At 37.1% G+C, this 72,089-nt stretch overlaps 2 protein-coding genes, 2 non-coding genes and 1 pseudogene across 4 annotated transcripts; 1 reads left to right on the plus strand and 4 right to left on the minus strand.

Annotated features, from left to right (window-relative positions):
- Positions 1–10,828: 10,828 nt before the first annotated feature.
- LOC116142482 lies at positions 10,829–13,840 on the minus strand (annotated as a pseudogene).
- Positions 13,841–16,292: 2,452 nt separating this feature from the next.
- TRNAG-GCC lies at positions 16,293–16,363 on the plus strand. The gene has a single exon. It is a non-coding gene; the product is annotated as a tRNA-Gly (tRNA).
- A 246-nt stretch (positions 16,364–16,609) lies between these two features.
- On the minus strand, positions 16,610–20,135 carry LOC116142555 (flavin-containing monooxygenase FMO GS-OX-like 4). Its single transcript, XM_031427997.1, has 7 exons — positions 19,460–20,135; positions 19,146–19,216; positions 18,496–18,648; positions 18,302–18,384; positions 18,044–18,179; positions 17,779–17,952; positions 16,610–17,000 (listed from the first exon to the last, which is right to left on the minus strand). The coding sequence occupies exons 1-7, from the start codon at positions 20,016–20,018 to the stop codon at positions 16,797–16,799; spliced, it is 1,380 nt and encodes a 459-aa protein (XP_031283857.1). The 5' UTR covers positions 20,019–20,135; the 3' UTR covers positions 16,610–16,796.
- A 31,650-nt stretch (positions 20,136–51,785) lies between these two features.
- LOC116142635 lies at positions 51,786–51,892 on the minus strand. The gene has a single exon (XR_004130023.1). It is a non-coding gene; the product is annotated as a small nucleolar RNA R71 (small nucleolar RNA).
- A 14,190-nt stretch (positions 51,893–66,082) lies between these two features.
- Positions 66,083–66,964, minus strand: LOC116142492. Its single transcript, XM_031427916.1, has one exon. The coding sequence runs from the start codon at positions 66,962–66,964 to the stop codon at positions 66,083–66,085; it is 882 nt and encodes a 293-aa protein (XP_031283776.1).
- Between the last annotated feature and the right edge of the window lie 5,125 nt (positions 66,965–72,089).

The raw sequence follows: 72,089 nt of genomic DNA on the forward strand, positions 1-72,089 counted from the left end.
CTCAACGAAGCATTCCAGAGAGCTAGTCGCCGACGAAATTTCTTCTTTGCCGCGGCGAAGCCTGCAATTTTAAAAGCTCGATTTTGGGCAGAGAGTTCATTGCCGCGGCGACAAAAGTCCTTTGCCACGACGAAGTCTGCACTTCCCAACTTTTCCAATCTTCCACCTTAAAACGAGCAAAACAAAGGGCATAAAATCATAAATAAGTTATGTACCTTAATATGGGCGTTACAAGCTCTAGTTTCTCAAGTTGGCTGTACCAAGTCTCGATGTCAAGTAAGGACTTGCTGGTCTAGCAAACTAGCAATTGCTTTCCTTCTTCCTCCCAGATCAGCACGGCAGATGTGACGAATTTTGATATTATTAGATAAGTGAAGAGTCGTTCCCCCGTCTTCAGCTTGGAGAGCGGTGAGGGCGATGTTAAGTACCGTTTCAATTGAACTAATGCTTCTTCGCATGCTTGAGTCCACTCAAACTTCTTTGACTTCTTGAGGGCGGCGAAGAAGAGGTGGCATTTTTTTGTTGACTTGGATATGAACCGGCTTAGGGCAGTTATTCTCCCTCTGAGAGACTGCATGTCTTTTATACTGGTTGTGGATGAGATGCCCAAAACTAGCCTGATCTGATATGGGTTGGCCTCAATGCCATGCTACATCACCATATACCCTAGAAACTTGTCGGAAGATACACCGAAGGAATACTTGGCTAGATTCAATTTCATATTGTATTTCTACGGCACCTCGAAGGCTTACCAAAGGTGGTCGAGGTGTTGTTTGGCGATTAAGGACTTCACCAGCATATCGTCAATATATACTTCCATGGAGTCCCCTAGCAGGTTGGAGAACATTTTGTTCACCAGTTGCTAGTAGGTGACTCCAACATTCTTTGGGCTGAACGACATCACACTATAGTAATAGATGCTTCGTTCGGTGATGAAGGCGGTCTTCTCTTAGTCGTTCAGATGCATTAATATCTAGTTGTAGCCGAAGAAGGCGTCCATGAAGCTTAGTAGTTCATGTTCGGCGACGGCATCCACTAGTATGTCTATGCGAGGAAGTGGGAATGAATCCTTGGGGCAAGCCATGTTTAGGTCGGTGAAGTCAATGCAAACTCCCTACTTCCCATTCTTCTTCTTCATTACCACTACATTCGCCTACCAATCTAAATAATGGACCTCCTGAACCAAGCCGTTGCTAAGTAATTTCTTTACCTCCTCACTAATCACCTTGTTTCTCTTTGGGGTGAACATTCTTCTCTTTTATCTCACAGGAGGTTAGTCCGGGTCGGCGTTTAGTTGGTGTATAATAGCTTTGAGGTTGATCCCTGTCATGTCGGAGTGAGACCAAGCGAAGCAATCTTGGTTTTCTTTTAGAAAATCGACGAGATTTCTTCAGATACAGGTGAAAGCTGGGCTTCTACTTGTATCTTTCGGTCTAGAAAATCTAGGTGAATTTGGATCTCATCCAGCTCCTCCATAGCTAGTTGGTTTGGCTTTACTCTTCCAACTGGAAGGGTATATAATTGCTACATGATGCTATGATTTATTTTGAAGGCATTCTGATAACAATCTCTAGAGGCTTTCTGATCCCCCTTTATCTCTTTGATGCCCTAATTGGTGGAGAACCTGATAGTTTGGTAGAAAGTTGAGGGAATAACCTGCATGCCATGAATCCATAGCCAACCAAGGATCACATTGTAGGGGGAAGGAGCTTCTAATATCATAAAGGTGGTTTGATGGTTGATCCCTTCGGTGTAGACTAGTAAGGCAATCTCCCTAATGGTGTACTTTTGTTTTGAATTGAATCCTACTAGGAGAGTTAGACGACGATTGATGCTAGACTCATCCAGTCCCATCACTTTGAATGCTTCAATGAGCATAATGTTTACTGAGGAGCCAAGGTCTATCAAGATTCTCTTGAAAATGATGTTGGCAATCTGGAGGGTAATCATGAGTGTGTCATGATGAGGGTTCAAAAGTGTCATTGCCTCATTATCCACGAACTCTATGGTCAAGTTAATGGCTTTCTGTAGTGTTGGCCTTGAATGTTGGAACTATGGGTTAGCTGCGGCCCGAGCATGGTGCTTTACTAATAGGTAACTCACCCTACTTACTTCTGATCCACCTAAGATAACACTACACATTCCATCTGTTGGAGAAACTTTTGGTGGGGGAGTAATTTGGCAGTCTCTGTTTGTCATTATGTTCTTCAAGGGGTCTATCAGAAATTTACAGAGATGTCCCTTTTTTAGTTACTCTACTACCTCGAGACAAAGTACAATATAATCAGTAGTATTATGGCCATGGTCTCCATGAAATTCACACCATTTGGTGGTGTCCCACTTTGCTCCAGGATGTTTCAATTTGGCTGGCCATCTAACCACGTTTCCTATTTCCTTTATCACGGCTACTACTTCCACCGGCTTAATGTTGAGGTTGTAGTTGGGCAACTTGTACTTGGGTGGTGTGTTGGTTACTGGCTCACCATGCCTAGCTAGAAGGCGCTCTAATTGGCGTCTATTGTCTCATACAAAAACTCTTCTTATTGGATATGGCTCTATTGGTCTTGTGTCACAGTGTCTATCAAGCGCCGAGAGCGACGATCATCATAGGCGTTTTGCTTGGCTTTGTGAACTTCATCTTCCTCCCACCTTATCTCGATCCAAGCATGGGCCAGTACATCCTCCATGGTGTTGTAGTTAAACTTGGTGAGTTCCATGTATAGCTCTCCATCTAGGAAGAGGCCTTTCCTGAAGGCATCAACTGCAGTCTCTTGGTTGCAATACGAGATCGAGACTTTCTCACGGTTGAAGCGTCCCACATAGTCTTGAAGGGGCTAATTGCGGTGCTGTCGAATTCGATAAAGGTCATCAGATAATTTCTCTAGTTTTTTGCTGCCAGCAAATTGCTCTACAAAGGTGTCCATGAGCTAAGCGAATGAAGCAATGGAGTGATTAGGGAGGTTGGTGTACCATTGGAGTGATGGTCCTATTAGGCTGGAGCTAAAGCTTTTACACATGCATGCCTCATGGAGATCTCTTGGTATGGTAGCAACAAACATTTTTTGCTTGTAAGAGGCTATATGGTCATCCTAGTCAGTGGTTCCATCATACAGCTTCATGTTGGGGAAGGTGAATTTGCGGGGCATCTATAAAAGGGTAATGGCATCTATGAATGGTGACTCGACATAGCTTTGCGGTTAACTCTTTTTTAGGGGTACTGGCACTCCTGGGATACGATGGATCATGGCTTCCATCCCGGCTAGTCATTTGGTTAATGTTTGTTCAAGGGTAGTTGGTGTAGGGGCGCTAAGGTTATAGAGGAACTAGGGGAATACTCTTGGGTTGTTGTGGATGGTTGTGTCGAGCGGTATGGTCTAGGAAGTGGTGTCGATTAGCAATTGCATAGGGTGTGCTTGTTGGAGTGTAAAGAAGGTGTTTAATTGCTGCGAAGGCGGTTTGGGTATGTGTTTTGGTGGCTAGATTAATGGAGGGGTGGATATTTTCGTCTCGGGTCGGCTCAGCCACAATTGTGGTAGTGTTTGGGTCTGGATGTGTGTAGCTGCTAGTGAAGGTGCCGTTATCTAGGTTGAGGAACAATTGTTTGGGTTGAAAGGGGGATCAGGAGGTGGATTCATGATGCTGGTTGAATGACCAATCCTGTTAGTCTATATTAGTGTATGCCTTAGAAACCATTCGTGTTGTCGGTTTCAGAGCATTTTGTCCTGTATCTATATATATCATAAATAATAGAAGAAAGAGTTCTTCAATTCATATATGTAAATTGTTTCCTTTATTCAGTCATGCATTTAAAATAAAGTATGTATATGAATTGTCCAGATGATTCATTTAATAGGTAAATGAATTATCGAAAAGGGTTCCCTACGGAAGCAATATAAATTTGGGCAACTATATTGTACAGTAGGCATACCGGATGCTTCCGAAAGATATCATGAGTTGATATAAGTACGGATGACGATGATAGTCATGTCACTAGNCCACCAATTTATTCCAACTAACCAAACACATTTCCCTAAAGATTCTCAATAATCTTTAAAATAATCTAACTTTCCATTAATATAACATTCCCAGTAATCCAACATTCCCTGAGCCAAACGCACCCTTAAGTTTAAAATTCTTAACTTTTATTACATCCAACTAGTGACACAATAAAATTTGAAAAGCAAACAATATATCTCTTTGGGGCTGTTTGGATCGAGGGTAAATAACATAACGGGGGTAATATTCGTTTATTTTGCAAGATTCCTGTGTTTGGTTTGCAAGTAATAAAATATTACGATAATCTTTTATTACAAATAGTGTTTACTATTGATAATGTAGGGGGTAATCTTATTACCTTGTTAGGGGGTGTTGTTAAAACATTATCGGGGTAATATGATTTTTCTTCCCATTTTGCCCTTAATTAAAAACAATTTCGAACACAATTGCCCTCAAATGTCTACAAAATAACAATTACCCAGCCCCCTACGTTTGAAAAATTAGCTAAAACAACCGAACCACAAAAAAGCTTAAAAGTTAACAAAATACCCCCAGCCACCCAACATCACCGCCGGCCGTGACTCACCACCACCGGCCGTCGGCGTCAATCGTCGTAATAGTGCACGACCAACAGGATCTGGCTGGTCGTGCACCGGTATGGCCTTTTCCGGCCATGGATCTGGATTCCATGGCCGGAAATGGCCAAATCTGGCGTTTCTATATAGCTAAAGATGTGGCTGTCAAACGGCCACAGATCTAGCCATGAAAAGGCCAGATCTTCGACCATGAAATGGCATGGCCAAAGATCTAGCCTTTTCACGGCCATAGATCTGGCCATTTTCCAGCCATGGATTTGTGATCCATGGCCATTTCCAACTTTGTTAACACACGACCGGCCATATATGGCCAGTCGTGTGCCATTCCGTTGACTGCCAGTGACGGTCGACGATGGTGGCTAGCTGTCGGTAGTGGCTTGGGGTGGGTGGGGGTGATTTTGCTACAAATTAAAGTTTTATATGGCTGGGGTGTTTTAGTAAAATTTCAAATGTAGGGGGTTAAAAGAAATAATAATAAAAATTACTATTATATTAATATTTAAAAATGAGGGCAATTTAGTAATCTATATAACATACCCACCCATTTATCCTCCCAACCAAACACATTTTCTAAACATTCCCAGTAATCTTCGATGTGATCTTTCTTTCCTTTAATATAATATACCCCTGTAATAAAACATTATATAATCCAAAAGCCCCCTTTATATTGTCAAATTTGTAACAAAATAAGTAGTGTAGTTGGCATATTTCAATAACAAAACATCATTTGATTTAATGGGTAGCTTTAGGTGCCTTGGATTGATATATATAAAGAATATTTATGGATGAAAGTTGAATAGAGACTTCAAATGGTTATCTCTGTAGGTGTGTTTGGTTTATGGAATGTTAGATTACTAGGAATGTTATATTAATGGAAAGATAGATTACCTTGAAGATTACTAGGAATCTTTAGGGAAATGTGTTTGGTTGGTTGGAATAAATTAGTGGGTATGTTACATGAATATGTTTGGTCGGGAGGAATAAATTGGTGGGTATGTTATATAAATTACTAAATTGCTCTCATTTTTTAATATTAATATAATATAAATTACTAAATCATCCCCACCCACCGCAAACCACGGTCGGCCGCTAGCCACCATCGTCATTCCCCGCCTGCTATTGTTGAAAGTCATTGGAAATCACCAAGAGTTGTCACGAGTCATCGATGTGGCCATTTCCAGCCATATTAATGACCGAAAACGACTAGATGGTCATAGATCTAGCCGAAAATGGCCATATCTATGGCCATTTGGCCTTTTCCAGCCNATATAGAATAAAATACCTTTTATTGATCAATGAACATTATTACAAAGAGTCAATTCTATAATAATTGATTGGCTCTAGGGCGCCTACTCTAACAGGCTCAATTGGATTGGGCCAAGACCCTGGGTTGTTTTATATTTATGATGCTATTGGACCTCGTCAAGTCCAATACGATTTTTGGCCCATACACATGCCTTGGCATTTATCCTCCCAACCAAACATATTATTCACCAATTTATTTAAACCAACCAAACACATTTTCTAAACATTTCCAGCAATCTTCAAGGTGATTTATCTTTCTGTTAATATAACATCCTCCTATAATAAAACATTATGTGATCCAAACGCCCTCTTATGACCATCTTATTTAACTATCTTGTGATATTTTTTACTTCAACTTTACTCTCATCTTGTATCCTTATGAAAACAATTGTCGTTATCAATCTTAACATATCATTTAGGGTGTGTTTGGTTGGGGGTTATATAGGATTACTGAGATAATGTCATCTTATATTACTTGATTACCATGTTTGATTGTCAAGTACTATAAGATTCCGGTAATCTTCCAATACCAATAGTAGTTATTATTGGTAATATTAGAGGCAATCTAATTACCTCCATTTTCTTAGCTACGTATTGTAAGATTATTTGGTAATGTTATTTTTGTTACAATTTTACCCCTATTAATAAAATTTTTGGACAATAATGCCCTTGTTTTAAAATCAATTTACATTAATCTACCATTAAAATTTTACCCTTGTTTAATCAAGTTTTTGGACAAAATGCCCTTATATTTAAAACACATTACAGACCACCATCGCCACCTAGCCACCACCGCTGGCAGCTGGCCAACCACCGCCGAAACCCGCCAAAAATCTTCAGGAGTCATCAACAGTTGCCAGGCGTTGCCAAATCTATTATGGTCATTTCCAAATAGATTTGGCTATTTCCAGCCAGATCTACGGACATATCGGCAACCCCCGGCGACTCCTAGTGATTTCCAATAATTTTGGGTGACTCTAGGCAGCGGAAGGCAGCAGTCGATGGTGGTGGCTGGCGACCGACAGTGGCTTGGGGTGGGTGGGGGTGATTATGTTACAAATTAAAGTTTTATATCAGCTGGAGTGTTTTAGTTGAATCTGAAATATTGGGGGTTAAAAAAATTATTCAAAAATTAATAATAAAAATAATATTATATTAATATTTAAAAATGAGGGCAATTTAGTAATTTAAATAACATNCGGGTCGTTTCGGATCTAAACCAAGAGGGTCGGATTCAACGCGATCAGTGTAAATCCACGTACCGCCAATTTGGTCGTTTTTCTCCAGGACTACAACCTTGTGGCCTTCTCGACGAAGCTCACGAGCCGCAACCAAACCGGCGGCTCCGGCGCCTATTACTGCCACGTGGCGGGAATGAATTGGAGACATGGTGGGCAGATTGAATTGGGTCATGATATGACTAATGAATTGAATTAGCTGGTGTGAATAATGAGTTTGCAAGCGGCCGTTTGGCGTGTTATTTTAGAGAATAAATGAGAGACCGAGGATGACATGGGTGTGTTTTATATTATATAAATAAACAGTGAGAGTGTGCATGTGCGCCACATCAATCATGATTATAAAGTTTTACTTCACTTGCTTGTACTTGGCTTTTCTAAATTGTCTGACAGTTGTTTTTTCATATGGGAATTTGGGTCCGGGCCAATAGGATTGCCTAAAAAACCGAACCCAAGACTGGTCTTTTGAGAGACCAAAGACCGGTCCTATAAGGCTTTGGCCCAAACTTGGACCTAGGCCCAATAAGAGGGACTGGTCCTTAGGTTTGTACCTCCTTCAAGGCACGGGCCTAGGGCCCAGGTTCGGGCCCAAACTCTCCCCCTTAATTTTTTATACACCTTTGGCAAATGTTTTATATAAAATTGACTATATATTAGGGGTGTTCGGTTCTAGGTACCCCACATTTTTTGAAAGAATCGGAACTGATGGTTCCTTGAAATTTGGAACAAGAACCTGTAACAACGGTTCCGGTTCTGGGTATCCTGTAAAATTTATGACTCCTCCAAAAGTTTTTAAAATGACAAAAAAACCCTTAAAACTTACAAATACCCCCCCACCTGGAACTTGTTAACAAAAATAAAATTATAAATTATAAATTCAAAATTACAAATTCCATTACTTTGTAAAGATAGATTCTCAAAAGTCAAACCAACTTACTTTAAATGTTATGAAATATAAATATATATGTATTCACATTACTTTTTCTACAAAAGTTTTTATTAACCCCTTACTCTTTAATTTTATTTTATATTAGTTTCGGTTCCTGGTTCTGGTTCCTAACCATAAGAACCAGAACCGGAACCGCACAGTAATGGTTCCAAAAATTTGGAACCGAAACCTACCGGTTGACAGCTGGTTCTAGGTAGAAACCGGAACCAAACCCCAAGTACCCGCCGATTCCGGTTCCAATCGGTTCTTTTGAACGCCCCTACTATATATATATATAATTCGAAGGGGGGTGGGGTTAGGGGAAGTTTTTTTTTTCCCCTTTCCCCCCAAATTTAAACTATAAATAACCCCATTTTCCTCCATTTTCTTCACAACTCACAATTCTCAATCTCTCATTCTCTCTACTTCAATTCTCAAACTCTCTTCAATTTATATTTATTCATTTATTATTCATATTATTATTATTATTTATACTATTCAATTTCTTTCATTTTTCAATTTCATCTATTATTCATATTATTCAATTTCTTCAATTTTAGTTATTTATTATTTTATCATAAATTCATTATGGATTCCCGAAATTATGCATTCGGAGGATCATCCTCAAATGAGTATTATGTTCCATCCACTGAAAAAATGAAAGGGTTTGATCCATTTTCACCCTTTCCAAAGGCAACAATTCCACAACCAGAAACGGCCGGGGCTACGTGTAGCCAAACACAAGCAAATTGCGACACCACTGGCATGATAAGACCGTCAAAGAGGGTCGTGTCAGGATATGGTAATACTTCACCAAATCAAAACGGGCAAAGCCAAATGGGGAGGGGGAAGAAACGTGCGGGGTATGTAATTTTTGTGCAACTGTTATCGGTGCTGAGCACGAGACTTCGATGATGTGGCGATACCTGAAGAAGAAGCTCCCCCAATATATGCAGCTTAGACCGTTCGATTCAACTTCAACTACACTCGGAAGCAAATTCATACTCAACTTAATTTTAAATCACAATCCTCAACTCTCTCAGCTTGGCAATACAATGCACTCAAAGCACGAGAGGCAATAACAAGATACATAGTTACTACAAACTCTCCTGTTTCTTTATCTGAAAATCCTTATTTTGTTGAAATGATTAAATATGTTTTTTGTCCAGCATATAGCCCTGTTAGTAGAGGTATAAGTAGAAGGGATATACTAAAACTTTATAATAAAATAAGAGATCAACTTAAAATAGAATTTGAAAATTTTAGGAATATATCTATTGCATTTACTTTAGACATATGGGTTGCTAGATCAAAAACAGATTTTTTTAGTGTCACAATACATAACCTAGATCATAGATGGCGTTTACAACAAAAATTGGTAGGTTTAAACCATTATATGCTAAACATAGTGCTGAGACAATTCATTTTACAATTATTAAAGTTTTGCAAGATTATTTATTAAGTGAGAGAGTTGTGGTGCTAACGCTTGATAATGCAGCTATCAATACTGCGTCAATTTCTTTATTTGAAAAGAGATTGGATCTGCATGGTGACAATTTTTTTTTTTTACCAGAGATGTGCTTCCCACATCATCAATTTGATTGTTAAAGTAGGTTTAGAAGCTATACATTTGAGGATTGAGAGGGTGAGTGCAGCTATCAGATTCATCGTTGGTAGCAATACAAGATGGACTGAGTATGTAAAATATTGTCACCAAGAGGATCCGCCGATTCAACCAAAGAAGTTATGTATGGACTTGCCTATCCGTTGGAACTCCACGTACTTGATGTTGCAAAGAGCTATGCCAACCGCAAAACAAATTATAGAGTTCATCAACCGGAAGAACAATTCCGACGAAGTCGTTAATGATGATGATTGGATGGTTTGCAATGTTTTTAATTCATTTCTTAAAGTTTTTTATGATTCCACTAATACATTAAGTGGTATTTATTATCTTACTACTAATGTAACTTTAGATATTTTACTTCAAATTTCTAAAACTTTTGCTAAACATATATATGATGAAAACATTGTTTTAAAAATGGCAACAAAATATCGGAAATATGGTTAGATATTCCATTTTTATATAGATTATCTTAGGTTTAAATTACACGTATTTAAATGTATGGTTACTGAGATAGACCATAATTTAGATTATGACTATAGCTCTTATTTGATAGACTTTAATAGAAAATTGGAAAGCTTTTTTCTTTGTATCAGACTAGGTACAATAGAACGCCCAGTGCCAGTAGAGATGACTAGGACCCTGATGAAGACATTTATCAACAAGGATCGAGCATGTGGACGTGTATGGAACACACAATAGTGGTGTTGGTGAAAGTAGTAGCTCCAGCTCGTACAGATATTGACCAAATGAGTTGCATCGGTACCTGCAAATAGACATGTCCTACATGATAAAGAAGGAGAAACGTGAGATGGATCTTGCAAGTTGATTCCCCATGGTAGCCCAAATAGCACGTGACATTTTATCTTTGCCAATTTCAACAATTGCATCCAAATCAACATTCTGCATTGTTGAAGACAGAAGATGCTCTTTAACCAATGAGATGGTTGAAGTCATAACATGTTTACGGGATTAGACTTATGCAGACAGAAGACTATAGTAGCACCTTGAAGATCCCAAACTACTTGACCTCTTCAAAAACATAGATTTGGATGTATATTTTCATTGGGGGTACTTGTTGAACTTCCTGGGCTTGCAAGATCAGGTGGTCGTCTTCCCATCATCACGGTATGTCTCTGGTCTAGTCGTCTGCTACTGGAAGCAGCAAGAACATTAGAATTCTCCTTTCCTCAACCCCTTCACACCCAAGGTCCAGCAAGCCAATTACATAATCAAACTGCAACAACATTCAAACATACTCTTAACCATTGTCAAAAATTCTTTTGGCATTAAAATTCACATTAGAACATACACAATAATGCCATCTGCCAGGCTAATGTGCCACATGCAATACGAATTCAAGTATAAAAATTATGTAGTTAAATGAATGTTTCTTGGAAACCCTATCAAACACTTCTAGAATGGCTAGAAGGGAGCTCCAAAAATAGTTTTCCTATTTGATTTGACCACAAGTTTTGATTAGCATACAGAATCTGCGGATATTTTTGCTAAGTATCTGATAGTATAAGATTAGAATAAGTTTGCTCTTGAGATTAAAGATCCAATTTTTTCCTTCAGTTCTAAAAGAATGGGATGAAATGTACAACGAATGTCCACATGGCATCAACATTTTAGAAAACTTTGCTCGGTATTTTTCTGAATCTGAAGATTCAGTTGGCACTAAAACAGCAATAAAAATGGTAGGGACAGCAAAAGCAGATAAACAGAGATTAAAAGGGCTTATTGTTTCACATCTGAACCAAATACCTTTTTTTGCCTTCTCTAGTTTTTGGGGCAATACTTTAAGATTCATCGGAGCTTGCCCCGACATTAATTCACCAATGTCAATTGTTTCCTTATGCACTATCTATGAAGTAAACCAGTCAATGATATGAATATCTGCCGATGGAGTTTGGAAACAATATCAATTATCCAAATAAGGCAAGAGCATTCCACAATACTAGGCTAACTAGAAGACCAAACTTACCTGATATCAGATAAATTATGTGTATACCGCTTAGGTATTCCAGAAGCTTCAAGTGTTGAATAAAAGCTTTAGTGTCCATCATCTCCTCCTGAGAAGGAAGCAATATACGACCTGATAAAGCACCAGCTATCCACTTGCTTTGCAATTCACACATGGGAAAGGGGATAACCTGGTGCCATTAACATGCAAAGATTCACTTTCACCAAAAATTAAGTATCGATAAAAAAACAAGGGCATATCATTTCAAGCAGAGACGAACCTTCCATGGTAAACCAACAAAAGAGCCATGGGCCAACCTGGTGGAAAAACATGCTTGTATAGTGGCCCCACACGGTTATCATCCACAGTCACATAGCCATTGGTATCAAGAAATGGGAATGATACTTGTACCTTAACAATGAGATGCTATATCATATTCATCCCTGAAGTATTTTGAACTACTTACTAATTGCATCACAAACATAAATTTTGGAATAAATATTTAGAAAGACCAATTGAAAATATACCCAGTGCGTGTAGAATTACATCAGCAAGACCATATTGCCATTTCGGAAGACCACAGTTCATCTTTAAGGGCAATTTCTATCTGCATTTTTACAAATATTAGCATATTTTAACCATCCATCTCCCAGTACCATGATAAAGAAACTCCTGCCATGAACTACTTGTGATAGCAATTCCAAATATTTTTACCAGTGAATAGCCCATGTTATCGTATCCAGGTTGCTTTTCATATGTTCCATCCGCAACTGACCTGGAAGCAACATGAACTTCTCTGGCACTCCAGCAATTCCCTGCAGATATCAACGGCACTTGCAGAACTCCCTATTAAAACTATGACCTGTCCATGGCAGAGCATGTGAAAATAAGATACATATTAGATGTTAAAGAGCGATAAATAATAACGAGAAGTTATTTAAGAAACATGGAAAGTGGTACACCTCTAACAGAGCAAAAAATGGTTTACAATGCTAACTTATGAGAAAAGAGAAAGAGTTTCAAACAGTAGATCGCATAAAGAACTTGCCTCATAAGTCGATACGTTATAAGGTACAAGATATCAACTTTAGCCCCACTTTAGCTTATGATACATATGCTTGACAAAACTTTTGCTTCATTATAAAGTTGCTGAGGCTTTCACAACTAAATGAGGCAATCTCTGAACCACCAATTTTTTTTTTTTTTTTTAACAAATAAAGACTTTTCCTCATTCCATAGCAAAACAATTAAATTGGAGCTTTCTTTAATCATACACAATCTTCAATAACAAGAATTATTGGATTTCATATCAATATATAATGAGAGCATAAAACCTGCACATACTTGATCTCGATAGTGCTCCGGAGTACGATAATTGTGGCTATGAATTTGCTTCCCTGGCCATGAATCATGCCTGAAGAAAGTACAAGGAAAATAAGAATAAGAACACTGTTAAACATATTCATAAATATTTTCAAAAATACATCTCAAGGCATTTATTGGAGCTTTAGAAAACAAACTCATACTTCATATTCTGGTACTTCACAATTCATCACACTAGCCGATGAATCAATTAGTTTATAAGCTTTACACAAACGCACCTATTCTTAAAGTAATCTAACAAGTATAGATTCCCTCAAAAAACAACTTACCCGAATTTCAGCAATACAGTTTGAGAATAGTGCCCGTTACAAACAACTACGCATCATATATGTCATCGAAACTATCCTTATTATTTATTTTTTAGACCTTACTTTCCATTTATATTATCCATCAATTCACATTCACCACTTCAGTTTCAAACCTCGCCATTTCTTCAATACGAACTCTCTCGCAAACCTTCAAATACTTCAAAACCTCCGTATGACCCGGAAACCTTCTCGGTCTCCAGACCCGTCGTTTCGGCTTACGAATGGGTAATCTTTAAAACCCATTAACTCTCGTGGTAGTTGGTCCGAAGGGAACCGTATATCTAGATGGATGACGGGTCGTTTCGGATCTAAACCAAGAGGGTCGGATTCAACGCGATCAGTGTAATCCACGTACCGCCAATTTGGTCGTTTTTCTCCAGGACTACAACCTTGGGGCCTTCTCGACGAAGCTCACGAGCCGCAACCAAACCGGCGGCTCCGGCGCCTATTACTGCCACGTGGCGGGAATGAATTGGAAACATGGTGGGCAGATTGAGTTGGGTCATGAATGACTAATGATTGAATTAGCTGGTGTGCATATGAGTTTGCAGGCGGCCGTTTGGCGTGTTATAAATGAGTGACCGAGGATGACATGGGTTTTATATTATATTAATAAACAGTGAGAGTGTGCATGTGCGCCACATCAATCATGATTATAAAGTTTTACTTCACTTGCTTGTACTTGGCTTTTCTAAATTGTCTGACAGTTGTTTTTTCATATGGGAATTTGGGTCCGGGCCAATAGGATTGCCTAAAAAACCGAACCAAGACTGGTCTTTGAGAGACCAAGACCGGTCCTATAAGGCTTTGGCCCAAACTTGACCTAGGCCCAATAAGAGGGACTGGTCCTTGGGTTTGCACCTCCCTCAAGGCACGGGCCCAAACCCTCCCCCTCAATTTTTTACACACCTTTGGCAAATATAAAAAACTCAATGTTTTATATAAATTGACCATATATATATCATTCAATATTTTACATAATCTTTTTGTTACACCTCCAACCTAGTAGGGGTTTGGAAAGTAAGATCAAACAATATAACTGTACAATTACAAACAAGTAATCCTCAAACAGATTTTAACCATACAATGAAAGACTTTGTTAAATTTTTTAAACGTTCAAATTAATTCTTAAATGTCAATGACACACCCTAAAACTTCAGGAATTTAGCCACCATAAAGTTATAAACTACAAAGTTGACCCTGGCCATTAGTTTCTACCATTAAATTTGATGAAGATAAGAGCGAAATAGACATTTCAAAAATTAAATAAAAAGTAAAAGTCCAAAATTTTTAAATTAAAAATTAAAAAATATACAAAAATTGCCAAGTAAAACAATATAAAAAATTAAAAAAAGAATTGTGATTTATGATAATTTTTTTTTAAAATATTAAAAGATGGTCAAGGGTTTTTTTAAATATATTTACACATTGTCCGGATCTCTCTTTCTCTCTTTAAATCATTAATAATTTAATATTAAATATATTTATTATAGAAAACTACCTATATATATATATTTTTTTTTCAAGGATTTTTTTTCTATATTTCTTTCATCATTTTAATTTTAATTTATTTTATATTTTTTTAGGGCTATAAAAATTAAAAGATATTACAACTATATATTTTGGGAAGGATTTTTTTAAAATTTTAATTGCATTATTTTAAAGGGAGAACGACATTTTCCCACCCAAAGTTTGGCAAACGACACTTTTCCACCCATTAAGTTTCAAAATGATACTTTCCCACCATTCGTTAGGTTTTGTTATGTTTTTCGTTAATATTTTACTGAAAAGACGAAAATACGCTTAAATATTTTACTTTATAATTTTTTTTTATTTTTTAATTAGCCAAAAAGTCAAATATTGCAAAGTCAAAAAAGAAAAAATAGTTAGTCTCACCTAAAAAGTTAGGAATAATGCTATAAAATTGTTTAAAGTTAAATGATTTTAATATTTATTTATTTATAATGTCATCAATATCTCATCACTTTTATTTAATAATCTATTAAATTTATAATGTTTTTCATTTTTACTAATTAACATAGAAAATCAATATTCCTAATTAATTAAATAAACAAAGAAAAAAATGCATTTTTACATTTGAACTAATAAATAATCGAATAAAGATTTTGACTTAACTAAATTTTAATTTATAATAAACTAATTAAGAAATAAACTATTTAAAGGTATTTTCGTCTTTTCAGTCAAATATTAACAGAAAACACTAAAGAACCTAACAAAGGGTGGGAAAGTGTCATTTTGAAACTTGATGGGTGGGAAAGCGTCGTTTTGTCAAACCTTGGGTGGGAAAATGTCGTTCTCCCTATTTTAAAATTTTTAAGTTTATATATTAAAAAGTAAGGAAATTACAAATATATTTTTCAATGATATTATCGGGTAAAATGGTCAATTTTAAGTATGACTATGGAAAAAGTTTATTGGATGTGGTCTCACTGTTTGAACAGTGGAAACTAACTGTAGGGGCAGGTCAACTTGGATTCATCCAATGCCTACGTGAAGTTAAATCACATATAGGGATATTTTAATCATTTTATTGTTTAAGGGCATTTGCGTCCTTTAGTGATTCAACGAAATTTATGAATCATTTCAGTAATTTCACAAAGTTTAGTCATTTTTTTTTTTTTAAAAAAAATTAAGGGCATTTACCTCCTTTAATGATTCAAAAAGATTCAGGAGATCATTTGTGTAATTTCACAAATTTTAATCATTTTTCTGATTAAGGGCATCTACCTCCCTTAATGATTCAAAGAGATTCAGGAGGTCATTTCTATAATTTCATAAATTTTGAACTAGGACAGATGGAGTTATGATGCTAAAGGCTGGGTTCTTTTTCGGGTTTTTTTTTCCACCCGTACTCGAGTCTTGACTATTAAAAAAATCCTAAGGCTAATGATAATTGATAAGATTAATAACAAAAGCCTATGCCGCCAGCACCAGTGGTCTAGTGGTAGAATAGTACCCTGCCACGGTACAGACCCGGGTTCGATTCCCGGCTGGTGCATTAGTTTGCTTACCCTTTTCATTTCTCGTAGTTCATTTTTGTACAAATTGATATGATACTTTCCTTTTTAAAAAAAAATCGATTCATAGTTTGATCCCTTTAAAACAATAGTAATATTTTATAAATTATTCTTATAAAGTAACCACTATGTTTGAATCAAGATTTAAAAATAAATCTAATATAGTAAAATAGATGAGGTAACCTGTGTGTTGGATTTCATTCCATTAACAACTTCTTACAACCAATTGTATAAATCATAATTCCATTCTGATAATTTCAAACTACAATGCTTGGCTTGAGGTTTGTTAAATAGGCAATTTACATTAATGAATTATAGAAAAATAAATTATAACAAGGTTTTCATTTTTATTTTATTTATTTATTCTTGACAAGAACATACAACACCACCTATTTGAGTGTGGCCACTTTCAGTTTAAATATTACTAGATATTTTCATTGGGGGGTAATTGTTGAAATCTTCCTGGGCTTGCAAGATCAGGTGGTCGTCTTCCCATTCATCACGGTATGTCTCTGGTCTAGTGCGTCTGCTACTGGAAGCAGCAAGATACATTAGAATTCTCCATTCCTCAACCCCTTCACACCCACATTGTCCAGCAAGCCAATTATCATAATCAAACTGCAACAACATTCAAACATACTCTTAACCATTGTCAAAAAATTCTTTTGGCATTAAAATTCACATTAGAACATACACAATAATGCCACTCTGCCAGGCTAATGTGTCCCATGCAATACGAATTCAAGTATATAAAATTATGTAGTTAAATGAATGTTCTTGGAAACCCTATCAAACACTTCTAGAATGGCTAAGAAGGAAGCTCCAAAAATAGGTTTTCCCATGGTGACTTGACCACAAGTTTTGATTAGCATACAGAATCTGCAGGATATTTTTGCTAAGTATCTGATAGTATAAGATTAGGAATAAGTTTGCTCTTGGAGATTAAAGATCCAATTTTTTCCTTCAGTTCTAAAAGAATGGGATGAAATGTACAACGAATGTCCAACATTGGCATTAACATTAATTAGAAAACTTTTGCTCGGTATTTTATCTGAATCTGAAGATTCAGTTTGCACTAAAAACAGCAATAAAAATGGTAGGGACAGCAAAAAGCAGATAAACAGAGATTAAAGAGGGCTTATTGTTTCACATCTGAACCAAATAACCTTTTTTTGCCTTCTCAATAGTTGTTGGGGCAATACTTTAAGATTCATCGGAGCTTGCCCCGACATTAATTCACCAATGTCAAATGTTTCCCTTTATGCACTATCTATGAAGTAAACCAGTCAATGATAAATGAATATCTGCCGATGGAGTTTGGAAACAAATGATCAGATTATCCAAAATAAGGCAAGAGCATTCCACAATACTAGGCTAACTAGAAGACCAAACTTACCTGATAATCAGACAAATTATGTGTATACCGCTTAGGTATTCCAGAAGCTTCAAGTGTTGAATAAAAGGCTTTAGTGTCTTCCATCATCTCCTCCTGAGAAGGAAGCAATATACGACCTGATAAAGCACCAGCTATCCACTTGCTTTGCAATTCACACATGGGAAAGGGGATAACCTGGTGCCATTAACATGCAAAGATTCACTTTCACCAGAAAATTAAGTATCGATAAAAAAACAAGAGCATATCATTTCAAGCAGAGACGAACCTTCCATGGTAAACCAACAAAAGAAAGCCATGGGGCCAAGCCTGGTGGAAAAACATGCTTGTATAGTGGCCCCACACGGTTATCATCCACAGTCACATAGCCATTGGTATCAAGAAATGGGAAGTGATACTTGTACCTTAACAATGAAGAATGCTATATCAATATTCATCCCTGAAGTATGTTGAACTACTTACTAATGCATCATCAAAACATAAATTTTGGAATAAATGATTTAGAAAGACCAAATTGAAAATATACCCAGTGCAGTGTAGAATTACATCAGCAAGGACCATATTGCCATTTCGGAAGACCACAGTTCCATCTTTAAGGGCAATTTCTATCTGCATTATTTTACAAAATATTAGCATATTTTAACCATTCATCTCCCAGTACCATGATAAAGAAAACTCCTGCCATGAACTACTTGTGATAGCAATTCCAAATATTTTTACCATGGAATGAAGCCACATGTTATCGTATCCAGGTTGCTTTTCATATGTTCCATCCGCAACTGACCTGGAAGCAACATGAACTTCTCTGGCAACTCCAGCAATATCCCTGCAGATATCAACGGCACTTGCAGAACTCCCTATTAAAACTATGACCTGTCCATGGCAGAGCATTGTTAAAATAAGATACATATTAGATGTTAAAGAGCGATAAATAATAACGAGAAAGTTATTTTAAGAAACATGGAAAGTGGTACACCTCTAACAGAGAGCAGAAAAATGGTTACAATGCTAACTTATGAGAAAAAGAGAAAGAGTTTCAAACAGTAGATCGCATAAAGAACTTGCCTCATAAGTCGATACGTTATAAGGTACAAGATATCAACTTTAGCCCCACCTTTAGCTTATGATACATATGCTTGACAAAACTTTTGCTTCATTATAAAGCTGTTGAGGCAGTTCACAACATAAATGAGGCAAATCTCTGAACCACCAATTTTTTTTTTTTTTTTTTAACAAATAAAGACTTTTCCTCATTCCATAGCAAAACAAATTAAATTGGAGCTTTCTTTAATCATACACAATCTTCAATAACAAGAAGTATTGGATTTCATATCAATAATATAATGAGAAGCATAAAACCTGACACATACTTGATCTCGAAAGTGTTCCGGAGTACGATAATTGTGGCTATGAATTTGCTTCCCTGGCCATGAATCGATGCCTGAAGAAAGTACAAGGAAAATAAGAATTAAGAACACTGTTAAACATATTCATAAAATATTTTCAAAAATACATCTCAAGGCATTATATTGGAGCTTTAGAAAACAAACTCATACTTCATAATTCTGGTACTTCACAATTCATCACACTAGCCGATAAATCAATTAGTTTATAAGCTTTACACAAAACGCACCTATTCTTAAAGTAATCTAACAAGTATAGATTCCCTTAAAAAAACACTTACCCGGAATTTCAGCAATACGAGGTTGAGAATAGTGCCCGTTACAAACAACTACAGCATCATATATGTCATCGAAACTATCCTTATTATTTATTTTTTTAGACCTTACTTTCCATTTATTATTATCCATCAATTCAACATTCACCACTTCAGTTTCAAACCGCACCATTTCTTCAATACCGAACTCTCTCGCAAACTCCTTCAAATACTTCAAAACCTCCGTATGACCCGGAAACCTTCTCGGGTCTCCAGACCCGTCGTTTCGGCTTACGAATGGGTAATCTTTAAAACCCATTAACTCTCGTGGTAAGTTGGTCCGAAGGGAACCGTATATACTAGAATGGATGACGGGTCGTTTCGGATCTAAACCAAGAGGGTCGGATTCAACGCGATCAGTGTAAATCCACGTACCGCCAATTTGGTCGTTTTTCTCCAGGACTACAACCTTGTGGCCTTCTCGACGAAGCTCACGAGCCGCAACCAAACCGGCGGCTCCGGCGCCTATTACTGCCACGTGGCGGGAATGAATTGGAGACATGGTGGGCAGATTGAATTGGGTCATGATATGACTAATGAATTGAATTAGCTGGTGTGAATAATGAGTTTGCAAGCGGCCGTTTGGCGTGTTATTTTAGAGAATAAATGAGAGACCGAGGATGACATGGGTGTGTTTTATATTATATAAATAAACAGTGAGAGTGTGCATGTGCGCCACATCAATCATGATTATAAAGTTTTACTTCACTTGCTTGTACTTGGCTTTTCTAAATTGTCTGACAGTTGTTTTTTCATATGGGAATTTGGGTCCGGGCCAATAGGATTGCCTAAAAAACCGAACCCAAGACTGGTCTTTTGAGAGACCAAAGACCGGTCCTATAAGGCTTTGGCCCAAACTTGGACCTAGGCCCAATAAGAGGGACTGGTCCTTGGGTTTGCACCTCCCTCAAGGCACGGGCCCAAACCCTCCCCCTCAATTTTTTACACACCTTTGGCAAATATTAAAAAACTCAATGTTTTATATAAAATTGACCATATATATATAATTCGAAGGGGGTTGGGGTTAGGGGAAGTTTTTTTTTTTTTTTCACTTTCCCCCCAAATTTAAACTATAAATAACCCCATTTTCCTCCATTTTCTTCACAACTCACAATTCTCAATCTCTCATTCTCTCTACTTCAATTCTCAAAGTCTCTTCAATTTATATTTATTCATATTATTATTATTATTTATACTATTCAATTTCTTTCATTTTTCAATTTCATCTATTATTCATATTATTCAATTTCTTCAATTTTAGTTATTTATTATTTTATCATAAATTCATTATGGATTCCTGAAATTATGCATTCGAAGGATCATCCTCAAATGAGTATTATGGTCCATCCACTGAAAAAAATGAAAGGGTTTGATCCATTTTCACCCTTTGCAAAGGCAGCAATTCCACAACCAGAAACGACTGGGATTGTGTGTAGCCAAACACAAGCGAGTTGCGATCCCATTGGCACGACAAGACAGTCAAAGAGGGTCGTGTCTAGGATATGGCAATACTTCACCAAATCAAAACGGGCAAAGCCAAATTGGGAGGGGGAAGAAACGTGCGGGGTATTTAATTTTTGTGCAACCGTTATCGACTCTGAGTACGAGACTTCGACGATGTGGTGACACCTGGAGAAGAAGCACCCCTAATATATGCAGCTCAGACCGTCTGGTTCAACTTCAACTGCATTCGGAAGCAAATTCACACTCAACTTAATTTTAATCCACAATCCTCAACTCTCTCAGCTTGGCAATACAATGCACTCAAAGCACGAGAGACAATAACAAGATACATAGTTACTACATACTCTCCTGTTTCTTTATCTGAAAATCTTTATTTTGTTGAAATGATTAAAGATGTTTTTTGTCTAGCATATAGTCCTGTTAGTAGAGGTATAAGTAGAAGGGACATACTAAAACTTTATAATAAAATAAGAGATCAACTTAAAATAGAATTTGAAAATTTTAGGAATATATCTATTGCATTTACTTCAGACATATGGGTTGCTAGATCAAAAACATATTTTTTGAGTGTCACAATACATTACCTAGATCATAGATGGCGTTTACAACAAAAATTGATAGGTTTTAAACTATTATATGCTAAACATAGTGCCGAGACAATTTATTTTATAATTATTAAAGTTTTACAAGATTATTTATTAAGTGAGAGAGTTGTGGTGCTAACGTTTGATAATGCAGCTATCAATACCACGTCAATTTCTTTATTTGAAAAGAGATTGGATTCGCATGGTGACGGAATTTTTTTTACCAGAGATGTGCTTCCCACATTATCAATTTGATTGTTAAAGCAGGTTTAGAAGCTATACATTCGAGGATTGAGAAGGTGAGTGCAGCTATCAGATTCATCGTTGGTAGCAATACAAGATGGACTGAGTACGTAAAATATTGTCGCCAAGAGGATCCGCCGATTCGACCAAAGAAGTTATGTATGGACTTGCCTGTCCGTTGGAACTCCACGTACTTGATGTTGCAAAAAGCTATGCCAACCGCAAAACAAATTACAGAGTTCATCAACCGGAAGAACAATTCCGACGAAGTCGTTAATGATGATGATTGGATGGTTTGCAATGTTTTTAATTCATTTCTTAAAGTTTTTTACGATTCCACTAATATATTAAGTGGTATTTATTATCCTACTACTAATGTAACTTTAGATATTTTACTTCAAATTTCTAAAACTTTTGCTAAACATATATATGATGAAAATTTAAGCGACATTGTTTTAAAAATGGAAACAAAATATCGGAAATATGGTTATATATTCCATTCTTATATAGATTAGGTCTTATTGTAGATCTTAGGTTTAAATTACACGCATTTAAATGTATGGTTACTGAGATAGACCATAATTTAGATTATGACTATAGCTCTTATTTGATAGACTTTAACAGAAAATTGGAAAGCTTTTTTTTTTTTTTTTTTTTTTTTTTGTATCAGACTAGGTACTATAGAATGTCCAGTGCCAGTAGAGACAACTAGGACCCCGATGAAGACATTTATCAACAAGGATCGAGCATGTGGACGTATATGGAACACACAATAGCGGTGTTGGTGGAAGTAGCAGCTCCAGCTCGTACAAACATTGACCAAATGAGTTACATCGGTACCTACAAATGGACATGTCCTACGTGATAAAGAAGGAGAAACGTGAGATGGATCTTGCAAGTTGATTCCCTAAGGTAGCCCAAATAGCACGTGACATTTTATCTTTGCCAGTTTCAATAATTACATCCGAGTCAACATTTTCAATTAGTGGCCGCATTGTTGAAGATAGAAGATGCTCTTTAACCAATGAGGTGGTTGAAGTCATAACATGTTTACGGGATTAGACTTATGCAGACAGAAGACTATAGTAGCACCTTGAAGATCTCAAACTACTTGACCTCTTCAAAAACACAGATTTGGATGGTGTAAATATTGACGATGTAAATTAATTTAATAAAAACAAATTTATTTAATTATTTATTTGTGAAGTATGATTGTGTGAATATTATATTTATGTTAAAATTAAATTATCTCTTTAAAGTTTAAGTTAAAAACACCCTAAATTTATAACCAATTAACCATTCATTTATATTTATTTAATAATTAATTAAAAAATTTACAAATCACTCCCTAAAAAATTACATAAACCCCCTACATAATTTTCGATTTAGCCCCAGATATATAAAAAATTAGGGGGGTATTGATAATTTTTCAAGCCCATAGGACCGATCCTATGGGCCTAGGACTGGTCCTAGGGACCGGTTCGAGCCCTGATATTTCTCATGGGCCTAGGACCCCATGAGAAATGGTCCTTGAAGGACCGGTCCCATTTTGGGACCAGTCCTTCAAGGCCTAGTCCCGGGCCCAGCTGCTTAGCTCTACTTATATACAATAAGTTTTAAGGTTTGCCCAAATATTAACGTACTTTTTTTTTAATCATCTTGGTGATGTAGTCAGCTTGTATGCACCTTAACTAATCTCTCGAGGTCCTGAAATTAACAGTCGGATAGAGTTTAAGTGGCCACCCTTATTAGTGCTTGGGAGGATTCAAACTCAAGAGATTATGAAACCTCCTTTTGCTCTTTTACTATCAGACCACCTAGTGACGGTTAATATTAACCCACTTTACTATTCCTTACGAATGTCTGGTGCCTTACATTATATAATAAGGATGGTTATAAATATAACATTCTATTATATTATATAGTATTTTATAACAAAATATAGTAGAATGTTTGGTATTTTATTGTATTGTATTAATTTGTTTTTAGTTTAATTTAAACCTATATCAATCATTAGGAAAGTTACAGAAAGAAAAAATAATGAAAAATAATTAATCATCAACCCTAAAATATTAAAAAAAATTAAAAATTAATTTTTTTTCTTATATTATCTAGATGCCGAACTTGGATATTAATTGGTAATAATCTTAAATATCAATGTGATATTAATTAAAAAATCCAATAAATATATTCCCAAAAGAAGCAAAATCATTATTGAAATAAGAATCAAGTTAAAAATAATACTCACCAAGGAAAAGTATTCTTTTGAAACCTAACTTTTTCCACTTCACTGTATTAAGGAGGCTAAATGGTATGAAATGATTATGTAATTCACTCTTGGAAAAGTTTTAAATTAAAACATTCTAATTGAATACTAACCACAATCAAATTAGCATCCCATATTGTTTCTAACCCTGTTTAGCAGCAGGATTAATCTATAGTAGAGAAGTAGAGATGTTGCGAATTGAAAGAGCAAAGCATCCTTCCACCAAGTAAAGCAAGAAGTCAACATGGTTCAAGAGGAAGATAGTAACTTTAGTGGTGCGAATTTTAGGTATCAACATGTTAGTTTAAATCAATAATTATCTAAATAGTTTAAAGTAATTGATCAACTTATTAAATTGTCAAAATAAATGAATTAATATAATACATCCTTTAACCCACCTTAAGGATTAATTAATATAACTAGGGGTGTATATGAATCAACTCGAGCCGAAAACTGCCAGGCTCAAGCTCAATTTGTCAAAAATTTCTCAGGCTTGAGCTTTGGAAACTCGAGCTCGAGCTTGAGCTCGATAGGAAATGCTGAGCTCAAGCTCGACTCATTTATAAGTCGAGCCCTGCTCGAGCTCGAGCTCAGGCTCAAATTCGAGCTCGATATAGAGCTTGATTTTGAGCTGCATAACTCATTCAAATCACTTTGAATTTTCATCTTGTCAGGTTTATTTTGTGAATTTGATATGTGTTGCAGAACTCATTCTAACTATAATTTTAGTGTACTAATTTAAAAACAAACTATAAAAGAGCTAATTACACAAAAATATCTCATTCTTCTTCCAACTCAAATACAAACAATAAAATAAGCTAATTCCACTCAGTGCTCTTTAAGCCATACCTCCCTCCATTATTGCAAAAAAATGTAGAACCATCTTTGGTGTAAGATAAACACTTGCAAAAAAAATTTAAGAAACCCTCTTTGGATCACGAGCTGCAGCAAGATAGTCCTACATGATAGACACGATGTACAACATTATCATAGATCATCATATCACTTTAGAAAACAACTTGAAAGTTTTAAATTTACCAAATGAATTAAAACTTAAGCGGAAATGGTTGCTATGTTGATTTTAAGAGTCCATTAAACATAAACATAAACATAAAGCAACAAACATAAACCAAAGTAAAACATACAAGATTTTTACATGGTTCGGCAAAATGCCTACATCCATGGGACTAAGTCCAGAATGAAGCTAATCCACTAGGATTACTTTACAGTTCAATTACAAAGTTAGAGATTAAGCCTTAGTTGCCAAAACACCCCTGTTTTGCAACGCTTCAATCTCTACCCTATGGTTAAACAACGTATAACCATAGTGAGCTTACAATAACACACAACCAACATGGTTAGCCTTGAGCTTCTCTCAAGGACCAGAAATGAAGACACACTTCAGTGGAGAAAGCTCAACACGCTTCAACATGTTGTAGTGAGCAAGGATGTATTTTGGGTACTTTGAAGGAGATATTTTAAAGCTTTGCCTAAGCATAGAAACCTGACAAAAACAAAGTAAAAATTCAGAGAATTTCCAATGTACTTTTCAAAGAAATATTAGGCTTAAGAAAAAATGCAATGGAGAAGAGTTTATATAGGAAAAACAGTCGGCCAATGCAAGGACAAGTGGCAAGGAAACCTTTATTGAATTTACCTTTATAAAAGTTAATTCCAATATCAAGATGCCACCTATCAAAGAGAATAGAATATAATTTTGACAGGTGTTATGGACCACACAATGTTTCAAAAGAGAATATAACAGCTCATGCATTCTAGAAGCATAGGACGTGTAACTAAAATAAAACTGCTAGATACGAGGTGATCACTCTGACTCAGGGGTGCTCACCTGATACTGCAGATAACCAAGGTGGTCACCTTAAACACGAGGTGGTCACCTTAAACACGAGGTGGTCATACTGAAAGTTTAAACAAACTTGATTGTGCTAAGACAAGGTAAGGTGATCATACTAGGATTGAGAGTTACCACTCTAGGTTCATAAGTTGACAAATAACTTACACAACTTAAAGAGGTCAATCAAGCAAGATTCATTTTCTCAAGAAAATGCATCGAAAAGAAAATATGCAATGAGAGAATAGTAAATTTCAATGATTGATGAGTTAGCTGTAAACTTGCAACACATATCAAATTTACTCTGCCTTGGCAATCAGATGTTTTATGTCACACATACATCACAATCCCTTGGAAACCACTAGAAAACACATCATGACCTCAATATGTAGTCTCAAATAAATTGACGCAAACTAACACTTCTTTTGAATTCTATTATTGACTATATGTCAGGCACCAAATATTAAGAGCAAAACAATGACATAACCCAAGAATTGCAGCCACTCATCCACGAAGACAACCACCATTTCAATCTTCTATCTCAATCAAAGGAATGTTTACATTTGAAGTAATCTGCCAAAAGAAACTACACAACTTAACATGTCTTAAATCCCAACCACTTGAAAGTTAACGAAACCAAATCCTTTTCATCAACATCAACATATAGAATAACATATAACTCAAATATAATCTGGTGCCTAGAACATCAACATCAGCAGCAACCCAAATGATATTGAATAACAATAAAACATATTCATATATCTTATGTTTGGTCATAAAATTGTCTATCAAACAAACAAGTTAATATATACCTGTGGGAAGCGGACAGTGACTGAAACCAAAACTCCAACAATACTTCATTTGATGGGAAGCTAAATCTCCATTTGTTTCTGCTCTTTCTAAAATACAACAAGGGAAAGATTGGTTTAAGTTATAAAAAAGAAGTAACTACTAAATGAAAATGCAAAAATACTTATATAAATTTAATAATTGAAACTTACTTTGTTCATTCTCTTAACTCCATTGAGATTGCAACACCAATCACCTCACACAGTAGCATTTGTACTATTTCTAGAGACAATGAAGCTTGACAAGTTTCAATACTCTACTGCCAACATTGAAAGTGGCCTTCGAAACCACTATGGTGATACGAATGACTAGTATATCACAAGCCATCCTAGATAAGATACAATACTTCAACGTATTCACTTTCCACCACTCTAGTACATCAATTTTATTTGGATCTCCCTCCTTGCAAATATAACTTCCTTCTAGATGACTTTCAAATTGACTTTACCAATGATGCAGGTTAAGCAATGTCAATTCATCCTCTATTTTTACTCCATTAGTACTATTTTCCAATGACATTTAAAAATCAGAATCGGCAATGAATGAAAAGTACATTAAGTTTATCACGTTTATAACCCTGTAATAGGCAATCTGTTTAACAACTTGGCTGCTAGATGTTGCATTATCTCTGCTAACTGTTTCAACTTCAAGAGAAATGCCACTGTCTTGTGTAGACTTTTCACTATCAATTGTCCAAAAACATGTCCCGTTAATAACATAAGTAGAATATGACATTATTTGTGAAATCAGTCCAAATTGCAAGCCATCTCAATGTGTTTGAAATACCTAAATTGTTATTTTTGGTAATCACCTATTTATATACAATTCAAATTTTATTAAGGATACATGTTTGTTAAGTGTAGATGGTAAAATCTACGGTCAAATTGAGAGTGATTGATCCTACACGAAGTGAGCAAGGGTCGATCCCACGGGGAATGATTTGATTAAATCCTATATTCTATTCCAATAACCACAACGAAGACAACAAAAAAATAAAATAAAATCCTAAACAGTAAACATGATAGCAGAATAATGAAAGGGGTTGTAATCAATGCAATCTAAAGTGAAACAAATAAATCTCCAATGGTAGAAAATATCAAATTAAAAACAACCAGTTCTCGGTTCAAGATCCACCTAAACATGCATTGGACATGTACTAGCCGTAACATCATTCTATCTCGTTATTATGGAATTATTGACCCTAGGAAACAACAAGCTCTGTTACCCGAATTTTCCCTTAATTGTCACTACTGAAATAAGCTCTTCAGTTAGATCCTAACCCTTGAACAACCTAGAATAAGCTCTCTAGGTTTAATTCAATGGCAGCCTTAAGAATGAGGAAAATAGATCAATCCAAGCAACAATCACGCAAGTTTAGATTATTTAACTTAGGTTATGTTATTCAAGATAACAGACTGAAAACTTGTCCGTAATCATCTATCATCATGTGTTACTCATTGAATAGAAAGAGGACAATTACGTATCACAATTCCTAATTCTAACAGATAAAATTCTGATTAAACAATTCAGCAGACCATTACTAAATCACTCAAACACAATTCATAAACAATTAAAACAGAATAACATAAACAATTCCAATAAAAACGAGATTAAGAACAATGTTACTGAAGTTAAGTTACACCAATGACATGAATTTAGGCTTCAAAATCCCCTTGAACTGAAGAAAGATCAGCCGCACATCTTGACGTAGAAAGTAAAAAAACTAAAAAACTAAACTTTACTGCTGTTCTCTTTCTCTCCTGTTTAACCTAACAACTCATCAATAAATAACATGTGTTTTCCTTAATTCTACCCCAGGAATCACGGAAATTACTTTTCTAGATCTTTCCTAAAAGATAGACTTCCAAAATTGTCAAAATCTTATCAGATATGGAAAACAGAATTCGTCTCTAGCTTGCACTAGGATTCTTGCAATGTAAAATAACTTTTCTGGGCTTGGTCACTTCACAAAAATTGTAGTCCCAGATGTATAGATGAATCTAGGCTTTTGAATCACCTGTTTTCGATGTCTGAAACTCCAGTTAGGCCTAATTGAAGACTCAACACTCAGCTAGGATTCTTCTGCAAGTAGAATTCCAGGTCCGGTTTTGCAACAACTAATGAGGACCCAAACGAACTTGGATTCTTGCCCATAATACCTTCCTGGAAATCTTGATTTGTCTACTTTACTTTTTCTGAGTAACACTTTTGCAATTGAGAAATCTAATTCCATGAAAAACCTGAAAAACGCAGCACTGGTTAGAATAACAAAAATCTAGAATTTCCTAATCTTTTCTCACTTATTTCATAAAGTCTATCCAAATATGCAAAACCTACAAAATAGACTCTAATCAACTCAACTAGGCATAAAACATAACAAAAACATAATATGGAAGGAATAAAAAAAAATATAAATTACAATCTTATCACTTGCACTAAGAGCAAAAAAGGGAATGTGAAGGCTAGATAGACATTAGTGTGGTGCCTACTGTAGACACTCTGATGCTCAAGTCAGCGAGGTTGAAAGAGGTTGTTTGGTGAGGGCTAAGGGGAGGAAAGAATACCGAAATAATGCGATAGTTCTTGGGAGTAAGAACTTTTAGAGCTTAGGTGTTGCGGGTGATTTCTGAATGAATAATGAGGGAATTTGCCCCTGCTTATATAGTGCACCTAAGAGGTTCGAATCCTAGTAGAACTCTAAGTCCTACTAGGTAAAGGAGTTGTCATTAGGAAAAAGATAGGATCTCTTTTCCTTATTAGGTTAAGCTTAACATTTATGATTGTGATCCGGGATCCTAATAGAAGTGGAAATAGAATAGGATTTTGCTTCCTATGTTCGACTACTGTGGGCTAGTGGGCTTGACCCAGCTTAACTTATCTTGCAGGATAGCCTAACTCACAGAGAGGGCAGTTTGTAAGATGGATTTAAGCGTAAGCCCAACTGGAATTGGGCTAAGGCTTTAGGCCGTCATCTGTCTATCTTTTTGGTTGGGCCTCGTCAGGCCCAACACGATTTTTGACCCATATATTAAGTAACTAAACAAATGAATAAGGAATTACAATTATCTTATTGGAAAGCCACGATGAGAAAGTCGAGACATGCTTATTATGTAACAAAGTTGGGTAATTTACGAGAGTTAAATCACTCTGCTTCAATTCATCTAGATGCATTCTATAAACCAAAGGAATTATTGCTATGACTATATTTGATTAAATTATAATTTAAAATATTTTGTTTGATAAACTTATATTTATACTTTATAGATGGCTCAAGTTATGTTTTGTTAAACAAATTAGGTACGATGAGCAATCTTTAACATCAAACCATTGTTTCTTCCTCAGTCAATATATGTGGCTTCAGTTCATCTTTAGCATCAAACCATTGTTTTTTTCTCTGGAAGCTATGATTCATAGGAAGAAATCGTCTCTGAGCCATATAAACATAAGTGTTAATCTCAAAGAGCATGTATTCATCCCATATACAAGACAAGCAAGTTTTCCCTTTATTGTACATCCTACTAAATTTTCATAAGTTAGCAAATCATTAATGGTCCACATTAATAGTGCCTTCAAATTGAAATTGGAATTGGTTGATGCATCATAAATTTCTACATCTTGATGCCACAACTCCTTCAAATCATCTATGAGTGGTTACAAGTATACATTAATATTAAAATTAATTTATGATCACATGCATATAATGTATGTGGTTAAATTAAAGTGGTCATTAACCAATTTTTCACATACTTAGAGGTGCAATACAAGTGAGAAATGTATGCTGGTTTCAAGTGTTTGAAGTAGTTGGATTTTGCTTAGCTTTTGTCTAGTTTGATGCAAATGATGGTGATCAACAAATTTGAACAATGATAATTGGAGTTTAAGGCTAACGGTGACTATTTTTTGGTTGTTTCATCTTGCATATCTTTTACTCCGTGTTGTATTATTTTGCAAGGTATTTATAGTTGCAAAAACATTGTTGAATATATGAATTTTATGAGTTTCATAACTTGGAAACAAGTGATAGGCTCCTCATGGATTTGTACATACGTAACTCGATGGCTAATGTAGACACTTTGTAAATCAGTATATTATATTACATAATGAAGATGATGAAGTTTCATGAAACTGTCTAGTTTAATGCCCAAGTTTACAGCTTAGTGTTGTTTATCTCGCTGATTTCATTGTAAATGTATCTATGCATACCTTGAACATAAAATTGCTTGTGAACTACATTGAAATCAAAATGAGTAAACAAAGAAAAATGATTACAAAAACAATACATTTCACAGTTTTTCTAAGTTGATGTACAGAGCAGACCAAGTCTTGAACATGTTTTTTCATTATGTCTAGCTAACCTTGCATTGCATTGAACACATCTGCACCATTAATCTCATCTTCAATTGGAACCCAAAAAGAGTAGCAACGACATGCTGTTATGTACACGACTGGATTGCCTTATGAAATAAAGGGATTGATCCTACGGGCAAAACACATGACCTTGGCACAACGAACGTAAGTCAATATTGCCCTTGGATTAGTTTATTTCCTTATTTTTGTAGTGCTTCAGTAGAACAATAATGGAGAAAGGATTTGATAAGGTTTACTTTGAGGGAAACTATCTCAATTATAGATATAAAAAATCTACCTTTACGGAAATAGGATCTGATCTTGTGAGGTTGAGGCCACCAGCAATCCGCTGCACCTGCACACGTGAGGAAACAAGCGTGAAGTGAACGAAAAATACTAGGGTGGTGTTTGCCATAGGCACTCTGACGCTCAAGTCAGCAAGGTTGAATGAGGATAGTTTAGTGAGGGTTAGGGAAAAAGAAGATTACCAGGAGTGAGAACTAATGGGTTCAAAGGTGTAATGTCTGTGTCCTTTGTGAGAGGGTTAACCTCTATTTAAATAGAAATTGTAGGACCTTCGAGTCCTAGTAGGACTGTGAGTCCTTGGAGTTGAGGTTTTGTGAAAAAGAAGAACCTTTGACTCCCTTACCTTAGTGGGAAAAAGAGTCCCAACGGATCTAAGACGCGGATCTTAGGCAAGTTAGGATAGTAATGGACCTCTTCAATAGAGTTCAGATAGTCTTGGAGTAAGTAGGCAACCCTGGGCTCCAAATAGATCCTAAGTCTAGTAGGTGGTCTAGGATCAAGGGGCCTATGCCTAGACAAGTTGGTGATGAGGCCTTAGCGAATTGGGCCTTTGCTGATTGGGCCCGAGTAGTGAGCAACAGGGTAGGTGTACCGAGCAGACCTGATATGCAGACTCCGTTGCGGGCCCAATCGAAATTGGGCCATGGCTCCGAGCTTTGTTGAATGTGTCTTCGTCTTTAGGCCTATTTGGGCCAAAGAAATTTTTTTGCCCTAACAGTTTGCCCCCCACTCTCTAAGTTAAGGAGTGCTTAGCTTATAGAGTAGATGTTGTGTGGAGGTGTGCCTAGTCATCCTTCGTAACCTACTGGTTGAATACGTGAGTGTACTGCTTCTCCGTTTATGAAGCCGAACAATATAGCTTTTACTGTAGGTGATGCACTTGGCATACCAGGCCGAGTGGGTGAGTGGAGGTGAAACACAAACATATCTTCACTTGGCGTATCTAACCGAGTGGAAAAGTGGAGTTAACCTTGGAGAACTCCCCCGGTGTATCAGACCGAGTAAGGGGGAATGGCGATTATGTGTGAAGATGCTCTAATTCAATGCATCGAACCAAGTGATAGGATGTGAGACACATCTTGTGAAGATATTCTCACTCGATGCATCGAATTGAGTGAGAGGATGTGAAGTACCCTTTGAAGGTGCCCGAACTTGGTACATCGAACCGAGTGAGAGAAGTCATGAGAGCTTGTATCACTCAGCGCGTCGCGTCGAATGATGTGTTGTGAATTGGTTGTTTGGGGCTTCCCATTTGGTTGGGTAGGCCGGGCGAATGGATATGAAGTATTAGAAGGTGTTTGATCAGGTAAGTAATGAGATGAATCATCTACGCTTATTGGAGATGTAGTCACCCGGTTAGGTTGATCGAATGATGATGCTTGGGCAGGCGCAACCATCATGTTTCTGGGTACATGCATTCTTGAATGGGTGACATGTGTAAGGTCAGGATTTCAACCTGTTTTGGGCAGGAATTTGGAAAGTCGAGTCGCCTAGGGCAAAACGAGGTTTTGCCACATGGACTTGTTCGAAGGGACAATCATTAAATGCCATCCATGAGCGTCTTTGAGTATTTCATCTTTCTCATCTCAAAGTATTGAAGAGTTTCTTCGCAGGTCTTTCGTAGGGGAGAACTTTCAGAGCTTGGAGGTTTTTCAGTATTTCTTCACGGTAACTGCTCCTTCTGAGTCTTATTGTTTTGATTTTCAAGTTTACTATTGCTTTTGGTTGGTTTCTAGGGTAGTATTCTTGTTGTTCTGAGGTGGTTTTGAATATATAAAGAAAAGAAGAAAAAAAAGGATTTGGGTTTTTCTTGGGTCTGATTGTGAAAGGGGATTCTCAGTTTTTGGAGTATTTTATTGCGGTTTACGCGTCTGGTTTGGAGGAGTTGTGTTTGTATTTGAATTTCTAGAGAGATTTGGAGTGATTTGATCAGGTTTTGATTTGTTTTTGGTGGGCGTGAAGTATGTTGGGTTGATTTTTTGCGGTGCTTGTGTTTTTGGCAAAGATAGAAGACATAGTCAAGTTATGGGGTATTTTGGTTTGGCTTGTCTCGATCTACTTGACCGGGTTGAGTGAAATGGTCTGAGTGAAGTCTGGTTTTTGGTAAGGGCTAGGTTACATAGGCCATCTGGTCTCCTAGGTCAAGCGGAGAAGGGTTTGAACGGGGGGTCCTGAAGTAGTAGGTATTCGGTCATCCAGACCGAGTTGAAAGTTTCTTGGGGGCAAAGAGTTAGCCTAATTTTAGAGGATTCGACTAATTGGACAAGTGGGGCTTCCGAAACTGAGGATTCAACTTGGTATTAAAAACTAATCGGTTGCTCCGGTCGAGTGGATAAAGAGTTCAATGTCGCAGTCAAAATCAAGCGACTTGAGTGGGGCGGAGATGGAAGTTGGGAATGAGTACGAGAATGTCCCAACAATGGTGGTGATGCCAGAGGGTGGAGACGTTTCGGTTGGCATACTGAAGGGGGTGAATGTGGCCGCTCTTGGGCTGAGTGACGCCACCCTGGCCTGAATGATGGTGATTCAGATAGGCAAGGGAAGAGTGGGGAAGAATCTGATGAAGCCGATAGTTCTGGGAGTTTGCCCTCTACTAGTAGTGGCTCCAAGGATGAGCCGAGTCAGCCCGGTAGCGGGATATTGAGTAAAGACTATCCACCCTTGCTGAAGGAGAGTGATATATGGCAGATCAGGACAATGTACCACTTCCCGGAGTCCGTCAAAATTAAGGTGTCAAAGTCGTACGAGAAGGTCGACTAGGAGGCAAAAGGTTGGGTGAGTGCCTACGAGAAATGGTTCCATGACGGGCTAAGGCTTCCCATCCCCCGTCTTGTCTAAGAGGTCCTGAACCATTTCATGATTGCATCGACTCAGATTATACCGAATGGCTGGAGATTGTTGATTGCTCTGGAGGACCTCTATGTGCGAAATCAGGTGATGTTTAGGCTGCACGAGCTGCTATACTCATATTTCCTAAAGGAAAATGACAAGGATAAGAGCCGGTATCTGATCAATCTTAGGCACGATCAGGCTCACCTCGTGATCGACCTCTGGTCGAGTGATAAAAACTGGAAAAAATGCTTCTTCTTCATGCGAGGTGAAGCAGTCTTTAGGGAGAGAGGCTAGGGTGAGATCCCGTATACCTGACGAGCGACTAGTGAGGGACTTAGTCTTTATTCATGCTTTGATTACTAAAGTCTTATTGTGTTTCTCCTTTGCAGATCTTGAATTCAATCGTGTTGGGTAGAGTTCGGACGGCTTGGACGTGCAGACTAAAAAAGTTCTTGCTATTCCAAAGGCGCAGAGGGATTGGCGGGTAGTGTTGGAGGAGGCGAATCTGAGGATGAGTCACCTTTGGGCTGGGGTTGTTGTGATTCAGCGAGGTATCCCCTTCCCTTCACTGAAGCAGACTTGGAGCGTGCTGCTCATCTGCTACTGCAATCATATTTTGTCCGGTAAGTCGAGGCTAAACCCACTAACTGTTGAGAATTTATGATTGCAGAGAAGCATATGAGGAAGTTAACCGTCCCGAGTGTAAGTTTATCGCGAGACATCGCGAGAAGCAAAAAAGAGACTCTTTGACTAAGAAAGAGAAGAAGGTGGAAGATGTGGTTGTGACTCCAGCCGAAAAACCGCCTGCGCCCGGGGTTGGGTCGTCCAAGACGGGTGTCTTGGATAAGGAGACTGAGATGCTTACTTTTAGTATCCCAGTTAATGCGTCGACCTATTTGGATGTCGCTTCCATGAGCAAGCTAGCCGATTTGTTCTTGTTCCTGGCGGATGAGAGCCGATTGAACCAGATGGGTGCGGTTGTGGCTACTTACTAGGGGGTTTTCCGCACTTTCCAGGTATAAGCCAGATTTTTACGTTACTGTACTTGTAGTGATTATATACTGATTGAGCAGTTTTATCATATAGGCTTTCACAAGTAGCCTGCATCTCAGGAAATCCATCACGTTGCAGGAAAATATGATACATAATGTTCCCAAATCCAATGCCAATATGTGACACAGAGAGGCGGCAACCCAGAAGGCTGAGTGGGAAAGCTAGCAGCGACTGAGAGAGGTTGAGGTCAAGTTGGAGTGATTGAAGAAGAAGCTGGCTGAGAAGAACGCGGAGGTTGAGTCACTAAGGGAGTAGTGCCTCAATATTGCCGACGATGCCATCATCAGGGCTAGGGGAGAGTTGATGCTGGAGTACAAGGTCGGGAACACTGTCCATTAGAACCTGGATGAGAACATCTATCTCTTGCGGGAGATGGAGGAGGAGAAGGCTGCTGGTTGTGTAGATTATGCGGAGGAGCAGGTTGGTGACCAGTTATTCGACCTCGCTAGTTAGCTGGGACGATTGGCTACAGAGGATGCAGGCGACCAGGTTGCGGGGAGGGTTGCTAGGGCCAGTGACAAGGTGACTGAGTCAAAGATGGGCAAGACGACTCGTACTGACAATGTGGGGCATGATGCCCTTAGGCTTATGTTTATTTTTTTTTTTGTGTATTTTTGGGGCCTGCGATGCCCTTTCATGGCGTGTGTGCCTTTTTTGTACCTGATACTTAGCCGTTTGGGGCTTTTTGTTTATTTGATACTTAGCCATTTGGGGCTTTATGTTTTTACTTGTGTTTCCATTTTACTGCTTTCTTCGTGGATGTATGGGTTGATTGCTTGTAGATGTGTAGGGGTTGAACCCTCTTTCCTAGGTAATCACTTGGTAGATGTATCTTGTCTAGGGCGAAATGTTATAATTGAGATAGCTTGGTCCGGTTTGAGTGCGTGGATCGATATGACCAATTTGAACAGACTACTTGTGTTGTGATATAGACGAAGCGAAGTGGCTGAGTTGATAGTGTCGCTTCGAACTTGATGGGGGCGTGTTGGTATGGCCGACTGGAGATGTAAGCCATTGAGTTTCTTTGGTCAGGCTAGGCCACCCGAAGGTGTAAGTTTGGTGAATTGTTAAATCAGTATGGGCCAACTGACGGTGTAAGTTGATGAGTTGGTCTGAGCCGATTGAAGGCGTGAGTTTCCGTGAATCGCTAAGTCAATCTTGGCCGATTGAAGGTGTAAGTCGATGAATGAGTCTGATTTGATTGAAGGTGTGAGTCGATGAATCGTTAAGTCAGTCTTGGCCGACTGAAGGTGTAAGTCGATGAATCGATTTGAGCCGATTGAAGGTGTGAGTTTATGAATCGGTCTGAGCCGATTGAAGGTGTAACTTATGAATCGGTCTGAGCCGATTGAAGGTGTAACTTATGAATCGGTCTAAGCCAATTGACAGAGTTAATTTATGAATCGGTCTAAGCTGAATAGTTCTTTATTGAATTTAGGCCACGAGGCCAACTGAAGGTGAGGGAGGTGGATAGACTCATTCATCATTTTTTAAAACAAAAACAAGAGTAAAGAATTGACAATGAATAAATCTGACTAAAAATAGTAGCGTTTGAGATGGATTGCATTCCAACTATTGTTGACGTCCTTGCCCTCAAGGGTTTGAAGTCTGTAGGTGCCCTTTCCTACTTTCTTGGCGATCTTGTAGGGTCCTTCTTAGGTACGGTCGAGCTTGCCAGAGTTGATCTCCTTAGTGTTTTGAAAGACTTTGCAGAGGACCTAGTCGCCTTGTTTGAAAGTTCTTACTCTGACATTATGGTTGTAGTGTCGAACGGCCTGCTACTGGTAGATTGGATTGACGATATTTGCTCGCTCGCATAGTTTGTCGACTGTGTCAAAGTTGTGACAAAGGTTCTAGCTGTTCGCTTCTTCATTCGAGAATTGGAGTCTGGTTGAGAAGACCAATACCTTTGCTGGGATGACTGCCTTAGATCCGTATGTGAGGAAGAAATGGGTTTTGCTATTGGACGAGCAGGCTGTTGTTCGATAGGACTAGAGGACCCCTAGTAGCTTGTCTACCCATACGCCCTTAGCTTTCTAGAGGCGCTTCTTTAAAGTCTACGTGATTGTTTTATTTGATGATTCAGCTTGGTCGTTCGATTGGGGGTTGCCAGGGGTAGAGAAGCTAAGCTTGATCCCCCACATGTCATAGAAGTCTCTGAAGCCTAAGCTGATGAATTGGGATCCATTGTCGGTGACTATTTCCTTTGGTATTCCAAATCTACAGATGACATGTTTCTAGATGAAGGCTTTTACCTCTCAGTCTCTGACTTGGGCGAGTGCTTCGGCTTTAATCTAGTTAGTAAAGTAGTCGATGACCGCTAACATAAAGACTCGTTGCCCGAGTGCGGTTGGGAGTTTTCCAACTATGTCCATCCCCCACTTCATGAATGGCTAAGGTGTGAGAGTGGAGTTTAGTCACTCAGGTGTGAGGTGTAAGACATGGGCGAACCTTTGACAGTTATAGCATTTCTTCACATAGGATGCTGAGTTAGTGTATATGGTTGGCTAATAGTAACCAATAGTGATCACCCGGAGGGCAAGGTTGCGTCCTCTTGCATGGTTTCCGCATTCGCCTTCATGGAGTTCAGTGAGGACATAATTGGTTTCCTCCAGGCTTATGCATTTGAGGTAGGGGCTAGAGAATGGCTTCCTAAGGAGTTGGCCCTTGTATATGGTGAATCTTGCAGCTTTTACTCTCAGGCGGCGTGCTTCATTCTTTTCGGCTGGGAGCTCATCATGGTCCAAGTATTTGATTATTGGAGTCATCTAAGAGTCGGTTGGTTCGACATCCATCACTTCTTTGGGCTCTTTCGGGTTGGGCAACTTGTTCATTGGATGTTCCTTCTAGTCGGCTGGCTATTAGAGGAACAGTAGTAGGATGAATGATTGGGAGGAGCCTTGAAGGGTTGAGCCGAGGTTGGCAAGGGCATCAACATGGGTGCTCTCTGCTCTTGGGACTTGGGTGATAGAGAATTCCTCGAAGGCGGACTGCATCTCTTTGACCAAGTTTGAGTAGGTTGTCATCTTCGAGTCTCAGGCTTGGTAAGTGCCTTGTAGCTGGTTGACTACGAGTTGAGAATCAGATTTTACCTTCGCTTTCTTACTCCAATCTCCTTGGCCAGAGAGAGTCCAGCGATAAGAGCTTTATATTCGGCTTTGTTGTTTATGCACTTTAACCCACACCGTATAGCCCGCTGGATGATATCCCCTTCCAGTGTAACAAGTGCAATGTAGAGCTCGCTTCCATTCACATTGCTTGAGCCATCCACTGAATGGGTCCGCTTCGAAGACGATCCGCTATTCATGTACAATAACTCTTTTTCTGCCTGGACAGTAGTGTTAGGAGTGAAATCGGCAATGAAGCCTGCCAACGCTTGGGATTTGATGGCGGTGTGTGGTTGGAAGGATATATCAAACTCACTAAGCTCTACTGTCTATTGTGTGAGCCGGCCTGATAACTCTGGCTTATGAAGTATCTTCTTGAGTGGGAAGGAGGTGAGGACAACTATGGAGTGGCATTGAAAATATGGTCTGAGCTTCCTAGATGTATGGACGAGGGTGAGTGCCAATTTCTTCAACTGGCTGTATTGTGTCTTGGCATCAAGGAGTGATTTACTTACATAGTAAACTAGTAGCTACTTCACATTGTCTTCCCGGACTAATACTGTTGAGATGGCTGTCTTCGAGACCGCTTGGTAGGTGTAGAGCTTTTCCCTAACCACGGGCTTGGAAAGAAGAGGGGAGAGGTTAGGTACCTTTTTAGCTGCTACAGGGCCTCCTCATAGGTGGGGGTCCACTCAAATTTCTTGGATTTCTTGAGTGTGGCAAAGAAGAGGTGGCACTTGTCAGCGGATCTAGAGATGAATCGGCTTAAGGCAATTACTCGCCCCACAAGGCGTTGTACGTCTTTGATGCAAGTTAGTGATGGTATGTTGGGGATTGCCTGGATTTGGTCAGGGTTAGCTTCTATCCTACGTTAAGTCACCATGTATCCCAAGAATTTTCCTAATGAGACCCTAAACAAACACTTGGCTGGGTTTAGCTTCATATTGTATTTCCTTAGGATGGCGAATGCTTGGCTAAGGTGGTCGAGGTGTTGCTCGGCCATAAGGGACTTGACGAGCATGTCATCAATGTATACTTCTATCGTGTCTCTGAGGTGTTCGGCAAACATTCTATTGATCAGCCGCTGATAGATGGCCCTGGCGTTCTTAAGACTAAAGGACATTACTTTGTAGCAGTAGGTTCCCCTTTTTGTGATGAAAACTGTCTTCTCCTGGTCGTTCAGGTGCATCAAAATCTGGTTGTACCTTGAAAAGGCATCCATAAAACTCAGGAGTTCATGACCTGCTATCGCATCGACCATCATATAGATATGTGGGAGTGCGAAGGAGTCTTTGGGGCATGCTTTGTTCAAATCTGTGAAGTCAATGTAAACCCTCCACTTTTCGTTCTTCTTCTTCACGACCACCATGTTTGCTAGCCAGTTAGAGTAGTGGACTTCTTTGATCAGTCCGTTACTTAGCAGTTTGTCAAGCTCTTCATTGATGACTCGGTTGCGTTCTGGCGCAAACTTCCACTACAACATTATGCATTTCTAGCCATGTCGTTCATTGTAGCTAAAAGTATGAATTTATGTAGCTAAATGGTTTAGCTACAAATGCAATGTTTTGTAGCTTATCGTAGCTAGAAGTGGCGTAGCTAAAATTTAGCCATGTAAATTTTTGTTTACGTAGCTAACAGTTTATATTTTTGGCTATAGATGAGATTAATATGTAACTAAGAAGTTAAATGTTTTTGCCATAACAATAATAAGCTTGTAGCAAAAACTTTGCCTTTATAGCCACGGAGAATAGTCTGCATAGCTATATTTACATTTTAGCTACAAAAATATAAATTTATAACTAAATCTTGAAAATTTCTGCTACAAAAATAATATCCATAGCAAATATATTAACCTTTTGGCTACGTGAAAACTAAAATCGTAACTAAATAAAAATATCATTAGCCACATATATAATGAATTCATAGCTAAATATTAATTTTTTTGCTACAAACATATGAAAGTCATATCTGTATATGAAAAGATATTGCTATGGACATAGTGTGTTAATAGCTAAATATTGAAATTACTTGCTATGAATACTTTTGATTTGTAGCTAAATATTATAATTATTTGCTATGGACATATTGAAGTCATATCTATATGTGAAATTCAGTTGCTATGTACATAGTTTGTTAATAGCTAAATATTGAAATAACTTGCTATAAATACTTTTAATTTGTAGCTAAATATTATAATTATTTGCTATGGAACAAATAATTTATATAAAAAATTTATAATTTATTGCTTCAATTAAAATTAATTGTACAAATATTGCTATAATTAACAAATTTAATAATAATTACAAATTTATAGCTATTCTTTTATATTAAATAGATGATATGACGTCATATGAAAATTTCTAACATAAAAAGTTATACATTAACAAAGTCATTTCCAGCCAAATAATTGTCTACTCATAAAATCATTCATCGTAGTAATTTAAAATGTTATCAACTAATTTTTTTTTACAAAATATGAATCTTCAATGTCATAGAAATCTTTCTTGACCATTTAAGAATTTCCACCAACCTGCAATATCAAATTTGAAAAAAAAAAAAATTAGATTAATCATATAGACTAATGTAATCATTGCATATCACTTTATGATTAATGTAAAAGAAAAATGGTTTTCATAGTATATATGCAATTTTCAAAATAACTTACAATTTCATCCAAAGGGATTTGGTTATTTATTGAAGATTGTTGACCTTGAGTTGTAAGCATCATCATGAACTTCTCTTCCCATCGTCTATTCATCTCCTCCATTTGCTTTTTCACTTCTTCTAATTTCTCATTTGCTTCCCTCTTTGCCTCCTCCACCCTTTCATTTGCTTCCTTCCTAGTTGTTTGTACTTGTTTCATAAGTTGTGCTTTAGTTGGTCTACTTCCAAAATATTCGGTAATACTTTTTCCTGGACCATAAGCACGCAAATAGCCATTCTTCTCTGGACCAAGGACCTCTTCAAATATTTCATCATCATTCAATAAGATTTGTCCTTCTACTTGTTGCTTTTTTAATTGATCAAACTGTGACTACAAAACAAATTTATGGTATTAGCTTGGATGTGTGTGCGTAATAAAAAATCAATAAGTAGTTAAAGAGAATACAAAGCTATTACAATAATGTCTTCTATACTGGATTCAACTTGCTTATCTTTCTTTCTTTTGCGAGATTCTATCCAAACTTCAATACGAGAAGGTATATATCCATTTTTCTTTTGCTGTCATAATAAAAGTTATGAACATATTGATTATAAAATAATGAATGTGAATTATTAAACTTAATCTCATATTTGAAAGCAAATTCATACCATTTGTTGTCTGAGTCGAGCATAACTTTTAGTTCCTGTGTAAGGAGGCATAGACCACTTTGATCTATTTGTCTTAATCTTGTTACTCCTTTCCTGTGTAATGATAAAATAAGCAATAATATTTATATCTTATAATTACATAGTAATTATGCTAAAATGTAACTTAAATAGCTATGCTTACTTGAAAGGTTGCCTCACTCTAATAATTAACCAAATACTTCCAATCGTCCATATGAACAAGTTTAGGCTTGTTTTTCAGACGACTTTGGTAAGTTGGTTTCGAATCAAAATATCTTTTTTTCATTTTGTATATGTAATCCCTATATAAGGCATTCATGTGACCAAAAATGGCTTCTTTCCTTCCTTCTACTTCTTCAAATACAAACTTCTTTTGAAAAACATATAAGATAAATAAGTTTCAAATTCTACACTTTAATATATTAAACAAAATACAAAATATTATAAATATTTATTTCTTATCTGTGTTACCTTGATAATGGTCCACATATGGTCAATTTCATGTTCTTTAAGTTCTTTCCACTCCTTTATTTGTAAAGGACAACATGACTTATTCCGAATTGTTTGTCCTAAAAACCAAACAAAATCTGTTGAGTTTTCACCAATAGCCTGATGATCCTCATCAAATTCTATAGGCAATTTTTTTTCCTTTTTCTAATGTAATGATTTTTATGCAGCGCGTAGGACCTCTTGTTTTCCTTTTTTTGGTGTTTAGACCTAAAAATCACATGAATAATTATTAATTAGCAAATTAAGAACTACACGATATTTAGAAAATGAAAATGCGTGAAAGTAAAATGGAAAAAATTAAAATTAAAATTAAAACCTGATGTCCATGCCTCAATTCCAACATCTGATGTGTATTCCTCTGAAAATGTCTAGTTGACTTCTCTCAAAACATTTCCAAGATTATGTTCTTCGGGATAGCAAGGCACTATATCATCCTTTTCTAAGAGAGTAAACATGTTAACATGCATTCCCTTAGTATTTCTATAACTTGCAAGCATGTTTCTCACGTCATCATCATCAACAATTTGGACTAGCCCATCAAGATCACTGAGGATACTCATTGGCTTTAGGTAAAACAATTTGTCTCCGCAGAGTATATCAAAGTCACAGTTCTTCTTTATGTAATCCAACAAAGCAAAGTATGTGAGAAACTCGAACTCCAAATCAAAATCATGGTACTTCTCACTCACTCTACCATTGATATACTTTCGAGTAGGTGAAAGACAAAATATCCTCCATAATGAAATCTTATTGTTCTCATGTCCGGTATGCCCATTCTTCCTATTATAAAAAAGTAAATTCAAGTTAGATGAATATTAAATAAACTAACAAACAATATTAATAATGAGTGTACATGATAGACATAACAATGAATTGATTTGGTGATCAAGAAAATATTAAAAAAATAAATTACTAAATGATGTTTACCAATAGCATCAGTTGCTTTTTCTGGCTGTATACAAGAATGGTGATTAAGACATGACTTTTCAATGCTATTTGTAGTAGATTGCACCTTATTAAGTTGTGCTTCATGATGAGTTTTTTTGCATATCTTGAGAGATATTACCGGCAGGATCACTCTTTTTGTCAATGAGCTTAGGTTTTCTTTTGCCTTTAACTAAACCTCCACGTCTACTCATGTTGTTGGTATTCTAAAAAACTATTATTTACAATAAAATAAATCACTGAGTTATAAATAAATAAATAATAAATGAAAGAAAAAGAAATTATTGAGCTATGACCATAAAACGGAAAATTTCCTTAAACCCCAATGTCAATTAATCATTCATCCATTTTCCAAAACCTTAAGGTATGAATGAAGACAGACTGCACATAAAAAAGTAGAGTGGGTCATGAAAAGAATATGTTGTGAATGTATTTATGTAATGGTTTGATGCCTCGAGGAATTTGCCTTAAGATAACTGGTTTCTTGGTTGCAAAATTCTAATTAAATAATGTAAGATAGAAAATGTCCAAAAAAAAATATATAAAAATTAGCAAAGTCATGATGACATTATTTATTGCAGCAGGCAGGGGCGGATCTAGAAATTTTTTTTAGGGTGGGCCAAAATAAAAACTAAAAACATATTAATATTTTTGTCCATTAATATTTTTGTTAGGATGGGCCAAAATCCAAAAATTATATATATTAGTATTTTTAAAAAAAAAAAAAAAATTGAGGGTGGGTTAGATCCGCCCCTGGCAGCAGGTATGGAAAGTCTCGAAAGCTAAAGTAGCAAGCTGAGTTAATAAAAAGCAGAGGCACTTTGGAGGATATTAGACATGTAATCAAAGGTAATTATTGTCATGAGATTTTTTTTTAACCTTCTTTTATATCCACCTATTGGTTTGACGCATGGCCAAGTTTAATATTATAGTATAAATAAAATTTTTCTTAAAATTTGGCATTATGTGGTAGATGTGTGATGCATGGCCAAGTTTAATATTATAGTATAATATTAATTTTTTCTCAAAATTTTACATTATGTGCTTGATGTGTGTTTGATTATGTGTTTTTATCGATGAGTGTCATTAAAAAAACATTTAATAAATATCAATTGAGTGTATTTTCTGAAAACCCTAGAAAGTTGTGAGATTTCGTCCTCTATTTAAACACATAATGTACGGAAGAAAACAAAGCAAGCTGCAGAAGAAAACTTATCTTTGAAATAAAACCGATTCTTGAAAGAAAACTGCAAGTAAAACAATTTGCAAAAGAAAAAAAATGCACAGAACACTAGAAAATAAAACCCTCAATGATGTTGTATTGGTTCCAAAAAGAAAACTAACCTTTGAAGCCTGAATATTGTCTGGGAATTCTTCCGATGGTTGTAATCGTTTGCTGCGCCTTCTTCTTGATTCCCCCATGTTTATGATAAAATAAAAACTTGAAAAAAAAAAACCCTAAAAAAAAAGCGCAATTGAAAAAATATGGAGGGATAAAAAGTACCGCCACTTTTACTTTTATAATTTGGGAAAACATTTACTCTTTATCCTATTTAATTGTAAATATATTTTCATTGTTTTATATAACTGCGTTTTTGCGTGCGTCTCCTGTCAAATAAAAAATAATAAAAACTTTGTATTTATTTAATTAAATTCTTATACAGCTGACTCTACACTGGCTATATTCTCGATTAAAGCACAAAAGTTGAGCATTACACATGGGAGTCTGTGCTGATTTTTGCTTCCAACTTACACATTATTTAATAAAAAAAGATAAATGATTATGAAGATTCATATGCTTGTCAAATATATATAATATGGTTTGATTATTAGCATTAATTTGATAGTGCATCTTGTGATTTTTTAAATTTCATGATATTTTTGGGAAGAAGATCATTAATCTATGGTCTAAAATTTGTCCAAATGGTTAGGTATTTTTCCATTAGTGATTAATATTTGTTGTAAAGTTTTGAGGAGTGGACTTTCTAAATGGGAATTTGTTCTTATTTCATTTTCATTATACTTATGGACATTTAACTTCCTTGGGAATATCCCTTCTTTTGTGCTATTTATATTTATTGCCTCGGTTGTTTCACTATATGCAAGGAAAACAAATTACTGCACTTGTGAATTAGAATTTGGTAGAGTTTTGTTTAAGTAGAATATGCATCAAAATTAAATGTATATAATAAGTTGGGTTTACGAGGATTAGATGTTTGATTACTTACCCTAATATGTATCATAACTAAAATTAAACAAATTATTTAATTTAATTAATCTTATAGGCTTTATCATACGAAACATGACTAGTCTCGTACTTATACACTGTATGAACCATACACATCTGTATCGGATTCGACCACAACGTCTTAGGTCAAAGGACTACATCGTGCACTGATATAACCAAACGATAAATCATTGACTACATGCTTTTCCAAGTGATTTGTCGTTATTCGATCACGTTCGAAAAATAGTTCACCAACCACTAATCCATACTAATGCCCCAATGACATGACTATCATCGTCATCTGTACTTATATAAACTCATGATATCTTTCGGAAGCATCCAGTATGCCTATTATGCAATATAGTTGCCCAAATTATATTGCTTTCGTAGAGAACCATTTTTTATAATTCATTTACCGATTAAATGAATCATTTGGACAATTCATATACATAGTTTATTTTAAATGCATGACTAAATAAAAGAAGCAATTTATATATATGAATTGAAGAACTCTTTCTTCTATTATTTATGATATATTGATACAAGACAAAATGCTCTGAAACCGACAACACGAATGGTTTTTAGGGCATACACTAATATACACTAACAAACTCCCACTTGCACTAAGCCATTCGATGTTGTATCTCATACCCATCTTCTCAAGATGATGGTCCAATTGCTTCAGTGTCATCACCTAAGTAAGTGGATCAGCTACATTTTCTGCTGAAGGTGTCTTCAGAATTATAATTTCTCCAGCTCCAACGAATTCTCTCAAAATGTGATACTTGCGCTGAATGTGTTTGGATTTTTGGTGTGCCCTTGGTTCCTTTGCCTGTGCAATAGCTCCAGTATTGTCACAGAACATGCTTATCGGGTAAGCCATGTTCGGAACCACTCCAAGTTCAATTACAAACTTTTGCATCCAAACAACCTTATTTGCTACTTCTGAAGCAACAATGTATTCAGCTTCTGTAAGGGAGTCTATTGTGGTTGTCTGTTTGGAACTTTTCCAACTAACAACACCTCCATTACATATAAAAATGTACCCTGACGTAGACTTTCTATCATCAATATCTGATTGAAAATCAGAATCTGAGTATCCTTGAATGTTTAACTCTGAACATGCATGACTCAGAACTAGATCCTTAGTTCTTCTCAAGTACTTAAGGATCTATTTTACAACCGACCAATGTTTCTCCCCTGGATTTGACTGATATCTACTCGTAAGACTTACAGCATAAGCTATATTAGGTCTTGTACGTAGCATTGCATACATTAAGCTACCTATGGCAGACGCATAAGGCACATTACGCATCCGCTGCCGGTCTTCATCAGTCTTTAGACCCATCTCCGTGGAAAGATGAAGACCGTGAGTGAAGGGCAAAAGACCTCTCTTAGAGTTCTCCATGCTAAATCTTCTTAGCATTTTCTCTATGTACAATTTCTGGGATAATCTAATTACCCTTTTTGTTCTATCTCTATAGACACGAATGCCAAGGACATAGGTCACTTTTCCTAAGTCTTTCATTGAGAAGTTTTTGGACAACCAAACTTTAACCTTTGTCATGATGCCTATGTCATTTCCCATCAAAAGTATGTCATCTACATATAATATGAGAAATATGATGGCATGATCTTTAACCCATTTGTATACATAAGGCTCATCTAGATTCTTGACAAAACCAAATGATTTGATTATGTCATCAAATCGAATGTTCCAGCTTCTTGAAGCTTGATTCAATCCATAAATGGATCGATGCAATTTGCATACCTTATGTTTTTCAGTAGAGGATACAAAACCTATTAGTTGTTCCATATAGATGTTTTCCTCAATAAACCCATTAAGGAAAGCTGTTTTGACATCCATTTGCCAAATTTCATAATCATGGTATGCTGCGATGGCTAGCATTATACGGATGGATTTAATCATAGCTACAGGCGAGAAGGTTTCCTCATAATCCAATCCTTGTTTCTGAGTATAACCTTTCGCCACCAGTCGAGCTTTGAAGGTCTCTACCACCCCATCTGCACCAACTTTTCTCTTGTAGACCCATTTGCAACCTATAGGAACTATTCCCTCTGGTGGATCCACAAGTGACCATACTTGATTGGCATGCATTGATTCTATCTCCGAATCCATCGCTTCCAGCCATTTTCCTAAATCTCTATTCAGTATTGCTTCTTTGTAGCTTCTAGGATCATCACCATGATCATCTACTCCCACTAAGTTAGATTCAAAATCTTGCTCATGTAGGAACCCATATCTTTCTGGAGGTTTTGATATTCTAGAAGACTTTCGCATTGGAACCATAGTATCTGATGTTGAGGTTCGCTGAGTGGACGTTCCAGCTTCAGTAATCTCGGTTCTTGGCTCTTCAAACTCTTCCTTGAGTTCAATATTTCTTCCAACACCACCTTTCTCGAAGAACTCATTCTCGAGGAAGCACGTATTTCTACTGATCCAAACTCTTTGATCACTTGGAAAGTAAAAGTAATATCCTAAACTATCTTTAGGATATCCAATGAACCGACCCTTCTCGAATTTAACATCCAGCTTATCAGATTTAGCTAATTTAACATAAGCTGGACAACCCCAAATCTTCATATAATTCAGACTTGGATGTTTTTCATACCATATCTCATACGGTGTTTACTAGATAGTTTTAGACAGGACACTATTAAGGATGTGCATAGCGGTCTAGAGCGCGTACCCCCATAGAGATATTGGCAAGTCTGTAAAACTTACCATCGATCATACCATATCCAATAGGGTACGATTTCTCCTTTCAGATACTCCATTAAGCTAGGGTGTATAGGGAGAGTTAGTTGTGAGATGATCCCATTTTCTTTTAAGAACTCCTAAAACTTTGTACTCAAGTATTCACCCCTACGATCTGATCGTAGTATTTTAATACTCTTTCCAGTTTGATTTTCTACTTCATTCTTGAATTCTCTGAATTTTTCAAAGGATTCAGATTTGTATTTCATTAAATATAAATACCCATATCGTGACATATCATCTGTAAAGGTAATGAAGTATTCAAATCCTCCCTTAGCTAAAGTACTGAATGGTCCACACACATATGTGTGTATGAGTCCTAATAGTTCTTTAGCTCGCTCTCGTTTACTCTTAAAGGGAGACTTGGTCATCTTTCCTTAGAGACATGATTCATAGGTTGGATAGGGTTCAGAACCCAATGAGTTTATGATCCCACTTTCTCCAAGCTGTACTAATCTTCTCTCTCCTATATGACCCAATCTATGATGCCATAGAATTTTAGGATTTGATTCAGATCAAGTTCTTTTATTAGAAATGGTATTGATTGAAGCACGATCATTTAGTTCTAAGACATACAAACCATTTGTATTCACAGCTTTACCAACTAAAACATTTCCAAAATGTATTGAACATTCATTTCCATTAAACAGTACACAGTAACCTGCTTTACACAAAACAGAAATAGAAATGATGTTTCTAGTGGCTTTTTCAAAGTACAATACTTTAAATAAATTCAAAACATGCCCTGAAGGTAGTCTTATTGGGCAAGCCCCCATGGCCTCAGCTGCAACTCGTGCCCCATTTGCCATCCTCAAAATGATCTTGCCCTTTGTCACCTCAGAACTATTTTGAAGTACTTGCAAAGACATACAAACATGAGATGTTGCTGCTGAATCTAATATCCAGGAATGACTATTTGAATTAACACTTAATTCATATTCAATCATAAGACATTGGTTTGTACCTGCTTTTCCTTTGCCTTTCCTCAGACTGTTCAGGTATTGAGAATAGTTCCTCTTCCTGTGTCCATCTTCTCCATAGTGGAAATACTTTCCCTTTGCATTGGCCTTTTCTACCTTTGCCGCTGGCTTCTTGAAGCTCTTATTCTTGGGTCTAACTTTTGGACCTTTCTTTTGTTGCTTTTGGGGCCTTTTATTGACCCTGCTGATGGAGGTGGCAAAGACATCCTCATGTCCTTTCCCTTCACATTCTGCTTGTGAAATTCTTGAAGCTCATTTAGCAATTCAGAGAGGTTTTGCTCAATCGTATTGAGATTGTAGTTAGTTATAAACGGTTTATCACGTGAAGGAAGGGATTGAAGAATCAAATTCATTTTGAGGCGGTTTGGCATGACCACCCCATATCCATCTAGTCGACCTAATCCATTGATTATCTAATAGTATGATCATCTGGAGGTACCCCTTCCCTCAACTTCATGCTAAAGGAGATGCACATAACTCATACTCAACCACTCTTGGATTTTCGCTGAACAACTCTTATAGAGCTATGAGGATATCATAAGCATTCGAAACCTTTTCATGCTTAGTTTTAAGTTCTCTATTCATTATTGATAATCCGAGGAATATACTGTTTTATTTAGGCTTTTTGGCTGGATATTGGATACTTCTTATTTCGTTTGTGCCTGAATTACAACTTAATTTCACATATTTTATGTTTCAGGCCAAAATGTGCTCTTTGAGCAAATAATGAGCAGAATCGAGTTTTTGGACCCAGAAGCAAGCGAATCTCAGAATTTGAGGAAGTTCTGAAGTGGAGTTGAAGCACTATGAAGCTTGTTCCATTAGAGAGCATCGAAGATGGAAGATTCAAGCATGGAAGCAAGCGGAGGGCAATTCCATAAATTCAGAATTGTTCGAGAAGGTTCGCCGTGGTGAAGTTCTTTCTTTGCTGCGGCGAAAGGCGCTCGAATGAGATTTCAATTCAACTCGTAGCTTCTTCGCCGCGGCGAAGTCTGCGATTTTTAGTTTTAATTAAAACGCACAATTTTATTTTAGGAAAGTTTTTAGGTTTTTGGGCGGACTATATAAGAAAAAGTTAGCCATTTTTAGAGGGGTTCGTCTTGGTTTAGAGCAGCTTTGACATTTTGGGAGAAAAGGAGAGAAGATTTGAGATTTAACCTTGTGGATTCATCAATTAGGGGAGATCTTTTACTCTATTTTCTTTGTTTCAATATGTTGACTACTGTGTTTATTGTTTTTCTTCCTATTTGTGTTAATTTCTTTATGAACTAACTCACTTTGGGTTAGGGTTTTGATGTAATTCGGATTTCTATGGTTAATCAATAGATTATTGTTGCTTTTACATTCTATTGCATGGATTGTGTGATTATTCTGATTTTTATTGATTTTATTTGTTAAAAATGAAGAGATTGAGAAATGAATCATGTTGGGCTTCTTGGGTAATCACCATTGTTGTATTGAACGCTAGAGATAGGTTTGAGAATCAATGAAATCAATCTAGGATTCCATTAGCTTAATGAACTTGGATTTATTAATCTTCATTTTGTTGGGTACGGAAGCTTAATAGGGAAAAGTAGGAATTCATAGCCTGAGAAGGTATGTTTTACAACTTAGGGGATTCGATTTACAATCCGTGCATGTGAGTGTAGAAGTAGCATAATTCGTAGAATTAATCCATAGAGTCCCAATGAAGTCAAAACCCTACCCGTTTGCTTAAATTGATATTACTCTTACTTTAATCTTGCTTTCATTAATTAGCTTTTTAATACTTAGTAAATTTTGCTTTCAGTTTAATTTTAAGTTTCTCCCGTAAATCTAACACTTTTCGATTTCTCCAACTTGATAACAATTAGGAAAATCAGTGCTTAACAACCAATCCTCGTGAGAACGATACTTTTCTTATCACTTTATTATTTATTGCGACTAGTGCCCCTGCTATATTGCATGTTGTAGTTACAACGCAACAAGTTTTTGGTGCTGTTGCCGGGGATTGATTTTTGTGTTAACATTGAATTTTTCTTGTGTAGCTAGATTGGAGTTTTATTTTTGTTTTAATTACTTATTGGTTAATTTTTGTTGTTCTTTTATGTTAGCGTGTGATCTCATTTTTTTTTCCCTCTTTCTGTGTAGTTTATGCGAAGAGCTAGACGTCAACTAGTAGTTCTTGTTGATCCAGAGATTGAAAGAACTGCAAGAAGACTTAACAGAGAGAGAAGAGAACAAGAGGCCATAGCTGTTCAGATGGCAGAAAATAGAATATTGAGGGAATTCTTAGTTTCCACGGTTGATGGCAGTGGGTCAAGTATAACTAGACCAGTGGTACAAGCCAACACATTTGAAATAAATCTGGCAATCATCCAGATGATCCAACAGTCGGTACAATTTAAGGGAGATTTGAAAGAAGATCCAAATCTGCACATTGCAAACTTTTTAGAGATCTGTGACACCTTCAAGTTGAATGGAGTGTCAGATGTCGCCATCAGATTGAGATTGTTCCCTTTTTCATTAAGGGATAAAGCAAAGGGATGGTTAATGGCACTACCACCAGGAACGATCACTACATGGAATGAATTAGCATAGAAGTTCCTGACCAAATTCTTTCCTCCAGCAAAATCTGCGAAGATGAGAAATGATATCACATCATTTCTACAGGAAGAGTCTGAATCATTATATGAGGCTTGGGAAAGATACAAGGAACTATTGAGGAGGTGTCCACACCATGGTTTGTCAGTTTGGATGCAAGTCCAAACTTTTTATAGTGGATTGATGGTTAATATGCAAACGATGGTAGATGCAGCATCGGGAGGAGCATTGCAAAATAAGACACTTGAAGAAGCTCATGAGTTGCTTAAAGTTCTGGCAAGCAACAATTATTAAAGACCGAATGAGAGGATATAATCAAAGAAATCTATGGGTTTTCATGAAGTTGATGCATACACGGCCATTTCAGCCCAACTTACAACACTTCAGAAGCAGTTGGGAAGTATGCAGGTAAATTTTATTCAAGCACCTCAACTAACTTATGATTTTTGTGCAGGTAATCATGTAAGCAGTGAATGTCAAGTAGGGAACACGTTTGCTTCAGCGTCATCATCATCAGAACAGGTTAACTACTTGGCAGGAAATCAGAGGCAATAGAACAACCCGTACTCCAACACGTATAATCTTGGTTGGAGAAATCATCCAAACTTGTCTTGGGGCAATCAGAATCAGTAGAACAACCAATAGAACCAAAGAGCGATGCCAAACAACCAAACGAGGGTGAACAATCAACCAGGGGAGCAAAGATTGACAAAACTGGAGGATATGTTTGGAAAATTTATGCAAGAGACCACAGGTTTCATGAATGAGACGAGGGCGAATTTCAAAAACCAAGGTGTGTCCATTCAGAACTTGGAGGTACATGTGGGTTAATTGATCGATAAGCTAAATAAGAGACCACAGGGTTCCCTACCAAGCAACTCAGTGCCAAACCCACGTGAACAAGCGAATGCAATAACTCTGTTGAGTGGGACAATCTTGGAAGAGGTGGAACAATCAGGGAAAGAAGAAAGCCCACCAAAAGAGAAAAGGAAGATTCTAAAGAGGAAGTTGACAAAGAGATCATTGCTGAAGAGAAACCAACCAGTTCTAGGGAAGATGAACAAAAGCGGGAAGAGAGCAAAGGCAAAAGAAAGAGAAATTGCCATTTCCTGAGATACCACCAGACTTGGCACACCACACCCCTCCTATGCCTTTTCCTCAGAGACTAAAAAAGAAAAATCAGGATAAGCAGTTTACCAAATTCATTGAAATATTAAAAAAACTGCATATTAACATTTCTTTTGCAGATGCATTGCAATAGATGCCAAGCTAAGCAAAATTTCTTAAGGAGATTTTATCAAACAAAAGGAAGTTAGAAGATGAGGAAACAATGATGCTCACAGAGGAATGCAGCGCCATTCTACAGAAGAAGCTACCACTGAAACTCAAAGATCCAGGGAGTTTTACTATTCCTTGTGTTATAGGAGACATTACTTTTGATAGAGTTTTATGTGATTTAGGTGCAAGCATAAATCTAATGCCTTTTTCTGTTTTTAGGGGATTAGGGATTGGTGAAGTGAAGCCCACGACCATATCTTTGCAGCTTGCAAATAGATCCATCAAGCATCCGAGGGGCATAGTTGAAGATGTTTTGGTGAAGGTGGACAAAGTTATCTTTCTTGCGGACTTTGTTGTGTTGGACATGGAAGAGAACAAGGAAATGCCTCTCATTTTGGGGCAACCATTTCTGGCCACTGGAAGAGCCCTAATTGATGTGCAAGAAGGAAAGTTACCATTAAGGGTACAAGATGAAACAGTAACGTTCAATATTTTTGAGGCAATGAAATTTCCATCAGAGTCAGATTCGTGTTTTAGTGTAGACATGGTGGATAAACTAGTGGCAGAGGCTATTGAAGAGAACACCCCTCAACTACCTCTAGAAGCTTGTATTACCCAATAAAAACAATAGAGATAGATGAGCTAGCGAAGAATGAGTGTACTAGATTTTTGGAAGCACTTGAGCCAATAAATGCAAGCCAAGATCCAGAATTTGAAGAGTTTGATATTGAGAAAGAGAAGGAAAAGGCAAGAAATGAAGAACCTCCAAAACTTGAACTGAAACCTTTACCTTCTCACCTCAAATATGTGTATCTTGGTGAAGCAGAAACCTTCCCAGTGATCATCAATTCAAGGTTAAGTAAATTGGAAGAAGAGCAGTTGATTCGGGTGCTTAGGGAACATAGATAAGCAATTGGATGGACTATTTCGGACATTAAAGGCATCTCTCCATCTTTTTGTATGCACAAGAAACTCATGGAAGATGATATCAAGCCTAGGGTGCAACCACAACGGAGATTGAATCCTTCTATGAAGGAAGCGGTGAGAAAAGAGGTGGTGAAACTTTTAGATGCGGGCATAATTTATCCTATTTCAGATAGTCTATGAGTAAGCCCGGTGCAAGTGGTTCCAAAGAAAAGAGGTATCACGATGATTAAGAATGGCAGCAATGAATTGATACCAACTAGGATAGTCACGGGTTGGAAAGTGTGCATTGATTACCGGAAATTGAATGAAGCGACAAGGAAGGATCATTTCCTACTTCCTTTCATCGATCAAATGTTGGAGAGATTGGCAGGTTACTATTGTTTCTTGGATGGTTTTTCAGGTTATAATCAATTACCATTGCTCCTGAAGATCAAGAGAAGACGACATTCACTTGCCCCTATGACACCTTTGCCTACAGAAGGATGCCCTTCGGGTTGTGTAATGCACCAGCCACATTTTAGCGATGCATGATATCGATCTTTGGTGACATGGTAGAGCAGTTTATAGAAGTCTTCATGGATGACTTTTTTGTGTTTGGTTCTTCTTTTGACAATTGTTTATCTAATCTTTCATTTGTTTTGCAGTAATGTTAAGAGACGAATTTGGTGCTCAACTAGGAGAAATGCCACTTCATGGTACAGGAAGGAATAGTACTCGGTCACAGAATTTCAAAGGACGATATCGAAGTGGATCGGGCAAAAACTGAAGTGATTGAGAAGCTGCTACCACTTGCAAACGTTAAGGTAGTTTGGAGTTTCTTGGGGCATGCGAGGTTCTATAGACGATTTATTAAGGATTTCTCTAAAATTCTAAACCCCTTTGCAATTTACTGATTAAGGATAATCCTTTTGATTTTGATGATGAATGCATGCATGCTTTTCAAACTCTTAAGAAATTGTTAGTGTTTGCACCTATTATTACAGTTCCCGATTGGGGAGTACTGTTTGAATTGATGTGTGATGCTAGTGATTTTGCACTATGAGTAGTTTTAAGACAAAGAAAGAACAAAGTTTTGCATGTAATTCAATATGCTAGCAAGACACTCACTGATGCACATTTGAATTACACCACTACTGAAAAAGAGTTGTTAGCCGTGGTTTTTGCATTTGAAAAATTTTGTTCTTATTTGCTAGGTGCTAAGGTGATAGTCTACATGGATCATTCAGCACTCAAGCATCTGTTGGCAAAGCAAGAAGCAAAACCTCAGCTGATAAGATAGATCCTATTACTACAAGAGTTTGAGTTGGAGATCCGAGATAAAAAGGGGTCAAAAAATATGGTAGCGGATCATTTGTCAAGGATTGAACCACCAACCCAGGGAAGTGAAGAGGAAACCCAAATCAAGGAAACCTTCTCGGATGAGAAATTGATGAGAGTTGAAGAAGGACCTTGGTATGCAGATATTGCAAACTACTTGTCATCGAGAGTGTTTCCAAATGGCATGACCTTCTAGCAAAAGAGGAAGTTTTTCTCTTACTTGAAATATTATTTCTGGGAAGAACCATTTCTGTACAAACACTGTGCTGATCAGATGATACGTATGTGTGTCCCGGAAGAGGAGATGGAGAGTATTCCACGACCTTGCCATGAGCGGAAAGTGGGCGGTCATTTTGGAGGAACTAGGACAACAGCCAAGGTCCTGCAATCTGGATTTTTTTTGCCAAAGTTATTCAAGGATGCCTTTCGAGTGATTTAGGAATGTGATCAATGTCAACGAAGTGGAAATATTTCAAGGAGAGATGAGATGTTGTTGAATAACATCCTAGTTGTTAAGCTGTTTGATGTGTGGGGAATTGACTTCATGGGTCCTTTCCTAAATTCTTATGGCAATATGTACATTTTGGTGGCGATGGATTATGTTTCGAAATAGGCGGAAGTAGTTGCATTGCCATCCAATGATGCCAAAGTGGTAGTTAACTTTGTGAGGAAGGACATTTTCTCAAGATTTGGAGTACCACGAGCAATCATCAGTGATGGGGGGGTGTCATTTTTGCAATAGACAATTAGACGCCTTGTTAGGAAAATATGGAGTGAAACATAGAGTGGCCACACCATACCATCCTCAGACCAGCAGGCAGGTGGAACTGTCGAACAGAAAGTTGAAAAGGATTTTAGAGAAGACGGTTAATGCATCCAGGAAGGATTGGTCACGGAAGTTGAACGATGCACTATGGGCATACCGCACTGCATTCAAGACTCCGATTGGTATGTCTCCATTTCGGTTGGTATATGGGAAGGCATGTCACTTGCCGGTGGAACTCGAGCATAATGCATATTAGGCCGTGAAGCAGCTAAACATGGATTTACTAGCTGCTGGGGAACAAAAGATGCTGAAATTGAATGAACTTGACGAGTTCCGTCATGAAGCGTATGAGAATGCTCAGATATACAAAGAAAAGACGAAGAAGTGGCATGACAAGCATATCAGGAAGAAGAACTTTGAAGTGGGTCAGAAAGTGTTGTTGTATAATTCTAGACTTATGCTCTTCCCTGGAAAACTTAAGTCTAGATGGTCCGGACCCTTCATAGTCACAAAAGTTTACCCATATGGGGCGGTAGAGGTTTCACATGAATAAAAGGGCACATTTAAGGTCAATGGACAGAGATTGAAGCCATACATTGATGGGGTGATGAGTTGCAAGTCACTTCCTGTTCGACTTGACATTCCGACATGATGAGTTGAGAAAATCGAGCTTCTGACTATAAACAAACACTTCTTGGGAGGCAACCCAAGTGTTTTCATTTGTTGTTCGTTTGTGTGTTGTTTTTGAATTTGTTTAGTTGTTTTGTGATTTAGAATAATTTTAATTTCTTGTGTTTTTGGGTGTTTCAGTTGAATTATCGAATTAAGGCGAAAAAGGGAAATTTCTAGTTTTCACCGCAGTGAAGTTTATTCTTTGCCGCGGCGATGTACACTTTGCGAGAAAAAGAATTTGAAAAGTTCCAGACTTCGCCGCGACGAAGTTTGTTCTTCGTCGAGGCGTTGTGCTCTCTGTAATTTTTTGTCGCGGCGAGACAATTTTCTTTGCCACGACATAGAAGGTATTGCGGAATTTGAGCCAAGGAAGTTTCGCCGCGGCGTTGTATACACTGGAATTTTTCGCCGCGCCACGGCATTGACTGGGATTTGCTTATACATGAAGAACTTCGCCGCGGCGAAAACTGTTTTATATAAATTCGCGTTGCGACTCTTCATTTTCGCAAAAAATTTCAAAACACATCCAAGAGCCAAACACTTCCACCTTCAATCCAGAATCTCTCTAGTGAATTTCCATCCCTATATCTCACTCCTTAACCCTTACAAACACCAAAACAACTCATTTTAGCAAAGATTTTTGCAACAATTTGAAGAAATTTTGGAAACCCTTGGTTTTAAAAAATTGGGGATCTTGCAATTTGGACCAAAATTGGTGAAATCGGTGGTGCAATCATCTTGGGTTTGGTAAGATTTTGAGTTCTCCAACATTTAATTTGCTCAATTTCGATTGTAATGCTTTAAGTTTGAGATATTGTTTGATTGAGTTGAGTTGTGGATTTTTGGGATTGTTTGTGGTCTGATATTGATTAAAGGAGTGTGGATTTTGCTTTGTGTTGTGTTAAAGAAGTTGGGTTTTCGATTGGGGAGTGTTTTGTGTGAGTTTGGAAGAATAGTTAGTTTGGGGGTCTAGGTGCAAAATTTTAAAACTTTGGTGTATTTTTAGGAGTCATTGTGGTTAGTAGTAAGGGCACTTAGCGTTGAATTCTTAGTTTAGGGGTACATTTGGGTAGTCAAAATCAAAAATGTCGCTCAAAATAACTTCCCGAGGTAAAGGAAAAGGGAAACAAGTAGACAATAGGTTTGTTAGTGAAAAGGCTCGGCAATGTTATGAAGGTGCAATCAAAAGAAAAGATAAGGGGTTTATTGCCGACCGTGGATTGACCACTGTCCATGCAGAAGATTGGAGTCGAGGGAGAAAGTGGGACAGCTTCATGAGTGAACCCGAACATTTAACTATAGAGCCGATAGTGCGAGAGTTTTATGCCAACTTCCTTGAGTGTAATCCCGGGCATGTATATGTGAGGGGTATTGATATGCCAATTGATGCAAAGGTGATCAATGATTTCTATGGACTGCCTCCAATTGACCGTGATGAGTATCTGGAATTTAAGAAGAGACAGTTTAAGGAGGATGAGATTCTTAAGGTAATAGCAAAGCCGGACACCCTTTGGGAGATTTCGAAGAAGGGAAGAAATAGCATTAAGGGAACGAATTTGATCCCTATAGCTAGATTGTGGCAGTACTTTGTGTATGTGAGGATGATGTCGGAGACGCATTATAGTACAGTGACTTTTGAAAAGGCATTGTTGCTTTATTCCATTGCCACCGGAAAGAAAATGGATGTGGGGAATATTATCATGACAAGTATACAGAATGCAGCCAAACCAGGGCGAGGGAGCTTCCCTTTCCCACATCTCATCACTAAGCTGTGTACTCAAGCGGGAGTCAAGAAGACAGATGATGAACCACTTATTCATCGTGCTTTACCCCTCGATGCCACCTACTATCGCAAGCTACTTGGGCATCCTCCCAGAGAAGAACTCGGCGCAGGAACGAAAAGACAAAGAACCTCAGAAGCTGCCGCAACATCCAGTTCAACATCCACAACAAAGGAGTTGCTGTAGCAGATTTTGGGTAAGATGAAGCAGATGGAACGACGTCAAGATTGGATGGCAGAGCAGACCCGAATGCTGTATGATATGCAACATAGCTGCTGCACCAAAATAGGCATCGACGTTTCAAGCTTCCAATGGGAAGACTGGGATTCCGAGGAATGGAATGATTCCGAAGCAGAAGATGATGACACCAAAGGAGAGGAGGAGGATGAAGAATGAACCCTGAGCACCTGTTTTTGTAGTTTATATTTTCATTTGTTATAGTCTTTTGTTTTGTCAATTGAACTTAATTTTCTTTTCGTTTTGGATTGTTAATTTTTGTTTGAACTTTCTAGTAGTTGTAAGAGTGAGATTAGGTTGTAATATTTCCATATTATTCAATGAATTTTTCTAACACAGTGGACACCACAGACTTTCAATTGTTTTACACATGATGATTATGAGAAAGCCAACGAATGGGTGTGCATGCTGTTGAACAAAACTCAGACTTCACGGATTAATCAGGGAACTATCTCGTATTTATTTTTTAAATACTGTTTTTCTATTCCTAAATTATGCATAATGTGACATTGGGGACAATGTCATCTTTAGTTTGGGGGTAGGAAAATTTCGAAATTTTGATTTGTGTTTAGTGTTTTCATGTTTTGTTTTGTTGCGCCAATGATGAATTGCATAAGTCTATGATGAGAATAGGATTATTGGGATTTTATTGTTGAAAAATATTAAGCATTGCTTCAAGTTTAGGTTTGTTGACTTGATTGCGCCAATGATGAATTGCATAAGTCTATGACGAGAATAGGATTGTTGGGATTTTATTGTTGAAAAATTTTAAGCATTGCTTCAAGTTTAGGTTTGTTGACTTGATTTAGCTTGAGGTTTGTTGAGTGGTTACCACCGTTTTCATTATTCGGCATGCTTAGATTCATTTTACGTGGTTAGGCGAAGTCTTGATAATGTTGGTAGACTCTAGACCTAGTTGAGAAGTGCTTGAGGCCAAATTCTAGGAATAGACATTATTGAGAAAGTATAAGACATTTTTCGAAATGTTTGAGCCTTTCCAGCCGACCATGAAATTATCCTTAGTCACCCATTGGAGCCTATGAAATCTTGTTATCCTATTTTTGTGTGCAACCAATAATGCCCAAACCTTTCACCCTAAACACGTGTCACAACCCTAAAAAATTCTGAACCTAATGCAAACACAAAGAGCTTGGAGAGTTGTGTGAATGCTAATGAACTAAAAGAATAGTTTGGGGGTCGTGAGAAGGGCAGAAGAAGAAAAGGGTAATTAACCTCAATAAAATTATGTTGTTACAAAAAAAAAAAAAAAAAAAAAAATATATAAATATATATATATATATAATATATATATAATATATATATATATTATATAGAATTTGAAAGTGTATTTCAGAATCGAGAATAAGAATGGCACATGTTTGAGGTTTACAAATGGGTTGACACCTTGAGCGGTGGTTGAGAAAGAAATGGGGAAGTGACGTAGTTCTTAGTGTTTGCTTAAAGGAAACCGAGTTCTCTTGCTTGATCTATCTTTTCCTTTTCTGTAGAGCCCACTAACCGAGCCTAACGTCAAGCCTGTAAAGACCTTTTGATCTTTAGTGATGTCTAATCCTCATTAGTGGAGATGTTCGATACTTAGGCTTATGGAGTCTACCACCATTTGATAAACTTTGCATTTCTGCATAAAATAATCCGGGAAGTTGGAATTGGACTGAAGTGGGGATTACCTACTCAGGGGACCAGTAGAGAAAGTAGTAATGCAACTTATAACTTCTTGGAGTGTTGAGCATTTTCCATTTTAATGTTTCAACAATTTTTGACTTGGATAATTCTAGGCGGTTTTTTGTGTGTGATTTTAGTGTCTTTTAATATTTTAAACCTTTTATTGCATAATCAAATTAGCTCCCACTATTTATTCGAGTCCTACACTTCCTTAAATAGGATTCGAAAATTTTCGTTGGATTAAATTTCTTAGTGGAGAATCAATTTCTTATAATTCAATTAACCTCACATAATGAATTCTTGTTAATTATGTTCTAATAAGTAGGAAACTATTTTCCTTTTATATCAATATATAAGATTTGATTCATATTCCTTGTCCTAGCTTCGGATACCTCCATAATAGATTTCTGGTACCCTAGGCTAGTTAAAACCGAACCATTGTGCTCTTAGGATGGCATTTTCATCGTGTCCTCACATAATAGAAATCTTGGTCAAGGTGAAAATATCCATCCAAGAATAAGATCAACTTAATTCTATGATACAAAGATCATATCCCTCACATATAGAAATCTTGGGATATTAAATTTGTATTAAAGATTTAGTTATCCCACAATGGGAGACTTGGATTAATAATTTTTAATTTAGTTAATTAATTTTTAACATGCCATGTTTAACTAACTACCATACATATCACATATATGCATAAATTAAAGCATGTGGGTTGACCATGGGACTTTTCGAAAATACATCCTAAAGGTAAACTATTTACCCTAATCCTATATCTTTGATTGGATCGTCATCCGGATGCTCTTCGGGTTCCCATCAAGCCGATCAATTACAAATTGGATCTTGCACACAACCCGATTAAAATAAATAAATAAATTTAATTATTACAAGCCATTTAATAAAAGAATATTACAAACACTTTTGAATATTTTGAAAACTAAATGGCCCCAGATCAACCCTCTAATCTATATTCATCCATCACATAAATAAATATTAAACATTCATACCAAATATACTAAACAATTATTTAAAGGTACGAATATAAATAATTTAATATACATATATATAATATATATATATATATATAATCTCATATATTATAGATATTATATATATGCATGTGGTAACTTATCATAACTTTGAGACATGCAACAATTACACTTTTCAAGGGAATCATACACAAACACTTTGTCAATTCCACCCAAAGATATATATAAAATTTATTATTTAATTATTACATCATTTCAATACTTTTCAGAAAAGTCATGCATGACATGATAAATGAGTTTTATTACTTCAAGAATAATCATTCTATAACACAAGTTACTTTGAAGAAATAATATTTTTTATGACACATTTATCTTCTCAAAGACAATCATATCATCTTGCATCATCAATTTTGAAACTATTCAAAAAACCAAATTATTACATTTCAAAATATAATAATTTATCCATGCAATGATGCATTATATGATATTTAATCAAATTAAATATCATACATTAAAATTACCATATCATTTATACATAATATCACAATTCATCACATGAATTAATAATCATAACTTTATGCCAACATCATTTTCCACCACTAAACACTTGCAACTTTTGCATCCTCTTCATACAAAATATACTTTAATCAAATTAAGGGATAACACTTAGCATGTCAAAGCTAAACAATTTAATCAAAGTCATGAAATGAACATGCATATTTCTTTAAATAAATCCATGCAACATTTCCCAAAACATTATTCACCAATGCATGAATGAGATGACAAATCTATGGCAAAAATAGTCATGGCCGACATGACAAAGAAGAAAACCATACTACACATGCATGTAGTTCTCAATACACTCATGCAATAACCATCACAAGCATGCTTTAAATCACATTTTACACATCCAATCATATTAGAGCAAGATGAAAAACATTTTTCATAAAGTAAGGAGATGGCTGAATCACATACATGCATTAAACATGCTTATTCCACTAACACTCATTCAATACAAAGGCATGCTCATTATCAATATTACCATCATTCAAAACACATGAGAATACATAAAATAAACATTTACCTTTGATCAAGGTGTGGTCGAGACATGCATGTAAACAGTTGGGATGGAAAACTCATTTTTGAACCAAAGCACTAACATGCAAACTCAACCATGTATGATGAACATATGAACACATGGAATAACTTGACTTTTGCTCAAAACCAACATCATGGAGCTTTTAAGCTCTGATACCATTTGAAAGAAAACAATGAAGAGGTGGCGAAAAATGTAGATAGAAACATGAAAGGGTTGGATTAATAGGATTCAAAATTTTTTCAAACAAGCTTGAAAACATATACCTTCTCCTTGCTTAAGGTTGATGAAGCCAAGATTCAAAAGGATGAATCCTCCACACTAACACCACCTTGAGAGAGTGAGAGAGTGGCCGAACCCTAAGTTCATCTTCTTCATCATCTCTCAAATCCACCAAAGCCACTAATCCAAGCTTTATTCTCAAATTTTCTTAGGATTTCAATTGATTTTCAAAGGAGATCACCATCCACACTTAAAGAACTTCAATTTCAGGGTTTAAGGTGAGTTTCAAAACCCTAGTTGTTCTATCTTTTAGTTAAAGAGAAATTCATAAGTGGTTATGTGTATAAGGTAAGAGAGTGAACCTTTGAGCTAAGGAGGTATCTTTGTGTTTTGAATACTAAGGTAAGGAAAAAAATCTCCCTTATGACTACAATTGATAACACCTAGGGTTTTGAAACTTACATTTATTTATGTTAATATCAGTGTGACTATGTTTTGGTTATGGATTGTTTAAATGGGTGTGTTGATTGGTGTATGTGTGCATATGGAGGATGATTATGCCAATTAAGAGATTTGTAGTTGGACGATGTTTTGGCACTTTTTGGTTCTGTAAAAAGGAGGTTTTTATGGCTTTTATACTAAGAATGAATGGCAAATGATGTGAATGTGCAAATGAAGGTGACATGGTTAAAATGAATAGAATAAGGATTTGGCTTTTAAGACTTTACTGTACATGCTTCACTGAATCAGTCATAATTGAAGTTATAGAAGTCGATTGAGTTGATTCTTGAAGTGTTAAAATTGGAGAAATAGACCTAAAACTTTATGTTTTAGCCAAAAATCAATCGAATTGGAAGATAAGGGAAGAATTGCTTGAAAAGTGACAAACTATATGGCATCCACCTTCTTATGGAAACTCCCATTTGTTTTTAATTCTAATAAACCCCTGAATAATCTTACTACTGAAATTCCTTGCCTTGTTGAGAAATTGAATGAATTAGTTAAGAAGTTTAGTAAGAATATAGTAGATTAGCATGGGAGATGTGTCCATATGTTTGCATTCATAATGGTAATGCATATAGCTTATTTAGTTGTCTTATGAAAAATTATTGAAATGTTAAAGAATGAATTCCATGAGTCTCTTGAGGTATAAACCAAGATCAGAGGAATGAAATTCTTATGGAAACTATGAGTCCTTTGAGGTGACGACCAAGAACAAGGTAATGGTTCAAATGAATCTGATCAGATAACAAAGACTAATGAAACCATCAAGTATAAAAACAAAAGAAATAAGCATGCCATGTACATGAACATTTCATAAGTCATATATGTTTTATGTTATATTATGTATGGTTATGTTATGACTTATGTTTATGAGAAAAGTCCAAAGTGTATGATATGTTTTATGAACTTGTTATGTCAAAGAATGAAGGTCATGTTTTGTAGGTAGGTAAGGTCCTAAGTAATATACTTGTATAATGAACCTTAATAGTTTATAAATGGCTATGTTCCTTACTGAGCGATTAGCGCTTACCCCACGAAATGTTTTAAAATGTTTTGCAGGTAAGGATTAAGGCAGGAAGCTGGGAGAGGATTCCGAGGGACGCTATGAGCATGAAGGGATGTTTTAATGATGAATGTTGAATGGTTTTGCTAGTATTTAGTGTAGGAATTATGTTCATATTTCATAATGCAATAAATATGTCCATGTTCTATAACGGAGTAAATATGTTGTGTTAATAAAGGAAATCAAATTGCTAGTAAATTTTGTAAATGTGTGTATGTTCTAGTAAGTATTACTACGGATTTCATAATTTACTCCAAGAAAGGAAACTATATTTTTTGACTCATACAATGAACTTAATTAAGAAAAAAAAAAAATATATATATATGTTTTTAAACTACAAGTTTATTCTTTAAATAGGATTTTAAAATAGACTTCTTTTCTAGGCGTACGTTTTCTAGGTTCTTAATGGCCAAGGGATACTTAGGAAATACCCGGCTAGGGAGGGGTTTTACACCAAGTATTTATTAATTTTCCCTTTGAATAATCAATATTATTTAAGGGCTCGTGTAAACTAAACTAGTTTACATTAACAACCCATAATTTTACCCTTTTGCCCTTTAACTACTAAAAGCTTATTTTAGTTCATCTCATTTATCTTAACGCTTTAAGATATAATAATTAAATACAATTAATTATTGCTTAAAATGTCACAAATATTTTTCTATGTAACTATTACCATAGAAATCTTATCATTACCCTCGAAAGGTGCTAGCCCTCTTCGGAAATGATCTCTTCGGATAATCATTTCTCTTTCTTATCCTTCTCTCACTTCTCAAGGCTATTGGTGTGACCATGTAGGTTCACCGTAGATTAGTCGTGAGCTAGTTCTGGATGAATCCGAAAACATTTCTAGAGGCCCAACGACTATGGTAAACATCTAGCAATGTGCCATAGTCCTTAAACCACGATAAAGAAATACTTCATCAAACCCATTTCAGATCATATGTACCATGCAGGTAAAGTCCCTCTATTGATATATCCTGATCGAGTACGGATTCATGGAATGTCAAAATCCTAAACTTGATCTTCTACTGAATCGTCGATCAATATATCCATAACTCATCATCACGAACTTGCTTTCGTATGACTAATAATAGACTCTGGCTAGAGATTCTGATTTCTGATATTTATTGACGTTCGTCCAGGAACTTGAATTCAGATGGAGTCAGCGGTACTCCTGATCCTATATTTCCGAGTCAAAGGATCCCTTCTTGACCATCGTTCCTTTCCGCATATGAACAACGCATGACCAAATAGGCTTTATCATATGAAACATGACCAGTCTCGTACTTATACACCGTATGAACCATACACATCCGTATCAGATCCGACCATAATGTCTCAGGTCAAAGGACTACATCGTGCACTGATATAACCAAACGATAAATCATTGACTACATGCTTTTCCAAGTGATTTGTTGTTATTCGGTCACGTTCGAAAAACAGTTCACCAATCGCTAATCCATACTAATGCCCCAGTGACATGACTATCATCGTCATCCGTACTTATATCAACTCATGATATCTTTCAGAAGCATCCAGTATGCCTACTATGCAATATAGTTGCCCAAATTATATTGCTTCTGTAGGGAACCTTTTTTGATAATTCATTTACCGATTAAATGAATTATTTGGAAAATTCATATACATACTTTATTTTAAATGCATGACTGAATAAATGAAGCAATTTATATATATGAATTGAAGAACTCTTTCTTCTATTATTTATGATATATTTATACAAGACAAAATGCTCTAAAATTGACAACACGAATGGTTTCTAGGGCATACACTAATATACACTAACATCGATGTTGAGGTGGTACTCTGGAATCTTGAATTGGTTTGATCTGGGTGATCTATTTTCAATTCTGGTCGACTGGCGATCATATGGTTTTTTTTTTCTACTCAAATTGAAGGGAAGGGGTTGATAACGAGGCTCAAATGTTCTGGATTCTGGCTTTCTTTCATTCCGCCTTTGGTGACGATCATCATATCTGGCATGCCTTATCCGGTTTGCCTCATCTTCTTCCAATTTGATTTGGATCACTGCCCTGGCTAGGGTGTCTTCCATTGTAGTCCAGTCAAGCTTTGTTAGGTCTTTGTATAGTTCTCCCTCTGAGAGGAGACCTTTTCTGAAAGCATTTACAGCTATCTCTGGATTACAAGATGGGATGAAGATTTTTTCTTTATTGAATATGCTAACGTACTTTCTCAGTAGCTCCCCCTTTTTCTGGTAGACTTTGTATAGGTCAGCTGATAGCTTCTCGAGTTTCTTGCTGCTGGCGAATTGTTCGATGAAGGTGCTGGTGAGTTGGGTGAATGAGCTTATTGAGTTGTTTGGAAGGTTAGTGTACCATTGGAGGGCTAGTCCGGAGAGACTGGAGCCGAAACTCTTACACATGCAGGCTTCCCTCAATGTTCGGGGTATCAAGGCGGCGAACATCTGCTGTTTGTATGAGGCTATGTGGTCATCCAGGTCGGTTGTGCCATTGTAAGGCTTCATGCGAGGGATGGTGAATTTGTGTGGCATCTCGGCTAGCGCAATTTCATCCACAAAGGATGAATCGGCATAGCTGTGAGGTTGGCTCTTTTTGGTTGGGATTGACACTCCAAGTATACGTCTCATCATTGCCTCTATGTTGGCCAATCTTTTGGCTAATATTTGCTCCATGGGCAAGGCGAAGGCCACCAGGTTGGCCTAGTTGGTTTGGTTTGTCATATGACTCGCACTTGGTATGTTTCGTTGGGTCAAATCACGTAAGGTAGTTTGGCAAACCATTCTATCGTGTGCTGCTTGGTAATTCAGATCTCCATTCATTCCCTCGAGTTGGGTAGACTGTGACTGATCGGGTGTTTCGGCCTACATGGATGGTGAGAGGGGTTATTTGGAAGTCGCTCGATTCGTAGGGATGGATGGACTTGAGCAGGGTGGATTGAAGGTGAGGGAGCCCGCTCGACCCGCGAGGATGAGTCGAGTCGAGTGGGGTTTGGGTAGGAATGGTTGATTGGAGATGAGATGGGATGGCAAGGATGGGTGGCTCTTGTTGTGATAGGCTTTCTATTACTTGGATGTCTTGATCTCGTGCCTGAAGTGGGTCGACTGAAAGTGGCTCTATTGGCAGTCCTCGCTCAATTGGATTTTGGGCTAAATCATCCACTAGCGATGAATAGAGTTGTCGCGATCTTGTATCCGAGATGGTTAGTCCGTGGTCTAGAGTCTGGAGAGGCTACATGGACGAAACTGATACGCGGAAACGATTGGGTTGTACCTGACAAGGCTGAAGCTCAAGGTCATAGAATTGACTTACCTTTTCTTTCAAAGACTAGTTTTCGGCCCGGATGGAGGCATTTTTGGTCTGGATGGCAGCTTTCTCAGCTTCTAGTGTTGCCACATTGTCTGAATGCTGTTGCATAAGGGCGGTCAAAGCTTCAAGTCTGGCCTCGAGACCAGGATTGGTGTTATCTAAATTTTCAGCCATAAAGAGTTTCCTTGCAAAGCGGGTTTTAAACGACGAATGATTGCCAGAGACTCCACGGTGGGCGCCAAACTATAGATGCAAAAAATCTACCTTTATTGAAATAGGGTCTAATCCTGTGAGGTTGAGGCCACCAACAATCCATTGCACCTGCACACGCAAGGAAACAAGTGTGAAGCGAATGGAAAACACTAGGGTGGTGTTTGGCATAGGCACTCCGATGCTCAAGTTAGCAAGGTTGAATGAGTATAGTTTAGTGAGGGTTAGGGAAAAAGAAGATTACCAGGAGTGAGAACTAATGGGTTCAAAGGTGTAATGTCTGTGTCCTTTGTGAGAGGGTTGACCTCTGTTTAAATAGCAATTGTAGGATCTTCGAGTCCTAGTAGGATTGTGGGTCCTTGGAGTTGAGGTTTTGTGAAAAAGGAGAACCTTTGACTCCCTTACCTTAGTGGGAAAAGGAGTCCCGGCGGGTCTAAGGCGCGGATCTTAGGTGAGCTAGGATAGTAATGGACCTCTTCGATAGAGTTCGGATAGTCTTGGAGTAAGTAGGCAACCTTGGGCTCCAAGTAGATCCTAAGTCTAGTAGGTGATCTAGGATCAAAGGGCCTGGGCCCATACAAGCTGGTGATGAGGCCTAAGCGAATCAGGCCTTCGTTGATTGGGCCTGAGTAGTGAGCAACATGGTAGGTGTACCGAGCGGACCTAATATGCAGACTCTGGTGCGGGCCCAATTGGAATTGGGCCATCGCTCCGAGCTTTGTTGAAGGTGTCTTCGTTTTTGGGCCTACTTGGGCCGAGCTTTGTAGTTTATTTCCTTATTTTTGCAGTGCTTCAGTAGAACAATAATGGAGAAAAGATTTGATAAGGTTTACTTCGAGGGAAACTACCTCCTTAATAAGGTTTACTTCGAAGGAAACTACCTCCTTAATAAGCCAAAGCTTTATTGAATTTCAAAAACATGAAAATCCTAATAAAATCTAGGGCACTTATAGTTTTATACACAATTCTCCTTTTCCATGTTGAAATAGGAGTGAGGTAAATTACCTAGTTGACCCTAATTCAATTAAAAACAGCTTAAGTAAAACTGGAAAATAACATGCACAGCAAGTCCTTATTACTAATGGGAACATCCAAAAAAAAATCCTAATACTCCTAACATCCCTCCGCCCTTAAAATTTTCCCTTGTCCTTAAGGAAAACATTCGAGACCCATCTGAAGTCTGCATTGGTACTACTTCTCATTGCAGTTATAACATAATCCCTTGGCTCGCCATTTCGCTAGCTCAACCGGGGTTAGCCTTTTCACCGGCAGGTTGCCTTCACTAACTGTACTTGTAATAAGGTCTTTTGAATCTTGTGTGACCGCTCTTCTGGCTGCCAGGCTATGTGCTTCATAAAGTCGGGCAAGACCTATAGCGACCGTCAGAGTCGCTGGCTTAGCGGCTTGAACATCCAGCTTAATTCCTTCTTGTAGACCACTCACAAAACATCCCACTTGTTGCTCAGCCTTTAGTCGTCCCGCTCGAATTAACAATCGCTCAAACTGCATTTGATAATCCTTCACCGTCCCCCTTTGATGTAACTTGGTTAAGTCTCCGAAAAAATCTTGATATTGAGTTGGACCATACCTTACATGAAGGCCCTCTTTGAAAGCTTCCTACGACACGATTTCTTGCTCCTCTTTCATCAATTGATACCATAACTGCGCATCGTCTTCCAAATTGAACAAGGCGAGGGGAACATGCTCCTCCTACGGTGTCTGATGGAAATAAAAAAATTGATCAGCCCTACAAACCCAACTCGTCAGGTCCTCTGATCCATTGAACTTGGGAAAATCCAGTTTCACCATTTTGGGAAGATAGGAACTGGATCTGGCTGTCGCTGATGTACTGGCAGAATTACCTCCGCCATTAGACTGCCCGCTTTTTCTTTGCATGCTGTTCGACGTCTCTTCCTGTTCCTAGCTAACGCGATCCAATATAGTATTCATAGCGGCAAACAGTTCCTGCATAGAGTCTATTATCACTCGAAACTTCTTTCCTTCTTCCTCCTACAAACTTCCCACTTCCGATTCAAGTCGCTCTAACCATTGCTCAGCCATGCCTGGCTTTGATACCAATCTGTTATGTGCGTGGCTGGATTGCCTTGTGCAAGGAAAGGATTGATCTCACGGGCTGAGCACGTTACCTTGGCACAACGAACGTAACTCACGATTGCCCTTGGATTGGTTTCTTTTCCCTATTTTTGCGGTGCTTCAGCAGAACAATAATGTAGAAAAGATTTGATAAGGTTTACTTCAAGGGAACCTACTTCCTTAATAAGGTTTACTTCGAGGGAACTATGTCCTTAATAAGCCAAAGCTTTATTGAATTTAAAAAACATGAAAACTCTAATGCAATCTACGGAACTTATTCATACCCAATTCTCCTTTTCCATGTTGAAATAAGAGTGAGGTAAATTACCTAGTTGACCCTAACTGAATTAAAAACAACCCAAGTAAAACTGGAAAAGTAACCTGGACAACAAGGCTCCGTTTGGTTCACAATTTTGTGTTTTTGGGAAAAGGTTTTTGAAAAAAGTTAAAAAAAAGTTGAATTGGGCAGGTATTACGATGTAGGATTTACAAATTAATAAGATATCTCCTATGTTTGTTTTTTTACAAAATACCCCTTATAATAAAACATTAAAAGTTAACAAAAACACCCCCAACCCACCATATCGGCGTATGACCGGCTGGATCTTGCCTGTCGTGCGCCGATAGGGCCTTTTCCGGCCAGATCCATAGTGGATCTGGCCGTTGATGGCTAGATCTGGCCATTGACGGTCAGATCTGGCCGTATTTGCTATTCAACGATGGCCAACAAATGGTCGTCGTTGATGGTCAACGACGACCGTTTGTTGGCCGTCATTACCGACTGGTTACGGCCAAAGATCTGGCCGTCAATGGCCAGATCTGGCCTTTTCCGACCAGATCCACCGTGGATTAGGCCGAAAAAGGCTAGATCGATGTACTACAGGCCAGATTCAGCAGGTAGTGCGCCATCCTACCAGATTCCGGCCATTTTTCGGCAGTGGTGGCCGGAATCTGGTAAATGTGGATTGTTGGGGTGTTTTTGCAAATTTTTAAAAAATATTTAGGGGTATTTAATTAAATTAACAAATTTAGGGGGTTTAAAAAAAGTTGAATAATATTGTGAGTTTTTTGGTATTTTACTATTTAACTTTTTTGGGAATACTAAAAGTAGTATTCCCAAAATGTAACCAAACGAAGCCCAAGTCTTTATTCCTAATGGCAACATCCAACAAAAAATCCTAATACTTGAAGAGTCCTAACACATGCTCAATTCTTGTAGTAAAAAGACAACTTAAAAAGGGTTGTCATTTGATTCAGAAATGCAAACCCCAACCTTCCTTCTACACCTACAGATTTTGTTCTAAAATTTTATCCAATCTCTATTAACAGAACATCTAGATAAAGCCATATCGCACTTAAACAAAGTTAAATATAACACATGTAATTCTTTAAAAACCGATGAGCAATATGAATAGAGTTGTACAGGCAAAACTGAAGCGAATGTCTTCTGCATCCTTCAAAAAAAAAAAAAAAAGAGCTTATATAGGATTAAATTTGGCTTTTAAACCGTTTTAACTTTAATTCAAAATGCATGTAATGAGTCTAACGACTATGGAGTAACTTGGATGGGCATTATGGACTTTTCAGTTTTGTTTGTTCCACTTTCCTGTTATAAAACATTATTCAAGGGAAGGCAGTTGAATTTATATGGACAGTGATTAAATGAATTCAAACCTCTAGATAATTGAGGCCCAATCCAAAAGCCACACTTGATTTGGGCAAATACGACTGCCCACAAGGAATAGGCTAAGATATGGCTTTAAAGTGGACTGGCCACAAAACAAATGGCTTTGAGAAGCCCTATGCTATGAAAATGAAAGTCACTTTCATTCAAAGGAAAACACTTAGCTTATATTATATATTAAAATGACTTTCGGCTTGAATTAAGAGATCGTGGGTTAGGAATTTCCAAAAGAAAAAATAAATTACAACTACAACTAGTACCCAGTACCCACTTCTCTAAAAAGCCCCTTCCTTATTCGACCTAAGATTCCATTTCTCCATTAGTAGTAATACCTCAATCTGAATGTTAACGTGCTTACTTCCAATTACATTACATGTCCATTTTATTATTTATTTATTTTTGCAATGAAAATTAAACGAAAGATAAAATAGAAATTTATTTATCTATTTATTGAAGATGAAGAATTGAGTGTTAGATGTTAAATGAGCAAACAGCTGGTGACA

This window comes from Pistacia vera, unplaced genomic scaffold (genome assembly GCF_008641045.1).
Source record: "Pistacia vera cultivar Batoury unplaced genomic scaffold, PisVer_v2 Contig1129, whole genome shotgun sequence".
NCBI lineage: Eukaryota > Viridiplantae > Streptophyta > Magnoliopsida > Sapindales > Anacardiaceae > Pistacia > Pistacia vera.

Excerpts from the sequence above, each read along its gene's own strand:
- LOC116142555 (XM_031427997.1), bottom strand. The coding sequence starts at position 20,018 with ATGACCCAATTCAATCTGCCCACCATGTCTCCAATTCATTCCCGCCAC. Across the intron at positions 19,217-19,459 it reads TCGTATTGCTGAAATTCCGG|GCATCGATTCATGGCCAGGG; the intron begins GTAAGTGTTTTT and ends TACTTTCTTCAG. Across the intron at positions 17,953-18,043 it reads TTGTTGGTTTACCATGGAAG|GTTATCCCCTTTCCCATGTG; the intron begins GTTCGTCTCTGC and ends TAATGGCACCAG.
- LOC116142492 (XM_031427916.1), bottom strand. The coding sequence starts at position 66,964 with ATGGAGCAAATATTAGCCAAAAGATTGGCCAACATAGAGGCAATGATG.